This window comes from Macaca mulatta, chromosome X, assembly GCF_049350105.2.
Source record: "Macaca mulatta isolate MMU2019108-1 chromosome X, T2T-MMU8v2.0, whole genome shotgun sequence".
Classification (NCBI taxonomy): Eukaryota; Metazoa; Chordata; class Mammalia; order Primates; family Cercopithecidae; genus Macaca; species Macaca mulatta.
This window is the reverse complement of record NC_133426.1, coordinates 48604059-48673287: the sequence shown is the minus strand read 5'-3', so window position 1 is coordinate 48673287 and position 69229 is coordinate 48604059. Positions and strand designations below refer to the sequence as shown.

The 69229-nt window shown below is 48.7% G+C and overlaps 3 protein-coding genes, 1 long non-coding RNA gene and 1 other non-coding gene across 15 annotated transcripts; 2 read left to right on the top strand and 3 right to left on the bottom strand.

The window, feature by feature from the left end:
• Positions 1-1404: 1404 nt before the first annotated feature.
• WDR13 (WD repeat domain 13) lies at positions 1405-9381 on the bottom strand. 4 transcript variants are annotated; one of them, XM_015127367.3, is made up of 10 exons: positions 9259-9381; positions 8720-8915; positions 7925-8165; positions 7422-7531; positions 7168-7298; positions 6251-6558; positions 4913-5093; positions 4671-4812; positions 2195-2313; positions 1405-1736 (listed from the first exon to the last, which is right to left on the bottom strand). In XM_015127367.3, the coding sequence occupies exons 2-10, from the start codon at positions 8779-8781 to the stop codon at positions 1552-1554; spliced, it is 1479 nt and encodes a 492-aa protein (XP_014982853.1). In that variant the 5' UTR covers positions 8782-8915; positions 9259-9381; the 3' UTR covers positions 1405-1551. The 4 variants fall into 4 exon arrangements, with proteins under 4 accessions (XP_014982853.1, XP_077844851.1, XP_014982852.2 ...); XM_077988725.1 differs by having other exon boundaries at positions 7925-8131; XM_015127366.3 differs by having other exon boundaries at positions 8836-8915.
• A 9876-nt stretch (positions 9382-19257) lies between these two features.
• On the top strand, positions 19258-25211 carry LOC144338594 (uncharacterized). The gene is made up of 2 exons (XR_013412840.1): positions 19258-20415; positions 21228-25211. It is a non-coding gene; the product is annotated as an uncharacterized LOC144338594 (long non-coding RNA).
• Positions 25212-25468: 257 nt separating this feature from the next.
• On the bottom strand, positions 25469-29646 carry RBM3 (RNA binding motif protein 3). Of its 2 annotated transcripts, none has more exons than XM_015127315.3 (7): positions 29530-29619; positions 28487-28602; positions 28102-28208; positions 27354-27459; positions 27169-27265; positions 26649-26728; positions 25469-26290 (listed from the first exon to the last, which is right to left on the bottom strand). In XM_015127315.3, exons 2-6 carry the CDS (start codon positions 28587-28589, stop codon positions 26668-26670), a joined length of 474 nt encoding a protein of 157 aa, XP_014982801.1. In that variant the 5' UTR covers positions 28590-28602; positions 29530-29619; the 3' UTR covers positions 25469-26290; positions 26649-26667.
• A 14478-nt stretch (positions 29647-44124) lies between these two features.
• Positions 44125-44226, top strand: LOC114675264 (small nucleolar RNA U13). The gene has a single exon (XR_003726346.1). It is a non-coding gene; the product is annotated as a small nucleolar RNA U13 (small nucleolar RNA).
• A 450-nt stretch (positions 44227-44676) lies between these two features.
• TBC1D25 (TBC1 domain family member 25) lies at positions 44677-66059 on the bottom strand. Of its 7 annotated transcripts, none has more exons than XM_077987894.1 (7): positions 65841-66032; positions 64325-64434; positions 62263-62355; positions 61051-61205; positions 46897-47024; positions 46560-46768; positions 44710-46335 (listed from the first exon to the last, which is right to left on the bottom strand). In XM_077987894.1, the coding sequence occupies exons 1-7, from the start codon at positions 65961-65963 to the stop codon at positions 44949-44951; spliced, it is 2205 nt and encodes a 734-aa protein (XP_077844020.1). In that variant the 5' UTR covers positions 65964-66032; the 3' UTR covers positions 44710-44948.
• Between the last annotated feature and the right edge of the window lie 3170 nt (positions 66060-69229).

Here is a 69229-nt window from a genome sequence, read left to right as displayed (position 1 = left end):
AGCTGTTCCAGGGCTGGAATTTGCACCCTGAACGGGGCTGGGAGGAGACAAGGGTGGTCTGAGGGATGGAGATTCCACCACACAGCAGGAGGCCCCAGGTCAGCCTTAACTTCCAGTTGCTCCTGCACCAGCTTGGGGCTCCAGGACCCAACACGTCTGCTCCCTGCTTTCAAGAAACAACACTATGCACAGAGAGAGGTGGAGCCCAGGCAAGGGCTGCTGTGTGGAGGAGTCTGGGAATATCGCCCCCTGAGGAGGCAGCAGAGTCCTGCAGCCTAACATGGTGAACCCGCTGGGGGTCCAACCCAATGTTCCCTGCCAACTCCTCCACTGTCACTACCCTGGTGCAAGTCCCCATCACTGCGCTCAGAGGGGTCTCCTGCTGGGTCCCCTGCTTCTACGCCCACCCCCAATTTGTTCCCTTCAGCAGCCAGAGGGAGCCTCTATGACCAAGTCAGATCATACCCCTCCTCTGCTTGAGACCTTCTGGTCACCCCCACTCAGAAAAAAAGCCAAAGTCCTCACTGTGGCCCATGAAGCATCTGGCCTGTCTGACCTCATCTACTGTCACACTCTGGTCCAGCAAGACTCTGGCATACACAATGATCCTTCTGGAGCGCTCTAGCCTAAGTGCCTTTAGGCTGGCTTTCTCTCTGCCTAGAATGTTCTCCCCCTACACTATGACTCCCACTCACTTCATTCAAGTCTTTATTTAAATGTCACCCTGAGCCAGGTGTGGTGGTTCACGCCTGTAATCCCAGCACTTTGGGAGGCTGAGGCGAGTGGATCGCTTGAGCCCAGGAGTTCGAGACCAGCCTGGGCAACATGGCGAGATCCCGTCTCTACTAAAAATACAAAAAGTACCCAGGTGTGGTGGCACACACCCATAGTCCCAGCTACTTGGGAGGCTTAAGTGAGGGCCACTTGAGTCCCGGAGATTGAGGCTGCAGTGAGCTATGGTCATGCCACTGCATTCCAACCTGGGTGACAGAGTGAGACCCTGTCTCAAGAACAAAAAAGTCACCCTGTCAGGATCATCTTCCCTGATGCTGTCACCATAAAGAGCCCACTCCCCCAACTTCTGTAGCTCTGTCTCCCATCCTTGCTTTATTTTCTTCACACCACTCATCATTAGCTGGCCTGTTCCGTATTTTTGTCTACTGTCTCCATTATGATGCAAGCCCAATGAGGGCAGGCATTTCTGTCAGTTTAGGTCAGAGCAGTATCCCCAGTGCCCAGAACAGTTCCTGGCACACGGTCGGGGCTCACTAATGTCTATCGAATGCATGAGTATGTAAAACAGTTAAGGCGGTGCCTGTGACCCAGCAGACATTCAATCAATGCTTGTGGAATGAATGAATCCGTCGATGCATGAATGCACGAATGAGTCAATGAACCCCGTTCCACTGTGTTCCTGGAGCTGCCCGCTGCCCTGCCCGTCCCTGGCAGAGTTGGGAGCTGGCCCTCAGCACGACCACCGAAACTTTATTTACAACACGAGGCTGGAGTAAGAGGGGTGGGATGGAGGACAGCAGCAGGGCTGACAGGACCCTACTTCTGCTCCCGCCTCCAGACGATGACCATGCCGCTGGCGTCACTGGAGGCCAGTAGGCTCTCGTCGCAGTTGAAGCTGACATCAAGCACAGGTGCACTGTGGCCCTGCAGCTTGTTGACGGCAGCCTTGGCCGCCCGCTCCACATCAAAGAAGTGCACGCACATGTCCTCACTGCCCGTCACTGTCGGGGTGAGAGGGAGAGGCCATCGGGAGGCGCCTGGGGTGCCCGTGGTGGGAAGTCCCTGAGGTGTCTGAGGTGTTGAAGGGTGTATGTCCGAGGTGTGAGGTCCTAGCATGGCTTGGGGAGGTTTGAGGGGGCCCCATCCCTAGATGGGAGGTCGCCTGGCTGTTTCGGTACTGTGTGCAGAGTGCGAGGTCTCTGGGCTGTTTGGGGGGAAGTGCGTTCAAAGTGTGAGTTTTCATCACTTCTTGGCCTTTTGGCTGAGACCAAGTGCAAACTGTGAGTTCTCTGAGCTGTTTGGAGCTGTGAGTCCCAGAGTGAGGCTGTTGGGGCAGGAGGGGTCATGAGGCCTAGGAAGTCAGGGCATCAGAGTGTCATGATGTCTGAGCCAGGCTGGCACCAGCCCTGGCTCCTGCCCCTCCCCAGTCACCCAGATCCCCTGTCCCTACAGGACTCACCCACGCAGGCCCCCTGGCGGAACGACATGAGGGGACAGAAGATGCTGCGCACAGGATGTGAGCTCTGCTCGATGGGGAAGCTTCTCTTCAGCTGCAGGGTCCCCTCGTTGTCTACCACCCTGACAGGAGGACAGACCGGGTCAAAACACAGCCCCAGCAGGGAGACAAGTTGTGGGCCTATGTCCCCACCCCTGTGCCTAAGTTCTTTTCAAGGTGCATGAAACCCGTTTTTTGTTTTAGTTTTTGAGACAGGATCTCACTCTGTCACCCAGGCTGGAGTATAGTGGTGCGATCATGGCTCACTGCAGCCTCAACCTCCCAGGCTCAAGTGATCCTCCCGCCTCAGCCTCCCGAGTAGCTGGGACTACCTATAGGCACACACCACACCCAGCTTATGACACCCAATTCTGAGATGACTGCATAAACTATAAATAGGGGCTGATGTGTGAGTTACTGATGGTTCAGAAACCATCTCTGTTGGTATAAATGGGAGCCTCTGCAGTTTCATTCACTAGCTTTTCTTTCTAAGGGTCTCTAAAAGATCCTGGTGTTAAGACAGGCACAAAGAGAGGAAATAAACACACTATGGTACGCCCACACTGTGGAAAACTGCACAGCCCTTAGAATAAACCACAGTCCCCACAGGTGACCTGGGGGGTTGCCACAAGGCATCGCATGGTGAGAAACTTGAAATGTAGGAAAGGCCATTTCTTTTTTCTTTCTTTTTTTTTTTTTTTTTTTTTTTTGAGACGGAGTCTCGCTCTGTCACCCAGGCTGGAGTACAGTGGCCGGATCTCAGCTCACTGCAAGCTCCGCCTCCCGGGTTTACGCCATTCTCCTGCCTCAGCCTCCGGAGTAGCTGGGACTACAGGCGCCCGCCACCACGCCCGGCTAATTTTTTGTATTTTTAGTAGAGACGGGGTTTCACCGTGTTAGCCCGGATGGTCTTGAACTCCTGACCTCGTGATCCGCCCGTCTCGGCCTCCCAAAGTGCTGGGATTACAGGCTTGAGCCACCGCGCCCGGCCTTTTCTTTCTTTTTTAAGAGATGGAGTCTGGCTCTGTCGTCCAGGCTGGAGTGCAGTGGCACCATCTCAGCTCACTGCAACCTCCGCCTCCCAAGTTCAAGCAATTCTCCAGCCTCAGCCTCCCGAGTAGCTGAGATTATAGGCACCTGCCACCAAGCTCAGCTAATTTTTGTATTTTTAGTACAGAAGGGGATTTGCCATGTTGGCCAGGCTGGTCTCGGACTCCTGACCTCAGGTGATCCACCCGCCTTGGCCTCCCAAAGTGCTGGGATTACAAGCGTAAGCCACTGTGCCTGGCCAGAAAAGGCCATTTCTTTAAAATGTCTTTCCTTCAAAACTGTGGTGGGAGCTAGGCAAGGTGGCTCACGCCTGTAATCCCAGCACTTTGGGAGGCCAAAGTGCGTGGATCACTTGAGGCCATGAGTTCGAGACCAGACTGGGTAACACAGCAAAACCTCATCTCTACAAAAAATAGATTAAAAAAGTTGGCCGAGCATGGTGGCGTGTGCCTGTAATCTCAGCTACTTAGGCTGAGGTGGGAGAATCGCATGAGCCCAGGAATTGGAGGTTGCAGTGAGCCATGATCATGCCACTGCACTCCAATCTGGGTAACAGCAAAACCCTGTCTCACAAACAAAAACACACGCGGATATGTGTACACGCCTAGGATTTGTAGACAGACAAGGATATGTGGAAAGATGTGGATCGTTAATGGGCTTTACTGTGGCAGAAGGAGGCCAGAGGTGGCAGGAGGAAGAAAGGAGAGGCTGTGGGAAATGGGTACAAACTTAAGGGTACACTTAAATTTTTAAAAATTTAAGTATATATAGAAATTGTTTAAAAAGGAGGAGAGAAATAAAGGGGTAGAATAAAAAGCATCCTCTTAGGCAGTGGTTTTCAGGCCTGGCTAGATATCGCTTAGGGAATTTCTCAATCTACCAATGCCCAGGCCCATCCCAAAGCTTCTGAAATTACTGGCCTGCAGAGGGGCCCGGGCAAGAGTTTTTGAAGCTCTTCAGGTCATTTCAATGTGTGGCCCAGGCTGAGAACTGCATTTGGGCAACATGACAGATGTGAGTGGGGACAGTAAACCCCAAATTGCCCCCCGCAAAAACAAAAACAATAAAAGAAAAAAGAAAGGAAAACAGGCCTCTGCTTTAGGTAGCCCTAATCTATTTTATGCTTCAGTTTGCTCGCCTGCAAAATGGAAATAATAACAGCACCTACCTCACAGGTCGGTGCAAGGATTCAATATGGTGATACGTGGAAACTGCTTCGAACGGGCCTGGCCGCAGTGATTGCTGTAAACGCGCTCACTATTGCTATTACTGTTAACTGCTACTACTGCTCCCTCAATTAAATTAACCTGATGGAGGAGATGAGCTACTGTCCCAGTGTGCTGGAGGAGGCAGGCCCTCCATCTCCAGGAGGCCCTGATGGGGGACCCACCTGTAGAGCAGCAGCTTGTTGAGGCAAGCATTGATGAGCAGTGAGGGATCCCGGGCCTCGCGGCTGACCCAGGACCGGGCTGAGATGCTGGTCACAGGGCTCCCCTCATGCACCACCAGACGCTTGGCTTTAGTCAGCTTCCCTGCAGCAGCAGAGGGAGGGAAGGCAAAGGCGAGGGTGAGGGCTGTGCCCTGGAAGGGCTGGAGGGCGAGCACTCAGATGCAGGCCTGCTGTCTGCCTACCCGTGGCCATGTCGAAGAGGAAAGAGAAGACACTGCCCCGGTCATCACCCGCCCAGAGCAGCCGGCCAGGGGCATCAAAGGACAGAGCAAGGACACGGCCCGTCAGCTTGCTGGAGCCCCCCTTCACTTTCTTGCCCGTGGAGATGTTCATGACATGCACGTTGTGCTTGGCGTTCCCCACCTGTGGGGAGAATGCACAGACCATCATCCTGCTCCCAGCCAGGCCCTCCTTGAGTCTGACCACAATGGGGCTGCTGTTGATGCGACTGGCTAGTCCCTGAGTCTATTCACAGTGCGGCTGTGGCAGGTAGACAAGGTGACCAGGCATGAATCCACCTCCCTAGCCAGCCCCTTTTGCAATCTGCCCAGAGTAGGCCACCTGCTTATGGGACTAAAGGGCCTTCGGAGCCATCATGCTGCCCCTTGGTTGGTCCTCCCACAGTGTGAGAACCACAGGGCCCATCTAGGCCTGTGATCCCAGCTTTCCCCTGCTCCCTGGCTGCTCCTTTCTGGAACTTGTGGGGCTGCTGCTGATGTGGGGAGAATCCCGGCCCACAAGCTCACCCTTAGTCGGTTCCTCTGCAGTTCACCCCACCCCACTCCGGGTTACACCAGACTTTCTAATGTCCTTCCCCTGCTCTCTGACCAATCTACCCTGGAGTCTGACATGGTGGGGCCACTGACAGACCAGACAAGGCTCAGCCTCATCATCCTGCTCCTCAGAGGTAGCCCCTGCAGTTGGAAAACTGTAGGACTGCAGCTGATGGGACCAAAGGGGCCCCAGAGCCAGAACCCTGCCCCTGGCCAGTGCTCCCTGGAGTATACCACAGCAAGGCCATCCCAGACCAAGAATGGCACTCCCCTTTTTTTTTTTTTTTTTTTGAGACGGAGTCTCGCTCTGTCACCCAGTGGCACCAGCTCGGCTCACTGCAAGCTCTACCTCCCAGGTTCATGCCATTCTCCTGCCTCAGCCTCCCGAGTAGCTGGGACTACAGGCGCCCGTCACCACGCCCGGCTAAGTTTTTGTATTTTTAGCAGAAACGGGGTTTCACTGTGTTAGCCAGGATGGTCTCGATCTCCTGACCTCGTGATCCACCCGCCTCAGCCTCCCAAAGTGCTGGGATTACAGGCGTGAGCCACCACGCCCGGCCCACTCCCCTGTCTTCTGATTTGCTTCCCTTTTAAGTCTGACCACACTAGGACTGCTGTGACGAGATTGGGCGGGTGCGGGGGGATCCTAGGCCCCCCTGGCTGTCCCTCCTTATACTCTGAATCCCTCAGATGGCCTTCCTGACCCAGCCCATCAGCCCTTGATGAGTGGGTGTCCTGGAGCCTGACCACGGTGAGGTTGTTGTTGACGGGCTGGAAGGTGCAGCAGAGCAGTTCAGCGCCATCAGGGTCAGGGATCTCCCGGATGCAGCGGCCATCCTCAGAGGCCCAGATGCGCATGGTGGCATCCAGTGAGGTGGACACGAGGATGTCATTGGAGAGGGACCAGGCGAAGTCAGAGACACCACGGGTGTGGCCCCGTAGCACACGAAGCACTGTGGGTGGGGCGGGCACCAGCTGGCACAGGGAGATGCTGCCGTCGAGTGAGCAGCAGGCCAGGCGGTGCCGGTCATCATTCGCGAAGCGCACCCTTGGGACTGCAATGCCAAGAAGCCATTAGTGGGAGTCTGCACACTCATTGGGCACTTTTCTCTCTAAAAGGCTCTGACGTGTGTGCCAGGGGCTGGGGCCCCACGGCATGAGGCACAGTGGCCTCAGCAAAGGGCTTTCCTTGGCTGACAAAGGGAACTGTAACCCCAGAAGACTCTCTGCCAAAACTCCCTAAGTCTTAGCAGCTCCTTTGCAGATTGCAAGTCTTCTGCAATGTGAGAAAGTTCCTGTCTTAGGGAACACTTTATAATCAAGTTCTTGGCAGTTTGCAAAACCCTTGACACTGTAGCCCACTCTGCCCTCTGCAAGGGGATTTATCATCAGCAAAGGCTTTGAACTCTTCCAAGTGACTCAGGAACCCAGGCAGCCTGCTGCAAAGGGCTCTCTTAGGCTTCTGAGGCCCTTTCCAATAGACGAAGCACTGAGACTCTGCAGACCACTTTGCAGAGGGATTTTCAGTCTGCAAAAGGCTTTACGGATGGTCATTCCTCCTTTGGAGGTGTGCCAGGGGCCTTGGATTCAGAAAAGGATGCCTTGGTTGGTTGTCACAGTTTGGGCAAATGCTTGGTGATGGAACCCGCCACCCACTGGCTCACCTGCCTCATCCACGTGCTGGTCAAAAACATGGTACATGCCCGCAAAGGCATAGTTCTCGCTCAGTGATGTGTCCCCGGCCATGGCCCGACTTGCCTCTGCCGCTGACGTGGGCACCACGCTGCCAGGGGGCCTGGGCCCCAACAGGAAGTGAGGGGTGACAGGAGGTAGATGCAAAAGTGTTCAGTCTGCCATTGCCCCAGGGCCCCTCTCCTCCTCGCAACCCACCCCCAGCCTTGGTTGCCTCTGTGCATACCTGTCCTCATAGACAGCACGGTTCATCTGTGCCTGTAGCTGGTAGGAGCCTCGGCTGACAGAACGACGGTGCCCACGGGCCCCCAGGGCCCGAGGATCATCCTCAAAGTCCTGCAAATGGAAAGGGTCAGGGTGGGTGCATCCTGCAAAAAACCCGAGAACCTTTGAGGTGTGGAGCCCTGAAAATCTACCTAGAGCCAGATCACTTCTCACCGTGCCCCCTGCCACCACCACCGCTGCCCGCTTGTACAGTGGCTTCCTCATGAGTTCTGCTGTTCCTGCCCTCCCCCTGCTCAGCAGATACTCAAGACAGGGCTTGCTATATGTTTACTGACCTGTTTACCAAGTTTATTGTCTGTTTATTGATTTACTTGGCATATTATATTTTTGTCCTCTGCTGATGCAGAACAGTGCCCAGCAAAGAGCAGGTGCTTGATGAAAGTCAGTGGAGTGAATGTGTGCAGGCAGGGTATGCCCAGGGGGTGAATGTGGCCAGGAGCTCACCTCCATGCGGTCAAGGGTAGTGCGGCTACTGCGGACGATGCTGTTGCTATAGGCACGAGCACTGCCTGGCTCGGAGAGGGGTCCGTAGCGCTGGCCCAGCAGCTGCCCCCGAAGCCTCAGGTACTGCCGACGCAGCGCTGGGGGGTGCCCAGCCTTGGCATTCTCCCGCAGCAGCTGGCTGCGCCGGCGGATATACTGCGTCCGAAACTGTGGAAACGTTGGTGTGCGGTACGCGTTGTACCTGCAGGGTCAGGATGCAGGGCAGGCAGCAGGCACAGGACAGAGGGAATCAATCAGCTCGGGAGATAGGGCAGGAGAGTGAGGTGTGTGGCAGTGACTGGGGCCTGGGTGGTTAGAATGACTAGCAGTGGTGATGGGGGACCTCTTGGTCCTGCAGTGGGAGTGAGTCTGCAGTAATAATGAGCATGGTCATGAGGTCAGTTTGCAGACAACAGTGTCAGTCTGCTGCCCTGCTGGGGTCCATACGGGGTGACTGAGTCAGTGCAGACAATAACTGGGGTCGGTATACCAGGGCGACAGAAGTCAGAATGACATTAAGGGGGTCAGCGTTGGGAGGTGATGGGGTCAGAATGGGGATGTAAAAAAAAAAAAAAAGTCCAGGGGACACCCATAGGGGATAGGATGTCACTAGCCTGAGCCCCACCTCCCTCTCACAGGCAGCGTCGTTGCGCATGCCTGTATCTGACCACACTTTCCCGGCTTGCTGTTTAGAATCCTCTCCGGCCCAGCCAACTCACCGCGGGCGTGCCCGCCCCCGCTACTGCGCATGCTCACCTCCGGCATGCCCACGCAGCCGCATTAAGGCAAGTTCTCCGCCCAGCCTCACTTATCGCCATTGCGCATGCACCACAGTAAGTTCTGCTCCCATGGGCTTCGACCCCACGCCTCACCTCGCGTCCACTGCTAAGACTTGCTGCCACACCGCGGCCATTCCCCGGCCTCCTCCTCTGGCGTGTCCGCCCGCGGGAGCCTGCAGGACAAGGGCCTGGAATGTGAGCGTCCCGAGCGAAGGGATCTAGTTCCGTCCCGTCCGCCAGGCGACCACTGCCATAGACATCGAGTCCCTCCGCGCCGGAGATGTCACGAACTCCCACCCGGCTGTTACCATGGTCATCACCCCAGCCCTGCCCTTCCTGGGCAGCGCCGGGGTGACACACAGCGATTCAGAACAGACACCGCCCCTCCCCAGTCGCCATAGCAACGCCCCTCCCCCGCCTAGCATTCCTTGCTTGACATTCCCCATCCATCCTGTCCCCGCCGCCCTCCGCCTTCCCTTCTCAGGTCCAAGAGCATAGCCCGGGATCGGGAACCACCTCCGGGGCTGCCTCCGGTTCTTGAGGCCCCCCGGAGCGGCCCTGAGACCACTGTCGCCGGTTCCTTCTGTCTCTCCTCCCTTTCTCAGGCTCCAAGCAAGATGGCTGCCTGCTATCAGAAAGAGCTGCCGAGCCCAGAGCGAATCGATAGACATCCTTCCCAGGGTGTGGGAGTCTCGCAGGCGCATTGAGGGACATTCGCTTCAGGCCCAAGGACGGAGGCTCCACCCCTCGAGTTCTACCCACTCGTTAATGGCACTTTTTGTATATGGAAGGATAGTGTCTAAGGGACATAGCGTCAGGGGTGAGTTTGCGAATCATTCCCTAGAAATCAGAAGTACATTATAAAAAAGAGAAGAAACACGACTTTTAAAAGTGGTGTAGAGCCGGGCGCGGTGGCTTACGCCTGTAATCCCAGCACTTAGGGAGGCCGAGGCAGGTGGATCACTTGAGGCCAGGAGTTCAAGACCAGCCTGGCCAACATGGTGAAACCCTGTCTCTACTAAAACTACAAAAATTAGCCGGGTATGGTGGCGGGCGCTTGCAGTCCCAGCTACTCGGGAGGTTGTGACAGGAGGATTGCTTGAGCCCAGGACGCGGAGGTTGTAGTGAGCTAAGATCGCGCCACTGCACTCCAGCCTGGGTGACGGGAGTGAAACCCTGTCTTAAAAAAAAAAAAAAAAAAAAAGGGGGTGTAGGCCACTTTTTAGCAGCACAATCTTGTCCAAGCAAAACTTGAATAATGTAATAAAAAATCATCATATATGTAAAGACGCCTTGAAAGTTCACCAGTTCTTGCAGTGGGCCTCTGCACACCCCTGGGATGAATAAGGTCGGTTGTGTGTGTGTGACTGGGATGGTTGGACTTGGATGCCCCCAGAAAGCTTGAGGCTTGAGTTTCTAAAGACAGAAGATAGAATTAGGCAAAATAAGCTTTGGGGTTTGGATCCAAGGAGGCTATCTGAATCATCTCTATTTCAACTTCCAGCAGGAAGCTGCGTTTCAAATTGTTCATCTTAACGTTATCAGGGTAAACTTCCTGTTGGATCTTAACATCAACTGACATAAAATTCGAAGCTGTTATTTTCCACACTATTTTTATAACAAATACAATCAATTGAACAATGTTTTAAAGTCACTGAAAGATCCCACTGTATTGTATTGACTCAGCATCTCCCTTGTCCATGTAACAAGCTTATCAGTGTCTTTTAATATTAAATACTCTTTTGTAACATGATTGATAAAGAATAGACTCTATTTCACTGCACAAACGTGTAACGTTAACAAGAACAATATTTATGAGACAATGTGCTGGGTACTGTTCAAGGTATTTTATATATGTTAATCTATTTAATTTTTTTTTTTTTTTTTTGAGATGGGGTCTCACTCTGTCACCCAGGCTGGAGTGCAGTGACATGATCTTGGCTCACTGCAATCTCTGCCACCTGGGCTCAAGCAGTCCTCCCATGTCAGCCTCCCGGGAGCTGGGACCACAGGCATTTGACACCATGCCCGGATAATTTTTCTATTTTTGGTAGAGACAGGGTTTCACCATGTTGCCCAGGCTGGTCTCAAACTCCTGAGCTCAAGTGATTCGCCTGCCTCAGCCTCCCAATGTGCTAGGATTACAGGTGTGAGCCACTGCACCCGGCCAATTTAATCATAATAACTGAAGGTTGTGGGTCCTATTACTATCGCCAATTTACAGATGAGGATATTTGAAGCCCAGGGAATTCAAGGGTGACATTTTATGGAACTGGTTCCCTTAAGATTTTTTTTTTTTTTTTTTAAAGACATGGTGTCAACTGGGCATAGTGGCTTATGTCTGTAATCCCAGCACTTTGGAAGGCTGAGGTGGGAGGATCACTTGAGTCCAGGAGATTGAAACCAGCCTGGGGAACAAAGTGAGACCCCATCTCTACCAAAAATTAGTCAGGCATGGTGGTACATGCCTGTAGTCCCAGCTACTCGGGAGGCTGAGGCAGAAGAATTGCTTGAGCCTGGGAGGTTAAGGCTGCAGTGAGCTGTGATTGTGCCACTATACTCCAGCCTGGGCAATAGAGCGAGACCCTGTCTCTGAAAAAAAAAAAAAGCTGGGTGTGGTGGCTCACACCTGTAATCCCAGCACTTTGGGAGGCTGAGGCGGGCAGATTACCTGAGGTTAGGAGTTCGAGACCAGCCTGGGCAACATGATGACTCTGTCTCTACTAAAAAGATAAAAATTTAGCTGGGCATGGTGGCAGGCGCCTGTAAAAATCCCAGCTACTTGGGAGACTGAGGCAAGGACAGTCACTTGAACCCTGGAGGCAGAGGTGGCAGTGAGCTGAGATCGTGCCATTGCACTCCAGCCTGGGCAACAAGAGCAAAACTCCATCTCAAACATAAATCAATTAAAAAAGAGAGAGAGAGAGATGGGGTTGGCTGGGCATGGTGGCTTGCACCTGTAATCCCAATATTTTGGGAGGCCAAGGCAAGAAGATGACTTGAGTCTAGGAGTTTGAGACCAGCCTGGGTAATACCTTGAGACTACATCTCTACAAAAACAAAATTAGCGGGGTGTGGTGGTGTGTTCTTATAGTCCCAGCTACTCAGGAGGGTGAGGTGGGAGGATCACTTGAGCCTGGGAGGTCAAGGCTGCAGTGAGCCATGACACTGCACTCCAGCTTGGATGTTAGAGTGAAACCCTGTATTTTTTAAAAAAAAAAAGATAGGGGGATGGGTCTTGATATGTTGCCCAGGTTGGTCTCGAACTTTTGGCCTTGAGGCATCATCCCACCTCAGCCTCCCAAGGAGCTGGGATTTATAGGCATGAGCCACCACACCCAGCCCTGAACTGGTCCCCTATTTGTGACCGGCATTGGGTTTATTTCCATGTTCTTTTTTCATCATAAAGAGTGTTGTGATAAATGCCTTTCCCATTCACTTCCACCTACTCTCAACAGAGCCCTGCCCCTTCATCCCACCACTCTGCTTCCAAAGAAATGTGATGGAATGAAATCACAGGAAAGTCAGGAATTCGAGTCAGGGATACCTGGAAAATTCTATTTTACCATTGGAATGAATTATTTTATTGTTGTTTTTCAATATTCACGTATTAAATTTATAAAAATTATTTTTAAAACCTCTTCTATAAGGCTATAAGATACTAGACAAAACAAACTAATGAAAGGTTTGTTGCCCAGGCACTGTGGCTCACGCCTGTAATCCCACCACTTTGGGAGGCTGAGGAGGGTGGATCACTTGAGAGCAGGAGTTAGAGACCAGCCTGGCCAACATGGGCACCTCTGCCTCCCGGCTCAAGCAATTCTCGTGTCTTAGCCTCCCAAGTATCTGGGATTACAATCGTGGACTACCACGCCTGGCTAATTTTTGTGTTTTTAATAGAGACAGGGTTTTACCATGTTGGCTAGGCTGGTCTTGAACTCTTAGCCTCAAGTGATCCACCCGCCTTGGCCTCGTAAGTCCTGGGATTACAAGCGTCAGCCACTGCACCCAACCTGTTTGAATTGTTTTAACATGTATGTGCTGTCATTAGATTAAAAATGGTTTTTGTTTTTGTTTTTGAGACAGAGTTTCCGAGTTTTTGTTTTTGAGACAGAGTTTTTGTTTTTGAGACAGAGTTTTTGTTTTTGAGACAGAGTTTTTGTTTTTGAGACAGAGTTTTTGTTTTTGAGACAGAGTTGTTTTTGAGACAGTTGTTGCCCAGGCTGCAGTGCAATGATGTGACCTCGGCTCACTGCAACCTCTGCCTTTTGGGTTCAAGCCATTCTCCTGCCTCAGCCTCCCGAGTAGCTGGGATTACAGGCACACACCACCACATCTGGGTAATTTTTTGTATTTTTAGCAGAGACGGTGTTTCACCAGGCTGGTCTCAAACTCCTAACCTCACGTGATCTGCCCACCTCTGCCTCCCAAAGTACTGGGATTACAGGCGTGAGCCACCGCGCCCGGCCTAAAAATGGGTTTTGAACAACAAGCCGATGAAAGAAGGCAGTTGCAGCTTGTTGAGAACTTGGAGAGAAAGGGGCAGTTTTATCTGTGGGAATGGCAGGTCAGTGAGTCGGGGAAATGAGGGTCTCAGGCCTGGGGGTATCAAGGAGAGATTGTGAATGACTTTGGTTGCAATCATGACATCTAGAAAAAAAAAGCTCAAACCCATGGAGGACCACACACCCCATTCACTCTAACAGGATCCAGGGCTGTTTTACTGTCAGAGTGATGGGTAAAGGTCCCAGCCAAATGAACAGCAAAACCAGATTTGGACAGAAAAGACAGGTAAGCCTGAGTTGTTTGAAGATGATACTCATCACAACAGTGACTATGAGGGTGGAAGAAACGGGCAGGGGCTGTCTTTTTTCCAGACTCGTCCTTCCTTTATGAGCCCCCTACCTATCTGGCTCCCAGAGTTTAGAAATGCAAAGGAAAGGCTGGGTGTGGCGCCTCACACCTATAATCCCAACATTTTGGGAGGCTGAGGCAGGAGGACTGCTTGAGCCCCAGAATTTGAGATCTGCCTGACAACATGGTGAGACCCTATCTCTACAAAATAGAAAAAAATAACTAGGCGTGATGGTGCACACCTGTAGTTCCAGCTACTCAGGAGGTTGAGGTGGGAGGATCATTTGAGCCTGCAAAGTTGAGGCTGCAGTGAACCGTGATCACACCACTGCACTCCAGCCTGGGCAACAGAGTGAGACCCTGTCTCCAAAAAAAAAAAAAAGAAAGAAAGAAAGAAATGCAAAGGAATGCAGTGGACCACATTGGCTGTGTCTGCCTTTTTTTTTTTTTTTTTTTTTTGAGACCGAGTCTCTAAGCTCTGCCTCCGGGGTTCACGCCATTCTCCTGCCTCAGCCTCCTGAGTAGCTGGGACTACAGGCGCCCACCACCGCGCCCGGCTAATATTTTGTATTTTTAGTAGAGACGGGGTTTCACCGTGGTCTCGATCTCCTGACCTTGTGATCCGCCCGCCTCGGCCTCCCAAAGTGTTGGGATTACAGGCGTGAGCCACCGCGCTGTGTCTGTTTTCATTGCTCCCACAGGCTGAAATAAAATCTCAAGTTGGGCCCCAACTTCAGGGGACAAAGTAAAGCATGATTTGAGGGAAAGTGTGGGTGGTTCAGGGGACAAAGTAAAGCATGATTTGAGGGAAAGTGTAGGTGGTTCAGGGAACAGGTGTGCTGAGAATCAAGGCCAGAGACAGAAACGGGAGGAGCCACAGAGCTGAGGTGTAATTGGAGTGGAGACAAGGAATCGTCATTCACTTATCTCACCCCTGGTTTCTTCCTAGATGGGGTGAGTGGGGGTTAGGATATGAGGTCATAACTTTCATCATTTCCTGATGGGAAAACATTTGCCTCTGAAGCCAAAGTTCTCACAACCCCCAAATGGGGGTTGGTGACAACTCTCTATAGCCAAAGTCAGAAACGAGATTTCTGCCTTTGGAAGAAGCCTCAACAGAGCCCTGAGCGGCCCCTGGCATGCTGAACTAGTGAGCCAGCCTTCTGACAGATACTTCTTCAGTCCCTGGAGCTACGATTCTAACTGCCAAGATCAACAGTAAGAAAATAATAATGTAAGAAATTGGTAAACTTGTAAATGAAATAGTAGTTTGGCCGGGCATGGCGGCTCACACCTGTAATCCCAACACTTTGGGAGGCCATGGTGGGTGGATCACTTGAGGCCAGGAGTTTGAGACTAGCCTGTTCAACATGGTGAAACCCCTTCTCTATTAAAAGTAGAAAAATTAGCTGGGCATGGTGGCCGGTGCCTGTTATCCCAGCTACTGAGGAGGCTGAGGCGGGAGAATTGCTTGAACCTGGGAGGTGAAGGTTGCAGTGAGCAGAGATCACACCACTGCACTCCAGCCTGGGCAACAGAGTAAGATTCTTCTTTAAAAAAAAAAAAAAAAAAAAAAGTAGTTTGGTTATTGTTGCTGGGGGGCAGGTGTGAAAAATAAATTTGAACTGAAACCAGAATGCACAAAGCCTTGGACTGCTGAGTGTGAGGATAAGGCGGCTGTTGAAGCCTGCCGGCCACGGATTCAGAGCCAGCGGAAATCACTTCACAGGGGTAGGACTAGGGTCACTCTGGTCTTGAGATCTCAATTCAGCTTGCCCAGTGAGGCATTCAGGGCTAGACTGCAGGTCTGGGAGGGTTTAGCCCTTGGATCTGATATCACAGTCCCAGGCGATTACAGCCCTTGATTCTCTTTCTTTGCTGCTAATATGTTGAACTACATCTCATGCTTTTCAAATGTCAAGCCACCCTTGCTGTCCTGGGATAGGTCCCACCTGGTTGTGGTGATAGCCTGCATTACTGAGTGCTGACTATACTGATCTTATATGTACTGTCACAAACCTAAGAAGGTAGGTATGATATTTAAACCCCATTTTGAAGATAAGGAAAGTGAACTCTGGAGGGGTTTACTGCCCATGGCCACAGATGTAGACAATATTAGAACTAGTGTTTGGACGCCAGTGGGAAGTCGAACTGTTTTTGTTTTGTTTTGTTTTGTTTTACTTTAAGTTCTGGGATACCTGTGCAGAACGTATGCAGGTTTGTTACATAGGTATACATGTGCCATGGTGGTTTGTTCCACCTATCAACCCGTCATCTAGGTTTTAAGCCCTGCATGCATTAGGTATTTGTCCTAATGCTCGAACTGGACTGTTTCTTATCCTGGACACCAGAAACCACCAACCCCTAGTAACCAGCCAGCATTGTTGACAATAATGACCGGTCCCTCTCCTAGCTCTGTGCACCCCCAGCACTAAGTCCCAGATCTAATTATGTTCCTGTGTCTCTTCTGACCTCCAGGACTGCTATATGCGCCAAGGTCTGCAATGGTGTCCAGCTACCGTGAGGGGCTGATCTCCACCTAGGCTTCCTCTCCAACCTCACCCCTTGGCACTCTTACTCCATCAGGTTATGTTCCAGCCACGCTGGCTTCCTGTCACATGCTTTGAAAACTGTACAGTGTTTCTGGTATCTGGAATGCTCTCTGCTATGACTCACTTCCCTGACACTTCTCATCCTATGGTCATGTCACTAATAACAAGCACTTTATTTATGCCAGTCATCATTTATTTATTCATTTAAATTAATTAATTTATTTATTTATTTTGAGACAGAGTGTCGCTCTGTCGCCTAGGCTCTGGAGTGCAGTGGCGTAATCTCTGCTCACTGCAAGCTCCACCTCCTGGGTTCATGCCATTCTCCTGCCTCAGCCTCCCGAGTAGCTGGGACTACAGGCACTCGCCACCACCCCCGGCAAATTTTTTTGTATTTTTAGTAGAGACAGGGTTTCACTGTGTTAGCCAGGATGGTCTTGATCTCCTGACCTTGTGATCCGCCCGCCTCGGCCTCCCAAAGTGCTAGGATTACAGGCGTGAGCCACTGCGCCCGGCCTAATTTATTATTTTTTTGAGATGGAGTCTCACTGTCATTCGGGCTGGAGTGCAATGGCACAATCTCGGTTCACTGCAACCTCTGCCTCCCAAGTTCAAGCAGTTATCCTGCCTTGGCCTTCCGAGTAGCTGGGATTACAGACATGTGCCACCATGCCTGGCTAATTTTTGTATTTTTAGTAGAGACGGGGTTTCTCCTTGTTAGCCAGGCTGGTCTCGAACTCCTGACCTCAAGTGATCCACCTGCCTCAGCCTCCCAAAGTGCTGGGATTACAGGTATGAGCCACTGCGCCCAGCCTGAAGCACTTTACATTAATAGAAAATCTTGTGTAATCCTTACAACAGCAGCCTTGTGAAGTAGATACTATTGCCATCTCATCTCACAGGTGAGGAAATGAAAACAGAGGAAGTGACCTGCCCGAGGTCACGCAACCAGTAAGCAATGGAACTGGATTTATACATAGGCCACTTGGCTCCGAATCCCTGTTCTTAACCACAACACTAACACCAACTGTCAAGTTACTTTTTGTGAGCTCGTCTAGTGTGGATTCCTAACAAGTACTTTGTCATCCTGCCCCCGCTTTGATCTGTCAGCAAACCCTGTGAGTTCCACCTTCAGAATATGCCAGGATCTGAGCTCTCATCTCCGCGTCCACTGCCGCCACCACCATCGCTGGTCTGGACAATTGCAGCAGCCTCCTCACCACTGCCGTCCTCGCCCCCTCTCCTCAATCTGTCCTTACGGCAGCCAGAATGATCCTGTTGCAACCCAAGTCAGCCCAGGGCTCTCCTCTGCTCGGAGCCCTGCCGTGGCTCTCATCTCTCTCAGAGAAAAAGCCAGTCTTCTCCGTGCCCCACGAGGCCCTCCGGACCCTCCCTGACCTTACCACCTGCCACTGGCCCCTGGCTCACTCTGCTCCTGCCCCACTGGCTTTCTTGGTGTTCCCCACACACCAAGCAGCTCCCTCCTCAGGGCCTTTGCACCTGTTTGCTTTTCCCTCTGCCTTTAATTCTCCTCTTCCAGATGTCGTAGCAAGGTAAGGCTGACAGGTTTGGCCGGAAATGAAACGAGCCCTTGTTACATTCGGATGTTATATACATGGACCACGAAAGCAAGAACAGCCACAGATTCTGGCTCATGTCTCTTGGGCCGGGCAACACCAAAATGAAAGGGGCGAGATGACCACACCCCAGGTGGCAGGACACCTTGTTGCTGAGGAGCTCATTTCATGCTGCAGCTAAGCAGTTCTATAACCCAGAGGTGAGGGGTAGAAAGCCTCAAACCCCACCAGAACCTCAGGAGGTGGGGAGAAAACTCTCACAACAGGCTACTTGGTAGATAGGGAGGTGAATGGTAAATGGCCTCGTGAGAGCTCCCCACAAACCTTCCGTGCTCTGTGTTCCAAAGATTACAGGGCGTTCTGCCAAGACTTACATCAACTTAGCTGCGTGGCCTGTGTGGAGACGTGCAAGGGAGCCAGAGCACTGTGGAGGAACCATTCCCACGAACTAGATCACTGGATATCCTCCTTGACTGCTCTCCCTCAAACATCGGGTCTCTGTTGAAAGGCACCTTCTCAGAGTCACCTTCCCTGACTGCCATGTGTAAACCAGCACGTCTCACTCTCCACCCCAACCCTGCTTTATTTCCCTTAATGCTTCCCACTCCCTAACATTACATTACACAGCAATGTTTTAGCTTATTGTAGGTGGACCCCACCAATGCATGATTCCTGAGGGAAAGACATGTCCTGTCTGCTGTGGTGTCCCTATTGTTATTATGTGACACACAGAATAAATGCTAACATTGACTCCGTCCCAACTACCAGACACTGATCTAGGTGTTTCCATGTCTAAACTCATTGAATGGGCTACCTTTATTATCTCCATTTAACAGGCGAGGAGACTGGTGTTTAAAAGAGGTCCTGGGTTCGAGAGGAGAGAAATAAGGACTTCTGATGCTCAGCAAAAGGATGGTCTTTCTGCCTGAGGAAGCCAGGGGGGTCCTGAGGGCTGTCACTGGGGAGGGGAAGCAAGTAGGGTTCTAGAGCTAGTGTCTGGAAAATGTCAACTTTCTTTATTTTTATTTATTTAGTTTTTCTGAGACAAAGTCTCAAGCTGTCACCCAGGCTGGAATGCAGTGGCGTGATCTCAGCTCACTGCAACCTCCACCTCCCGGGTTCAAGTGATTCTCGTGCCTCAGCCTCCCGAGTAGCTGGGATTATAGACACATGCCACCACGCCTGGCTAATTTTTGTATTTTTAGTAGAGACGGGGTTTCACCATGTTGGCCAGGCTGGTCTCAAACTCCTGACCTGAGGTGATCCACCCACCTCAGTCTCCCAAAGTGCTGGGATTACAGGCGTGAGCCACCGCGCCCAGTCAAATATCAACTTTATTAATGAATGTCAGATATCGGGAAATAGAAGGTAGCAATTATAGAACAGGGCTTCTTGAGGCCTTTGGAGTAGAAACGCCTGTAACTAAGGAGAGGGCTGTGGGAGACACAGTGAGCCTGCAGAAAACACCTGAGGGTCTGCACTGCCCACACCAATGTGGAAGGGGAACAAACCACATCCCTGATAGCTTTCTTTTTCACTCTTTTAATGGAAAATTTCAAACTTACACAAAAGAATAGTATTGGTATAATGAACCTTCACAAAATCAAGTTTTAACAAGTTTAAGAAGAATGAAATCATATCAAGAGCCTTTCTGACCACAATGGTATAAAAGTAGAAATCAATAAAAGGAGGAAAATCAGAACACTCACAAATATGTGGAAATTAAACAATACTCTTCTGGCTGGGCACAGTGGCTCAGGCCTGTAATTCCAGCACTTTGGGAGGCCAAGACAGGAAGATGTGTTTGTGCTTTGTTTTTTGTTTTTGTTTATTTGTTTTTCAGACGGAGTCTCACTCTGTCTGGAATGCAGTGGCGCTCTCTCTGCTCACTGCAACCTCCGTCTGCCAGGTTCAAGTGATTCTCCTGCCTCAGCCTCTCAAGCAGCTGGGATTACAGGCGCCTGCCACCACGCTCGGCTAATTTTTTGTATTTTTAGTAGACACAGGGTTTCACCATGCTGGCCAGGCTGGTCTCAAACTCCTGACCTCAAGTGATTCACCCACCTCGGTCTCCCAAAGTGTTATGATTACAGGCGTGAGCCACTGCACCCCGCCAGGAAGATCTCTTGAGGCCAGGAGTTCAACACCAGCCTTGGCAACATAGTGAGACCCTTGTCTCCACAAAAAATAAAAGAATTAGCCGGGCATGGTGGTGTGTGCCTCTCAGCTACTCGGGAGGCTGAGGTGGGAGGATCCCTAGAGCCCAGGAGGTGGAGGTTGCAGTGAGCTGTGATCTTGCCACTGCACTCCAGCCTGGGTGACAGAGCAAGACCCTGTCTCAAAAAAAAAAAAAAAAAAAAAAAAGAAAAGAAAAGAAAAGAAATAAAGATCTCAAATAAACAACCTAACTTTATACCTCAAGGGACTAGAAAAAGAATGAAGTTCAAAGTTAGCAGAAAGATGGAAATAACAAAATCAGAGCAAAAATAAATGAAATAGATGAAAAAAATAGAAAAGATTAATGACACTAAGAGTTGGTTTTTTGAAAACATAAACGAAGTAAATAAAATCAGAAACATTACAAGTGAAACCACAGAAATACAAAGGACCTACCTGCCAGGCACAGTGGCTCATGCCTGTAATCCCAGCACCTTGAGAGGCTGAGGTGGGAGGATCACTTGAGGTCAGGAGTTCGAGACCAGCCTGGCCAACACGGTGAAACTCCATCTCTACTAAAAATACAAAAATTAGCCAGGCGTGGTGGTGTGTGCCTGTAATCCCAGCTATCCAGGAGGCTGAGGCAGGAAGGATCACTTAATTCTGGGAGGCTGAAGCTACAGTGAGCCGTGACTGTGCCACTGCACTCCAACCTGGGTGACAGAGTGAGACCCTATCTCAAATAATAATAATAAGCCTACTAAAGACTACTATGAACAACTGATACACAAATTGGATAACCTAGAAAAAATGGACACACTCCTAGAAATATACACTCTACCAAGACCGACTCAGGAATAGAAAATCTGGGCCGGGCGCGGTGGCTCATGCCTGTAATCCCAGCACTTTGGGAGGCCGAGGCGGGCGGATCACAAGGTCAGGAGATCGAGACCACGGTGAAACCCCGTCTCTACTAAAAATTACAAAAAATTAGCCGGGCGCGGTTGTGGGCGCCTGTAGTCCCAGCTACTCGGGAGGCTGAGGCAGGAGAATGGCGTGAACCCGGGAGGCGGAGCTTGCAGTGAGCCGAGATCGCGCCACTGCACTCCAGCCTGGGCTGGGCGACAGAGCGAGACTCCGTCTCAAAAAAAAAAAAAAAAAAAAAAAAGGAATAGAAAATCTGAACAGACCGGTAACAAGCAAGCAGACTGAATCATTCATCAAAAATCTCCCAACAAAGAAAAGCCTAGGACCAAGATGGTTTCACAGTGATATCTGCCAAGTATTTCAAGAAGGAGTACCAATCCTTCATAAATTCTTTCAAAAAATTGAAGAGGAAGGCCAGGAGCAGTGGCTCACGCCTGTAATCCCAGCACTTTGGGAGGCCAAACTGGGCAGATCACCTGAGATTAGGAGTTCAAGACCAACCTGGCCAACATGGTGAAAACCCATCTCTACTGAAAATACAAAAATTAACCGGGCATGGTGGTGGGTGCCTGTAATTCCAGCTACTCAGGAGGCTTAGGCATGGGTGATGCATCCCTGTAATTCCAGCTACTCTGGAGGCTGAGGTGGGGGGATTGCTTATTAAGCCTGGGAAGTCGAGGCTGGAGTGAGCCAAGATCACGCCACTGCACTCCAGTCTGGGTGACAGAGCAAGATGTCATCTCAAAAAAAAAAAAAAAAAAAAAAAAAAAAAAAGGTGGCCGGCGCCTGTAGTCCCAGCTACTCTGGAGGCTGAGGCAGGAGAATGGCGTGAACCCGGGAGGCGGACCTTGCAGTGAGCCGAGATGGAGCCACTGCACTCCAGCCTGGGAGACAGAGCAAGACTCCATCTTAAAAAAAAAAAAAGAAAGAAAAAAGAAAAAAAGATTTGCTAAACAAGCTTATAGTAGGGGCATTAATTGATCTTATAAAATATTGACAGATGTACTTATGCGTTTTTTTGTTTTTTTGAGACAGGGTCTTGCTGTTACCCAGGCCAAAATGCCACTCACTGCAGCCTAGACCTTCCAGGCTCAAGCAGTCCTCCCACCTCAGCCTCCCAAGTAGCTGGGACCATAGGTGTGCACCATCACACCCGGCTAATTTTTATTTTGGTTTAACAGGGGCAGGGGACAGGTGGCAGGTGGTGGGTGCCTCACTGTGTTGCCCGGGTTGGTTTGGAACTTCTGGGCTCAAGCGTTCCTCCTGCCTCAGCCTCCTAAAGTGCTGGGATGACAGGTGTGAGCCACCGTGCCCGGCCCCACGTCATGCTTCTAAGTTCCCCCAGTAAAGCACCCTTTACCAACAATTTTTGTCTGCCTTGTTTCTTGGCTCCTTCGGCATTTGGAGGTTTGCGTACAAGGCTCTTTCATGGGAACAATGAGTAAATGGATATATGTATTAAAAAACGAATGGACTCTTTCACAGCATATTAAATGTTTATTAATAACGGCATGAACTGCTTTTAACAATTTAGAAAAGACCACCCCCACCCCCTCGCCCGGCCCACAGATCCAGGGCACGTCCTCTAAGTAAACACAAATATTTTTGTAGTGAACTGTATGCCTATTCCCACTGAGTAAAGGTTGTAAGAAGCCTCAGGTCAGGTCTTACCATCAAACTTGAAAACACTTGGAATGCAGCTGGGCAGGGACTTGGGCAGGTTTTGTCTTGATAAGCAGGTAAGAATGGCAGAACACTGGCTGTCAGTCAATTTTTTTTTTATACACATGAAGTATTCACAGCAACTTATTTTAAAAACCTCTTTAAAAGTTCTACACCTTCACCCCCCCAACTCCCCAATCCAGAACATGGAACAAGAGTGTGGAGCTGTTTGATGAACTTGGTCTGCTCTTAACAATTTTTTTTTTTTTTTGAAGACCGAGTCTCACTTGTTGCCCAGGCTGGAGTGCAGTGGCACAATCTCGGCTCACTGCAAGCTCCGCCTCCCGGGTTCACGCCATTCTCCTGCCTCAGCCTCCCAAGTAGCTGGGACTACAGGCACCCACCACCGCGCCCGGCTAGTTTTTTGTATTTTTAGTAGAGACGGGGTTTCACCGTGTTAGCCAGGATGTTCTCGATCTCCTGACTTCGTGATCCGCCCGTCTCGGCCTCCCAAAGTGCTGGGATTACAGTCGTGAGCCACCGCACCTGGCCTGTTCTTAACATTTTACATTTAATACTCTTAGCCCCTAGGTCAGGCGCGGTGGCTCACGCCTGTCATCTCAACACTTTGGAAGGCTGAGGCGGGAGGATCACTTGAGGTCAGGAGTTCGGGACCAGCCTGGTCAACATGGTGAAACCCCATCTCCACTAATACAAAAATTAGTTGGGCATGGTGGCAGGCACCTGTAATCCCAACTACTTGGGAGACTGAGGCATGAGAATTGCTTGAACCCGGGAGGCGGAAGTTACAGTGAGCTGAGATTGCGCCACTGTACTCCAGCCTGGGAGACAGTGAGATCCTGTCTCAAAAAACAACAAAACACTCCTAACCCGTGTGGGGTGGGTGGTTATTTCCATTTTATGGATGTTAGTTTGAAACTGAGGCAGAGATTAGGAAGCAAGGATCTGCAGTGATTTCTGCCTAGGTGGGTTAGGAGGGGTGGGGCTTAGGACTTGAAAGCCTAATTGAAAACCAAAAGCCAATCTCTTTATTCTGGACCTTGACAAGAGATCTGGTGAATGGTTTAGATTTTTGGTACAGACAAGTTCCAGGGCTTGAAAGTGAAAGTAGTCACAGGCCATGCGTTTGGTCTTTGCAGGTCTTGGGGTACATGTTCTCAAGGTACCTTGAGTGTTTGGGGGGTTTCTAGCTTCAGTGGGTTCTTGACAGATGTGCATTAGTTGGATGCTGAGGTCAAACCAAAGTAGACCAACAAGGTTGGTGGGGGGTTGACCTCAAATCTGGAACTTTATTCATCAGGGACTATGGCACCATAGAAAACCGTGGGCTCTCTTCCTTAGAGCTGATAGACAGCCAGAGACTGGGACTCCCTGGGCTGGATGATCAGAAAGCACACTGTAAACACAGCAGCGCAGAGCAGGTTGAGAGCTGTTATACAAATAAATTTTGGTCTTTATTGATTTCACTTAGGGGGTCATTTTGTTGCAGGAATATTACTGATTATGGATCCTACCTCAGCTGACACCGGGGGTGAGAGGTACATTGCTGTCCTGAGAGGTGGGGAGCAGAGGACCCCCTCCAATCCCCCGACCTAGAAGGCATTCACAGTCCTCCTGCCAATTCTCACTACCTTAGCTCCCCAAAGGCCCAGAATAGGATGCCTCCTCAGACCAAGTATCCACCTGGTGGGCTTAGCCACAATGCCCCACAGCCTGGGCCTGGTTTAGTGGGTGAGGTGGAAGTTCCCGAGTCTCCATCCACCTGCCAAAGCAAATTCATGACTGGGTTACAGGAAAAAGGGATATTGGGGCCTGTCCCAACTAGCTGGGAAACTCAGGAGCCAGGCCTCCAGGACTGAGACTCACAATACAACACACCAGCAAAGGAATAGGCAGCTCAGGACAATAATGTCCTGGAATTTGCGAGCTGGTGGTAACTTGGCTCAGTATTAGCCAAGTGAAAGCCATGAACAGATATCTCTGTTCCAAACTAGAACAAATGGAGGGATAACGCCTATGGGGCCTCAATACAGCCACTAGAAAGAATCATGACTAAAGGGAGCAGAACTGAGGAACTAAGACCAGCTAGAATTACAAAATCACCACCAACTTACCACCCAAGACACACACACACCAAAAAAGATCAAATCTCTGTGACTGAAAGCTTTGCCAACTCTTATCAGTGGCTTTATATGCCAATTAATCTAACCCTCCCCAGAAAATGTAAAATGGCATGAGGCTGAAGTAAAATGACTCACCCAAATACCTGGGAAGTAGAAGAGCCCCACATAAATATTGGTATATGAGCTCTTAGCATTCTGTTTTCAAACCAGGCCTCTCTCATGGCCCTCATACACAAAGATGAGTCCAGTGCACCTTTCCCCAACCCCCATCATTTCAGGGGAAGGAATAAACTGGTACCACTATTTATGATAGGGATTAGCTCACGCCATGAGGTCAGGTGCTTATGGTCTCAGAACAATCCTGTGAGGACAGTGCCCATCTAACGCTCAGAGGCTAGGGAGATTCAAGCCCAATGATTAGACAACGGGACTAAGGTAAGAGACCAGCTTAGGAAACCCAATTCCAGCTGGCCTCAGGCCTCAACGTACACCTAACCCCCTTGCAGTCCCTGCCCACCCATCAACCAAATATTCTCCAAGCCTCCCTCTCACTGATGTGCCCCCATTATTTTCTGAGACAGAGTCTTGTTCTGTCACCCAGGCTGGAGTGCAATGGCATAATCTCAGCTCACTGCAACCTCCACCTCCTGGGTTCAAGCAGTTCTCCTGCCTCAGCCTCCTCAGTAGCTGGGATTACATGCACCCGCCACCACGCCCTGCTTTTGTATTTTTAGTAGAGACGGGGGTTTCACCATGTTGGCCAAGCTGGTCTCGAACTCCTGACCTCAGGTGATCGGCCCACCTCTGCCCCCATTTTTAATTTGGAAAGTGGGCTGAGTAAGAAAAAAGCAGGTTTTCAGGTTTCATCTTTTTAATAAGCTCTGTGAAAGACATCCTAAGCACTGTATGAGACACAACAGAATATTTTTTCTTCCAGTATTAAAAAAAAAAAAAAAGACATTTGCAAACATTTTAAAGCAACTCTTCTATATAATCAGTTTGATTATCTGAATTAGAAAATACCCCTGGATAATCATGTTATTGATACACTTTTCTTTTTTTTTGAGATGGAGTCTCGCTCTGTTGCCCAGGCTGGAGTACAGTGGCGCGATCTCGGCTCACTGCAATCTCCACCTCTGGGGTTCCAGCGATTCTCCTGCCTCAGCCTCCCGAGTAGCTGGGATTACAGGTGTATGCCACCACGCAGGACTAATTTTTTTATCTTTAGTACAGATGGGGTTTCACCATGTTGGTCAGGTTGGCTTGACGCACATTTCTTATAGGTACGTTTGGAAATTGCTTCCTAACCACAATAAACACTGTGTACAGGTTTTTAAAATGTCCTGGATACACATTAATTTTCTGAAACCAGTCTGGCCAAACTTGCCAGAATCAATTATTGCTAGCTCCAATAATCCTGAGAGGTCTAACTAAAAAACTGGTAAAAAGAAAAACACTCAGGCTCTACAAACGTTCCATAATTTGTCTTTAAATAGGCAGAAAAAATTTTTTAAAAGATGGAACTGTTAAAGATCTTTAACTACCTTGGCAGGTCAATTTAAAAACAAAAGGTTGATATGCTATAAAATAAGATGCTTCAGTGCAGCTCCAAAAACCTTTATAAATACAGCCATTTGGAAGGACGATCCTGGATCAGAAATTATTCCTTGTGTATCTGAGAACAGCAAGAGGGGGAGAATTGTGATGTCATGAAGAAACAGCTGACAACATGCTCACCTCCTAGAGCTGATACAGATGCTGAGGGTTGGACAACAGGGACACCCCTTCATTTCCTCCATCCCACACAAGACTAGAGGATTATAGGAGATGGGTTTTCAGATCCCACCCCCTAGCAAACGTGCTCTGACATGCACCTGAGAGCAAGGAAGGCCTAGGAATGGTGTTTGGTAGGTTGGCTGGATGAGGTATGAGGGCAGCAGAAATGCAGAGCAGTCTTGCCAGAAAAGGTGAGACAGTCATGACAGAGTGTGACAAACAGGTTTACTCAATGCCGATATCCAAGTCTCACCTACATTATGTGCATGTCTCATTTCAGTTGTCATAATTGTCTCTGTAATTTCCTCCTGAGTAGCGGTCATAACCACCCTGGTTTCTGGGAAAAAAAAAACCACACACACACAGTTTTCTGGGACTGCATTATACACCACTGTCATTAATTATATGGGTCATGTTTTATAGTATGTGTCATAACATAAACCTTAAATATCAAAAACACGATATGTTAAGCATGAGTATCATAGTAAACAGTTTTATGGCATACAATGTATATGCAGTATTTAAATCATAATATGCAGTATTTAAATCATAATACACGTTAAAGCAATATAGTTATATAACCCACGCAGCACAACATGTGTATACTTTACCATGTTACAACCATATGACCACACAATTAACTCAAAATGCTGAATTTCATACTCGTTTTAGGCACACATTAGTAACAGCAAGATGTGGTATGCATGAAAACCCAGGCGCTGAGTTCTTAAGGAGAGGGAATCAATAGCAGAACATCCCAGCCCCGAGGCTACCCACCTGCCATTATAGTCTCTGGAACGTCCATATCCATATCCATACCCTCCAGGTCTACTGTCATAATACCTGCCACTCCCATAGCCCTGGTCCCCACCACCTAGAACAGAAAAATATTTAAATGGCAGTTGTCCTCACCTAGGCAACTCTCCCTCTCACCCCATGATCAAAACTATCACTGCACTCACCTCTAGAGTAGCTGCGACCACGCCCATGGGCCCCAAAGCCACCTCCTCTGGTTCCCCGAGCAGACTTGCCTGCATGATCCACACGGATCTGACGACCATCCAGGGACTAAGTGTGGGAGACACAAGGAGGATAGGTTGGCAGTCAGGGCAGTGGTGAGGGAAGAGCAGGCAAGGGCAAGTGGGCAAAAGAGGCCAAAAATTCCTGCTGGGCACCAGGTTCTGGGTGCCATGTTCCAGAATAAGCTCCTTTACCCCAGAATGGTTTCATCAGGAGCTATAGAATCCCACACAAAATGACCTGAATGCACCATGTTCCCCTTGCTACTACTTACATCTTGACTGAACTCAGGCTGAGTTCTCCTCCCCACTCCTCTAAGCTGCCCGACTATCAGGGCTAGACAGACACCTCTCTTGGTTTGAGGCTTCAGAGTCCATGTCAGAAGACTCACGAGGTCCTCTCCGGGCCAGGCCCACAGGTCTGCAGACTCTACTACCTAAGCCCAAGGCAGGTCAACCATCCACAGGTGGCTTCTCGGCCTCATGCAGGACCAGTCGTCGCCTCCCAGGCGGCCAGGCTCTGTCTGCCGCTGCCCTCCACCCCCTAGAACAAAAGGCAGTCATGCTCCTGTGAGTGGGCACTGCGGGGCTTGGTGGCCACGCTGCCCCGAGCAGACACAGAAGGAAAAACAAAAAGAATGAAGGAAGCCGCAGATGGGGACAAGGTCCCTCTGCAGATAGGAGGCCCCACCTCTCCGTTCATGGCTCTCATGGCAACTGAAGCATGCTCTGGGTTGGTGAAGGTGATGAAACCAAAACCCCTGGACCGCTGAGTCTCCCGGTCCTTGACAACGACCACTATGAGAGGGAGAGAAGAAGGAGCGATGTGGACCAGTCAGCACCACAAAGGTTAAGTAGCAAAGGGTGGTCCGAAAAGGAGATGGCGGTAGGTAGGGAAAACGGAGCCCTCCCACCAATCCCGAAGACGGTTCCCCTCATCCTTAGTGGACACCATAGGCTTAAGAAGAAAAAGAACATGGAAGCGTGGGTCCTAACTTTTCGGTTAATACTCCTTGAAATACAAGGATCCCAGATTTTCTCTCACCAACCCCCATTGAGAGTCTGGCCCGTCTCACCCTCAGAGATAGGTCCGAAACTGCTGAAGTGGTCTTCCAGCGCTTGCTCGTCGGTGTTAAAGTTGAGACCTCCCACGAAAAGCTTTCCTTCTTCAGAGGACATGGCAGTTCAAGTCCTGTGGGAAGAACATGAAGAATGGTGGCAGGAAGGAGGAACAAAATGGAGACGTGAGAAAATAGCGAGACAGAAGGCGGAGAGAAGTACAGAAAATAAAAAAGAGGAACAAAATGGCTGGGCGCGGTGGGTCACGCCTGTAATCCCAGCACTTTGGGAGGCCGAGGCGGGCGGATCACAAGGTCAGGAGACTGAGACCATCCTGGCTAACACGGTGACAGCCCGTCTCTACTAAAAATACAAAAAAATTAGCCGGGTGTGGTGGCGGGCGCCTGTACCCCAGCTACTCGGGAGGCTGAGGCAGGAAAATGGCGTGAACCCAGGAGGCACAGCTTGCAGTGAGCCGAGAGAGCTTGCAGTGAGCCGAGATCGCGCCACTGCACTCCAGCATGGGTGACGGAGCGAGACTCCGTCTCAAAAAAAAAAAAAAAAAAAAAAAAGAGGAACAAAACATGGGTAACTACAGAGAAACTGGGAAAGAAGGCCAATAAGGTAGTAATCTGCGGAGCTGGCTCAGCGCAGCCACCATTAGGGGGCCACTATTGCGCATGCTCACACATCCACAGCCGCCACGCCCGTCATTTTGTGTCACTGCGCAAGCCCAGAACATCCCTGCGTTCCCTCAACGCCGGCAGAACAAGATGGCGGCGGCCACGTGGGATAAGGAAAGCAAGTGTCGGCTGTCGCGTGGTCACTGCCACCACCGACGCCACCCAGTCCCTCCCGAGGGGCCTCACACTCAGATACAGCGCGCTGGCCTCCCACTAACCGAAATGTTCACCTCCCAGCACGGGACCCGCCCGCCCCAGAGAAAGCCAAGCCTACGTGTCAGCGGCCATTACTCTCCCCACTCACTATCCCCCGGTCTCGGCCGGCGCGGCGCGTGTGTGGCGAGGAGCCGCCGTTCCGCAGGCCATACGCAACTTACCTGGAAATTAAAACGTAAAAAACCCGGACAGACGGCGAGCTTGGAGGAGCACAGAAAACAAGGACTGGTCTGCGCGGGAAGACGATTGATAAAGAGTACGTAGCAAGAACGTCCCGGAACGTTCCCCTTGCGCGTCCCGGCGTGCATGCTGATTGGCTGAGGCTAGCAGGGGCGGAGTGGCGGGGGAGAGGAAGGGACAGCAAAGTGAAGGGAGCAGTATTCTCTGCGAAATGGGGTGTTTCCGGAAATGGGGTCGACTTTTGCACAGATGGTGCACCCTAAACGTCAGCATCCCCCCCACAACCGGCTGAGCTGCCTTGATCTCTCCCACACAGGAACCTTCTCACTCTCATACTACTTGCCGTCCCTGACATCATCCTCCCGTCCTTGCCATCGTTTCCCCCGCTGGATCTGATGTCTTCCTCACCATCGCAATCGTCTTCCTCTAGGTCCCTGCCATTCTCTGATGTCAACCTCCTTCACCTTCTAGTTCTTTAACCTCGTACCCTTTAAAGGCCCGACATTTTATCCCCCACGTCACTGATGTCATCACCCTTCACAGTCCGTGATGTCAGACCGTACGTTTTAAGGTTTGACACTGACTCCTACTCTTTCTCCTCTGTGCTCAACATCTAGCCGCCTGTCATGCGACGTTTTTCCCTGGCGTCATTCCTTCTCATCTCTGACTTCAGCCCTCACCCTTGTCTGACTGCCCCCGTGAAGCCAGCCCCTTAATTTTCCCACCAATAGACTGCCTGAGATGGCTTTTACAAAACAGGATGCTGGCCGGGTGCGGTGGCTCACGCCTGTAATCCCAGCACTTTGGGAGGCTGAAACGAGCGGATCACGAGGTCAGGAGTTCGAGACCAGCCTGGCCAACATGGTGAAACCCCGTCTCTACTAAAAATACAAAAAAAAAAAACCCCAAAAAACAACAACAACAAAAAAACAGCCGGGTGTGGTGGCACGCGCCTGTAGTCCCACCTACTCGGGAGGCTGAGGCGGGAAAATCGCTGGAACCCGGGAGGTGGAGGTTGCAGAGAGCCAAGACCACACCATTGCACTCCAGCCTCAGTCAAAACAAAACAAAACAGGATGCTGCGATCTTCAGAGGTTGTAAATCCCAGTCCTTAGAGCAATTTTTGCTCTCTTCGAAAGTAACTGAGCCCTTGCCGGGCGTGGTGGTGCACGCCTGTAATCCCAGCACTTTGGGAGGCCGAGGCAGGCAGATCACAAGGTCAGGAGTTTGAGACCACCCTGGCCAATATGGTGAAACCCTGTCTCTACTAATACAAATAATAATAATAATAATTATTAGCCGGGCGTGGTGGTAGGCACTTGTCCCAGCTACTCGGGAGGCTGAGGCAGGATAATCACTTGAACCCGGGAGGCAGAGGTTGCAGTGAGCTGAGATCATGCCACTGCACTCCAGCTTGGGCAACAGAGCGAGACTCTGTCTCAAAAAAAAAAAAAGTCACTGAGTCCTTTATTCACAGAAGGGACTTTCGCAATACACAATAGACTTATCCCAAACAAGTAGTGTCTGAGCCCACTGTTCACAATTTGGTCTTCAGTGTCTTGGCCACTTTTACAATAAATGGATTTGACAGATTTTTCATTTCTGAATGCCACATCATTGAAGAATAGGTTTGTCCTCAGAGGCTAAATTTCTTATCGATAGAATGAATTTGCCCAACACAGACCAAATTTGCTAACATACAGAATACAGTACATCCATATTCCTGTTGGGGTAATTCCCATATTTATCTTCCTGTTGATTGTCAGGGATTCCTCACATAGTCTCATTATTAATCCCTTAGGTGTTGGAAATAGCCTCTCCAGCTCTGGCATTTGTGTTATTAACTTTGTTTTTTTTTTTTTTTTTTTTTTGAGACGGAGTCTCACTGTGTCTCCCAGGCTGGAGTGCAGTGGCGTGATCTCGGCTCACTGCAAGCTCCGCCTCCCAGGTTCACGCCATTCTCCCGCCTCAGCCTCCCAAGTAGCTGAGACTACAGGCGCCCGCCACCACGCCCGGCTAGTTTTTTTTTTTGTATTTTTAGTAGAGACGGGGTTTCACCATGTTAGCCAGGATAGTCTCGATCTCCTGACCTCGTGATCCACCCGCCTCGGCCTCCCAAAGTGCTGGGATTACAGGCTTGAGCCACCGCGCCCGGCCTGTGTTATTAACTTTGTAAACGGTAAACTTAGTTGAATAAAGATCCATAATTTTGATATAATCATTTTTCCCCCTATGGTCTGTGCTTTTTTTGGAGACGGAGTCTTGCTCTGTCGTTCAGGCTGGAGTGCAGTGATGCAATCGCAGCTCACTGCAACCTCTGCCTCCCAGGTTCAAGTGATTCTCCTGCCTTAGCCTTCTGATTAGCTGGGATTACAGGCGTGCACCACTATGCCCAGCTAATTTTTGCATTTTTGTAGAGACAAGGTTTCACCATGTTGGTCAGGCTGGTCTCAAACTCCTGACTTTATGATCCGCCTGCCTCGGCCTCCCAAAGTGCTGGGATTACAGGCGTGAGCTGCCATGCCCGGCCTGGTCTGTGCTTTTAAAGAAATAATTCTCTTCCCCAGGTCACAAGATGTTCCCCTACAGTTTCTTTTTTCTTTCTTTTTTTTTTTTTTGGACAGAGTTTCACTCTTGTTGCCCAGGCTGGAGTACAATGGCACTATCTTGGTTCACTGCAACCTCCGCCTCCTGGGTTCAAGCGATTCTCCTGCCTCAGCCTGCTGAGTAGCTAGGATTACAGGCGTGTGCCACCATGCCTGGCAAATTTTTGCATTTTTAGTAGAGACAGGTTTTTGCTATGTTGGCCAGGCTGGTCTTGAACTCCTGGCCTCAAGTGATTCGCCCGCCTCGGCCTCCCAAATTGCTAAGATTACAGGCATGAGCCACCGCGCCTGGCCACATTTAGGTCTTTAATTCATGTGGAGTCCGTACTTGTATATGGTGTGAGATAGAGCTACAATTTTATTTTTCTCTATGTGATGAGCCAGATGCCCCATCACCATCTATTAAGCAATCTGTCCCATCCCTGTGTGTTTGTTACCATCTCTATCATATATTAAGTTCCATAGATATATGGGTCTGTCTCTGAGGTGGTTTGTTGCTGGTTTTGTTGTTGTTGTTGTTGTTGTTTTTAAGAGATAAGCCCTGGCTGGCTCCTGGCCTCAAGCATTCTCCCCAACTCAGCCTCCTGAGTCACTGGGATTACAGGTGAGGACTATCGTACCTGACTTCTGAGTTGTTGTTTTTTGTTTGTTTCTGTTTTTTGACAGAGTCTCACTCTGTCGCCAGGCTGGAGTGCAGTGGCGCGATCTCGGCCCACTGCCACCTCTGCCTCCTGGGTTCAAGTGATTTTCCTGCCTCAGCCTCCTGAGTAGCTGGGATTACAGGTGCGCACAACCACGCCCAGCTAATTTTTGTATTTTTAGTAGGGATGGGGTCTCACCATGTTGACCAGGATGGTCTTGATCTCTTGACCTCGTGATCCGCCCACCTCCGCCTCCCAGAGTGCTGGAATTACAGGCGTGAGCCACCGCGCCTGGCCCTGAGCTGTTTTTTCTCTTTTTTTTTTTTTTTTTTTTTTTTTTTTGAGATGGAGTCTCTCTCTGTTGCCCAGGCTGGAGTGCAGTGGCCTGATCTCAGCTCACTGCAAGCTCTGCCTCCCAAGTTCACGCCATGCTCCTGCCTCAGCCTCCTGAGTAGCTGGGACTACAGGTGCCTGCCACCACGCCCGGCTAATTTTTTTGTATTTTTTAGCAGAGATGGGATTTCACCGTGTTAGCCAGGATGGTCTCCATCTCCTGACCTTGTGATCCGCCTACCTTGGCCTCCCAAAGTGCTGGGATTACAGGCGTGAGCCACCGCGCCTGGCTTTCTCTTCTAAATAGGTCTACTTCTTAGCTCTTCGGCCAATATAGGTTTTTTTTTTTTTTTCTTTCTTTCTTTTTTTCCTTTTATTACTAACGCCTTTAGTATGTCTTAATATCTAGTGGGCAAATCCCCATCATAACTCTTTCTTTGAAGGCTGTCTTAGCTGCCCATGATTCATTAGTATTCTAAATTCTAATATAAGTGTATTACAGTTCTAAAAAAAAGAAGTAATGAGGCCAGGCATGGTGGCTCACGCCTAAATCCCAGCTACTTGGGAGGCTGAGGCAGGAGGATCGCTTGAACCCAGGAACTGGAGCCTGCCGTGAGCTATGATCATGCCACTGCACGCCAGCCTGGGCAACGAAGTGAGACCCTGTTTCAAAACAACAACAAAAAGTAATGGAAGTTTTATTGAGATTGCATTGAATTTTTACATTTTGGGAGAAATAATGTCTTTTTTTTTTTTTTTTTTTTTTTTTGGGATGGAGTTTTGCTCATGTTGTTCAGGCTGGAGTGCAATGGCACGATCTCAGCTCACCGCAACCTCCGCCTCCCGGGTTCAAGCAGTTCTTCTGCTTCAGCCTCCCGGGTAGCTGGAACTACAGGCACCCACCATCATGTCTGGCTAATTTTGTATTTTTAGTAGAGACGGGGTTTCTCTATGTTGGTCAGGCTAGTCTCGAACTCCCGACCTCAGGTGATCCACCCACCTCTGCCTCCCAAAGTGCTGGGATTACAGGTGTGAGCCACCGTGCCCGGCCAAAATAACATCTTAATAATATTAACTGTGGAGGTTTTAAGATATGGTCACACTCTGATACTGCACTTGTCAGGAGTTGGAGCCTAACTCCCTTCCACTTGCATGTGTGCTGGACTTAGTGACTCAATTGTAAAGCACAGAATGAGGTGGAAGTGATAGTGTGTCATTTCCAAGACCAGGTTGTAAAAGGCACATCTGCTTCCTGCTGTCACGCAGATTGCTCACTCTGTGGGACATTAGCTGGTATGTCATGAGCAGCCCTGTGGAGGGATCCAGGTGGCAAGAAAGTAAGGCCTCTTGTCAACAGCCATGTGAGCAAGCCTTCTTAAAGGTGGATCCTAGCCTTCAGATAACTGCAGTCCTGGCCAACATCCTGATTGCAGCCTCATGAGCAGCTCTGAGTCAGAACCACCCAGTTAAGCCACTCTCAGAATCCTGACTCTCCGAAACCGTGTGAGATAATAAATGTTTATTGTTTTAAGCCACTAAGTTTTGGGATAATTTGTTAAAAATAACTTACATATTACCAAAATCCAGCAAAGAGCATGAAATGTCTCTCTTTTATTCAGATCGATTTCTATTGTTAGAGTTTAAATTCTTTAAAATAGAGGTCTTTTGCATTAAATTCATTCCTACTTTTTTTTTTGTTGGTTGTTGCTGCTATACAGAAATGCTTTTGATTTTTACAGGTTGATGTTGATTTTGTATTGGGAAACCTTGCTGAACTCTTTTTTTGTTTGGTTTTTTTTTGTTTTTTTTTGAGATGGAGTTTTGCTATTGTTGCCCAGGCTGAAGTGCAGTGGCGTGATCTCAGCTCACTGCAAACTCCACCTGCCGGGTTCCAAGCGATTCTCCTGCCTCAGCCTCCTGAGTAGCTGGGATTACAGGCATGTGCCACCACGCCCAGCTAATTTTTTGTATTTTTAGTAGAGATGGGGTTTCATCATGTTGGCCAGGCTGGTCTCGAACTCCTGACCTCAGGTGATCCACCCACCTCAGCCTCCCAAAATGCAGGGATTATAGGCATGTGCTACTACGCCTGGCCGCTGAACTCTCTTATTAGTCCTTTTCTTTTTTTTTTTTTTTTTTTTGAGACGGAGTCTCGCTCTGTCGCCTGGGCTGGAGTGCAGTGGCCGGATCTCAGCTCACTGCAAGCTCTGCCTCCCAGGTTCACGCCATTCTCCTGCCTCAGCCTCCCGAGTAGCTGGGACTACAGGCGCCCGCCACCTTGCCCGGCTAGTTTTTTGTATTTTTTTAGTAGAGACGGGGTTTCACCGGGTTAGCCAGGATGGTCTCGATCTCCTGACCTCGTGATCCGCCCATTTCGGCCTCCCAAAGTGCTGGGATTACAGGCTTGAGCCACCGCGCCCGGCCTTATTAGTCCTATTAGTTATTTTTGTCATTCTGTTGGTTTTTTTTTTTTTTTTTTGAGACAGAGTCTTGCTCTGTCGCCCAGGCTGGAGTGCAGTAGCCGGATCTCAGCTCGCTGCAAGCTCCGCCTTCCGGGTTCACGCCATTCTCCTGCCTTAGCCTCCCGAGTAGCTGGGACTACAGGCACCCGCCACCTCGCCCGGCTAGTTTTATTGTATTTTTTAGTAGAGATGGGGTTTCACCGTGTTGACCAGGATGGTCTCGATCTCCTGACCTCGTGATCCACCCGTCTCGACCTCCCAAAGTGCTGGGATTACAGGCCTGAGCCACCACGCCCGGCCTTTTTTTTTTTTTTTTTTTTTGAGACGCTCTGTCACCCAGGCTGGAGTGCAGTGGTGCAGTCTCGGCTCACTGCAAGCTTGGCCTCCCACCATTCTCCTGCCTCAGCCTCCTGAGTAGCTGGGACTACAGGCGCCCGCCACCACACCCGACTATTTTTTTGTATTTTTAGTAGAGATGGGGTTTCACCATGTTAGTCAGGATGGTCTTGATCTCCTGACCTTGTGATCTGCCCGCCTCGGCCTCCCAAAGTGCTGGGATTGTAGGTGTGAGCCACCACGCCCAGCTCTGTTGGTTCTTTAAGGTAGTCACTCATATCATTTGCAACTGAGTTTTATCAATTCTACAATGTATACCTCATTTCTTTTTCCTTATAGCATTAGCTGGTTTTATATTAAAGAGTAGTATTGAGTGAACATCCTTGCCTTGTTCCTGATCTTAAAGGGAAATGCATTTAAAAATTCTCTATTGGCCAGGTTTGGTGGCTCATGCTTGTAATCCCAGCACTTTGGGAGGCGAGGCCAGTGAATCACCTGAGGTCAAGAGTTTTAGACCAGCCTGGCCAACATAGTGAAACCCCGCCTCTACTAAAAATACAAAAATTAGCTGGGTGTGGTGGCGGGCGCCTGTACTCCCAGCTACTTGGGAGGCTGAGGCAAGAGAATTGCTTGAACCCAGGAGGTAGAGGTTGCAGTGAGCCAAGATCGTGCCATTGCACTCTAGCCTGGGCAACAAGAGTGAGATTCCATCTCAAAAAAAAAAAAAATTCCCTATTAAGCATTTTTGCTGTAAGATTTTGCTATGTATGAAGTTAAAGAAGTTTTCTTCTACTTCTGTTTGCAAAGAGTTATTTATTTTTTTCTTGTAGAGATGGGGTTTTGCCACGTTGCCCAGGTTGGTCTCAAACTCCTGGGCTCAAGTGATCCACCTGTCTCAGCTTCCTAAACTATGGGGATTACAGGCATGAGCCACCATGCCCAGCACCCTTTTAAATATCATAAACAGGCACTGAACCTTATCAAATCCTTCTCTGATTTGAGATTATCATATAATTTCCTCCTTTATTAATATGGTAAATTGCATTCACTAATTTTTTTTTTTTTTTTTTGAGACGGAGTCTCACTCTGTCACCCAGGCTGGAGTGCAGTGGCGCGATCTCGGCTCACTGCAAGCTCCGCCTCCCGGGTTCACGCCATTCTCCCGGCTAGTTTTTTGTATTTTTAGTAGAGACAGGGTTTCACCATGTTAGCCAGGATGGTCTCGATCTCCTGACCTCGTGATCCACCCGCCTCGGCCTCCCAAAGTGCTGGGATTACAGGCTTGAGCCACCGCGCCCGGCCTTTTTTTTTTTTTTTTTAAGACGGAGTCTACCTCTGTCACCTAGGCTGGAGTGCAGTGGCACGATCTCGGCTCACTGCAACCTCCACCTTCCAGGTTCAAGCGATTCTCCTGCCTCAGCCTCCTGAGTAGGTGGGATTACAGGCACCTGCCACCATGCCCAGCTAATTTTTGTATTTTTAGTAGAGACGGGTTTTGCTGTGTTGGCCAGGCTGGTTTCGAACTCCTGACCTCGTAATCCACCCGCCTCAGCCTCCCAAAGTGCTGGCATTACAAGTGCGAGCCACCACGCCCAGCCTGCACTCACTAATTTTCTAATTTGGATCAATTGTATTCCCGGGATAAACCCTACTTACGATTTAAAACAAAATGCACTATTTAATTCAGGTAGCTAATATTTTATTAGAATTTTTGCATCTATATTCATAAGTCCAGTGGGTCTATAACTTTATTGTTTAGTATTTTCTTTATGTGGTTTTAGAATCAAGACTATTTTAGCCTCATAAAATGAGGTATACAGCTTTTTCTCTTTTCCTATTTTCTGGAACAATTTGTATAAGATGGGAATTACAGTTCCTTGAAAGTTTGATAGAACTACAATCTGCAAAACCATCTGGGGCTGGGCCTGAGGCTCTTTATTACAATAAGATGGGGAATCTTTGATTATCATTTTAATTTTTCCTAAAATTTATTGTTACATTCAAGTTATATTCAAGCTTTCTATTTCTTTTTGCATTCATTTAACCACATTTTAATGTTTCCCGAAATTTTTGCTTTTCATCTGTGTTTTTTTTTTATTTTTTTATTTTTTGTTTTTTTTTTTTTGTTTTTTGAGACGGAGTCTCGCTCTGTCGCCCAGGCTGGAGTGCAGTGGCGCGATCTCGGCTCACTGCAAGCTCCGCCTCCTGGGTTTACGCCATTCTCCTGCCTCAGCCTCCTGAGTAGCTGGGACTACAGGCGCCCGACACCGCGCCCGGCTAATTTTTTGTATTTTTAGTAGAGACGGGGTTTCACCGTGGTCTCGATCTCCTGACCTTGTGATCCGCCCGCCTCGGCCTCCCAAAGTGCTGGGATTACAGGCGTGAGCCACCGCGCCCGGCCTCATCTGTGTTTTCAAGTGTATTAGCTTACAATTTGTAGCCTTTTTGTATCTGTAATTTTCCTTTGTTACGCATTTTGCATTGTGTTGTTTTAAATCAGTCTCGGGAAAGGTCTATCATCATTAATTATTTTCAAAGTACCAGCTTTTTTTTTTTTTTTTTTTAGATGAAGTCTCGTTTTGTCACCCAGGCTGGAGTGCAATCTCAGCTCACTACAACCTCTGCCTCCCAGGTTCAAGTGATTCTCCTGCCTCAGCCTCCCAAGTAGCTGGGATTACAGGTATGCACCACCACACCTGGCTAATTTTGTATTTTTGTTTCTCCATGTTGGTCAGGCTGGTCTTGAACTCCTGACCTCAGGTGATCTGCCCACCTTGGCCTCCCAAAATACTGAGATTACAGGCGTGAGCCACTGCACCCAGCTAATTTTTTTTTGTATTTTTAGTAGAGATGGGGTTTCACCATGTTGACCAGGCTGGTCTCAAACTCCTGACCTTCAAGTGATCTGCCTGCCTTGGCCTCTGAAAGCACTGGGATTACAGGCCTGAGCCACTGCACCTGTTTTTTTCTTTATTTTTCTTTTTTTTTTTTTTAGTTTGTTTTTTATTTATTTATTTTTGAGATGGAGTCTTACTCTGTCACCCAGGCTGGCGTGCAGTGGCACAATCTTGGCTCACTGCAACCTCTGCCTTCCAGGTTCAAGCAATTCTCCTGCCTCAGCCTCCTGAGTAGCTGGGACTACAGGCATGCCCCACCATGCCTGGTTAATTTTTGCATTTTTAGTAGAGACGGGGTTTCATATGTTGGCCAGGCTGGTCTCGAACTTCTGGCCTCTAGTGATATGCCTGCCTTGGCCTCCCAAAGTGCTGGGATTACAGGTGTGAGCCACCGCACCTGGCCTATTCTGTTAATCTTTATTATTACTTAACAATTCTCTATTGTATCTTTTTCCATCATTACATTATTTCCTCCACGACTCAATCCTTCGGGTTTGTTCCTCTGCTTTTTTATCAACTGTTTTTCTTTTTGAGAGTCTCCATCTCTGTCACCCAGGCTGGAATGCAGTGGCACAATCTCAGCTCACTGCAACCTCCGCCTCTTGGATTCAGGTGCTTCTCCTGCCTCAGCCTCCTGAGTAGCTGGGTTTATAGGCACATGCCACCATTCTAGGCTAATTTTTGTATTTTTAGTACAGACAGGGTTGCACCATGTTGGCCAGGCTGGTCTTGAACTCCTTGCCTCAAGTGATCTGTCCGCCCCGGCCTCCCAAAGTGCTGGGATTATAGGCAGGAGCCACTGCGCCCAACCTATTTTCTTAGCTATTAGGATAGCTATCTTAGCTTTCTTTGGGCTTTTAGTGTGCTATATCCTTTCATTTTCTTTCTTTTACTTTTCTTTTTTTTTTGTTTTTGAGACAGTCTTGCTCTGTCGGCCAGGTTGGAGTGCAGTGGCCTGATCTCGGCTCACTGCAAACTCCGCCTCCCAGGTTCACGCCATTCTCCTGTCTCAGCCTCCTGAGCAGCTGGGACTACAGGCGTCTGCCACCACATCCGGCTTTTTGTATTTTTAGTAGAGACGGGGTTTCACTGTGTTAGCCAGGATGGTCTCGATCTCCTGACCTCATGATCTGCCCGCCTCAGCCTCCCAAAGTGTTGGGATTACAGGCATGAGCCACCGCGCCCAGCCCATCCTTTCATTTTCAACATTTCTCAATCTTTGTGTGTGTGTATGCTGTTGGACTTTTTTTTAAAATTCAATGAGGGTCTCTGTGTTTCAAATATTTTTATAATTACTACTGGGACATCTCATTCCATATTCTCCATTTACACTTTTTAAAAAAATTTTTATTTTTGAGACAGGGTCTTGCTCTTGTCACCCAGGCTGGAGTGCAATGGCACGATCTCAGCTCACTCCAGCTTCAACCTCCTGGGCTCAAGTGATTCTCCCACCTCAGCCTCCCAAGTAGCCAGGGCCATAGGGATGCACCACCACACCTGTATTTTATGTAGAGATGTATTTTATGTAGAGATGGGGTTTTGCCATGTTGCCCAAGCTGGTCTCAAACTCTTGAGCTCAAGTGATGTTCCTGCCTCAGCCTCCCAAAGTGCTGGGATTACATGCATGAGCCACCACGCCGGGCTGTTTTGTTTTTGTCTACCATCATACTCACACCTAACATTTTTGGGGGTCCTTTTTATAATCTCTAGTTCCTGTTTTATATTTTAATCTTTTTTTTTTTGAGACAGCATCTCGCTTTGTTGCCCAGGCTGGAGTGTAGTGGCTCACTGCTCACTGCAACCTCCGCCTCCTGGGTTCAAGCGATTCTTCTGCCTCAGCCTCCCAAGTAGCTGGGACTGCAGGCGTCTGCCACTACACCTGGCTAATTTTTTGTATTTTTAGTAGAGATGGGGTTTCATTGTGTTAGCCAGGATGGTGTCATCTCCTGACCTCGTGCTCTGCCCACCTCGGCCTCCCTAAGTGCTGGGATTACAGGCGTAAGCCACCACGCCCAGCCCTATATTCTAATAGTTTTTATTTATTATGTTTATTTAAAATTTTTCATCTGTTTCAATACTTCTGCTTCAGATATTATACGTTACCCAGTGTAGGAGCCTGCCTCCAATATAGCCCCTGATGATTCCTGCCTCATGGTATTCATGCCCTGTATAGTCCCCTCCCATGTTGTGCTAGGGTTGGTCTATGTGACCAATAAAATACAGTAGAAGTGATGGTCTGTCTTTTCTGAGGTTATGATAGACATTGTGGCTTCTGTCTTGGTCACGGTCTCACCTGCTCGTTAGGATGACATATTGTGAGGAGCCCACGGAGATGCTCAGGTGGTGACAAACTGAAGCCTCTTGCCAATGGCCCTGTGAGTGGGCCATGTTGGAAGTGGGTCTGTCAGCCAAGTGAAGCCTTCAGCCGACTGCAGTCCTGGCTGTCAACTTGAGTAAAACGTCAGGAGAGACCATGAGTCAAAACCACCCAGCTAGGCTGCTTCCAGATTCCCGACCCTCAGACACTGTGATAGTTTTGTTGTTGTTGTTGTTGTTTTGAGACGGAGTCTCACTCTGTCGCCCAGGCTAGAGTGCAGGGTCACAATCTTGGCTCACTGCAACCTCCGCCTCAGGGTCACAATCTTGGCTCACTGCAACCTCCGCCTCCCAGGCTCAAGCAATTCTTTTTTTCTTTTTTTTTTTTTTTTTGAGACGGAGTCTTGCTCTGTCGCCCAGGCTGGGGTGCAGTGGCCAGATCTCAGCTCACTGCAAGCTCCGCCTCCCGGGTTTAAGCCATTCTCCTGCCTCAGCCTCCCGAGTAGCTGGGACTACAGGCGCCCGCCACCTCGCCCGGCTAGTTTTTTGTACTTTTAGTAGAGACGGGGTTTCACCGTGTTAGCCAGGATGGTCTCGATCTCCTGACCTCATGATCCACCCGTCTCAGCCTCCCAAAGTGCTGGGATTACAGGCGTGAGCCACCGCGCCCGGCCTCAAGCAATTCTCTTGCCTCAGCTTCCCCAGTAGCTGGGACTACAGGTGCGCCACCATGCCCAGCTAATTTTTTGTATTTTTAGTAGAGATGGGTTTTTACCATGTTGGCCACGCTGGTCTCAAAACTCCTGACCTCAGGTGATCTGCCTGCCTCGGCCTCTCAAAGTGCTGGGATTATAGGCGTGAGCCACAGTACCCACCCCAGAAACTGTGATGTTTTAAGTGGCTAAGTTTGGGGTAATTTATTATCCAGCACTAGAGAATGTCCAGTTTATTTTTCTTTGGTGGAAATAACCTGGTGTCTGGTTATTTTGGTGGTGAACTTACACACCCCTGAAATTATCTGCTCTCCTGGCTGATAGAACATACTGAGGAAAGGCTGAAGGCCAACTCAAGTCAGCTCAATGACCTGGAGCTCCAGGGGTAAAAGGATGTGTGGGAGAGGAGCCAGAGGCTGAACAGCCACAGGCACCACAGAAGCACAGTTATCCCGCTCACTTGCTCTTTGGACACCTGACAATCCCCCTAGCGTGGGGTTCATCTTTAAACCGTCGGGGAAAAACCGCTTTAAGAGGTGGCAGTCTTGGCTGGGTGCGGTGGCTCACGCCTGTAATCCCAGCACTTTGGGAGGCCGAGCCGGGTGGATCACCTGAGGTCAGGAGTTTAAGACCAGCCTGACCAACAAGGTGAAACCCTGTCTCTACTAAAATACACAAATTAACCAGGCGTGGTGGCAGGCACCTGTAGTCCCAGCTACTTAGGAGGCTGAGACAGGAGAATTCCTTGAACACAGGAGGTGGAGGTTGCAGTGAGCCGAGATCATGCCACTGCACTCCAGCCTGGGTGACAGAGCAAGACTCTGTCTCAAAAAAAAAAGAGGTGGCAGTCTCCTTAGGTGTAATCCACCAGCCTGGGTGTCTGGAGTGGGAGAAGTGGAGGACTGATTTCCTCTGGCTGCCTATTTCTTTCCCCTGCAGGGCCCTTGCTGCCCTGATCCTAGTTCCCCAGACATGTGTACCAGTGGTTTGGATGACTAATGCAATGAAGGGGGCAAACAACGACCTCCCCAAGGCAATCTAGGGGAGAGGTGAGAGCCAGAACGTCAATCTCTTTTTCCCTAACCTATCCTCTGTTTACTGCCTCTGGCCATCCGCCCATCCGCCCTTCAAAACACACACCAGTGAAAGACAGTCTTCCATTTCCCCATGGGTCTCTCATTGCTATGTTGCAATTTCTGGAACCCATGTTTCCCTCTCTAGTTTCTCCAGAGTTGGTTTCGGGCAAAGGAATCAGTAGCTTGTGCTGTCTGCCATCTTTGCAGGAACCAGAAACTCCAAGTATCCTAGACGAATAGTAGAGGTTTCTGCCTTTCAGGGTATCTGAGCCTCCTATTCACAGAAAGGACTCTTCTGTCCCTCAGAGGTCCCAAACTACCATCCACAGAATTGGCTTGTCTGGTCCTTCAAACACCTGAGCTCATTAATCACAGAATGCATCCCAGAGGGTATTAGCTGTTTACTGAAAAGAGAGACATTTCAGGACCTCAGAAGGCCAGACACTCCCATAGGTTGGATGGCCCTTTGGGGAGTCTGAGCCCATTTCCACAAAATGCACTCGTAAGACCCACACACAGTGCTTGAGCCCCCTAGACACAGAATAGTCTTGTCCTGCTCTTCAAGGGACTGGGCTCTCATCTGAGGAATAGTCAGCTTCCCCCCAATACTGGGGGTGACGGGAGCCTTTTAAGGGTCATCCCCAGGTTTGTATGGCATTCTTGGGGCAAACAGCAGAGGGAATGACTGCCCTGATGCCTCCTCATCTCTGGCAGCATTGCCTACTGCAACAGCTCAGGCCAGAGCTCAGCCCGGTTTACAGCCATACCATCTGGAACATGCCAGATCTTGTCTGACCTCTGAAGCTAAGCAGGGTCAAGCCTGGTTAGTACTTGGAAGAAGCTGGTGTGGCTAGACCGTGACCTGAGAAGCCCAGTTATTTCACCCATCCTTTGTGGATGACAGCACCTGGCCTGTGAGAGAATCCCATCCTCTGAGCATGTCAGTGGGAAAAAGGACCTTTTTTTGATCATTATCCTCCAAATAATGAAGTGAATTCTATTATGGCCTGCGTTTTATCAGTGTTTGATGTTTCTCCATATTAGTGAGATGGAGAAGGTAAATAAGTGGTTTCTATTGCTGAAATGGTTAAGACAGGTGCTGTGAGCTGGAATCCCAGTTTAGGGCCCCTAGGCATGGGCTAGGCCACAGTCCTTCAAACTGGCTCCAAAGCAAGTGACAAGAATAGGAGCCCTAGATCCTTTTGTAATTCAACAATGTGATGATTGGGCTTTCATGCTCATGTGTGAGACGTGCCTCCCTCAAACCTTGTTCACATCTGCACGGTACCTGTCTGAAGTGGAAAACAAAAAGGAGGCTGAGGCCCCTGCCCAGGGCTGCCAGCATTGGTGCATAAACATCACAGAGAGGTCAAGATCCTAGAAATGGTGACGTGAAATGCCAGGGGTGGCTGGTCCAACATTTCTAAGTAGCCCATACTTCCCTATCTCAGTAAAGAATCTTGTCCTTTTTTGAGCCAGGAACTCTCTTATCTCTCATCCAGGGTGCTGTCCTGAAAACATATTCACAGCCATAATACAGACCCTTACACGCAGATGGATGTACCAAAAAAACAGACTCAGGCCTTCCTCAAGCAGTGCCCCACCTGGGCTCACCTTCAGGAACCGATTCTCAGCATCCACTCTCCCCATCACAAGGGGGAAGCTGGAGCCTCTCTCCACCAAGTGAATTATTTCCCCTCCATCAGGTAAAGGGCCCCTGAGGACTCCATCTACAGCAAAACCCAGGGAGGAGGCAGAGAAACACACAAACCACAGTGACCTTCATGTGTGCAAAGTATAGTTGTTAAAAACAAAACAACAGAAACAGAATAAAGAGGCGTGGCCTCTGTGGGGCAGTGCCTAAGCAGAGCTCCACATACTTAGACCTGGGGAGGAAGGGATCTATGCTCCAACAGGTCTAGGGCTGGCAGGCAGGGAGGGAGGTGGGGTCTCATGTGTTGGCCCTCATGGCAAAGAATGGAGATCTGGTAGAGCCAATGGAGGGCTGGAGAAAGCCTGATCAAGATGCAGCTGTGGCCTCAGCCCCCTCCTCCGAGTCCCACACCTCTGACTGCAGGTAATCAGCAAAGAGAGCCCTGGCCCGGCGCAGGACACGCCCCAGGTGGTGTTTTCGCACGAGGCGGTCAAAGTGCATGGCCAGCTCGTTATAATCCAGCCCATTGCGCATGATGTGGTCGCGGTGCTCCAGCAGGATGGCCAGGCAGAGGAACAGCATGAATGGGTTCCCCCGGCCAAACTCCTGGGGTGGGGGCAGGCCCATTGGTGGTACAGGTGGCAGGGACTTTCCAGGGTCTTTCGGGGAGCCTACCTCTCGCATCAAGGGGGATCCTACAGCCATATCACCAGTGGGAGAGGGCTCCTGGGTGGATGGTGGAGATGAGGAAGATGGGGAATCAGGGTGGGAAAAGGAGGAGAGCAGTGGGTCTGGGGAGTTCAATAAAGGCTCAGAGAGGGACTTGGAGCTGATAAGGGCAGCTGGGTGGGGCAGCTGGACCAGAGGGTCCCTCCTGGAGCCCATGTTATCCCTGAGTTGCTGGAGGCCATCCAAGCTGGCCTGTCTCAGGAGACGCCCCCCACCACCAGGCCCCTGACTGGCTGTGGCCAGGTGGTCAACAGCATCTTCAAAGGTGCTACCTCCTCCACCAGCAGGCCTCAGCATGTGCCTCTGTCGCACGGGCCACCCCCTGTGGCCACCAAAACCAGTGTCTGCCACTTGGCTGGGGGGTCCAACCAGCTCTACCTCATGTTCAGGAGGATCAGGGGGCAGCGAACTCCAGGTGACCTCAAGCATGCGGAGGGCGTCATCAAAGGCAAACTCACGCTTGAGCTCCAGCAGCAGCCAGCGGTAACAGAAGAAGAGGTCATCAGCACCTGCCTCTTGCAGGTATTGGTAAAAGTCAGGGTCAGCGTGTCGCAGCAACAGCTTCAAGTGTGCAAACTTGGTGGCCATGGCGCGGCCATCAGGGTGGAAGTTGGCGGCCAGGCGCTTCATGATGCCACAAAAGCAAACAAAGGCATGGCCCTCATGGTCCATGACGGCAAGGATGGGTGAGGCAAGGTCACTCATGCCCTGGCAGTAGGACACCTGTGGGTGGGTAACGGCATAAGTGGTGAGCAGGTCGTGCAGCGCCCGTAGATGTGGGCCATCCTCAGGCCCCGCATAGTAGGGGTGGGCCCGGTCAGTGCGCAGTACATCCTTGAGGACTGTGCTGCGGATGAACTCCAGGTCCTCAGGGCTCGCTCGCTGGGCCCACTCGCTCTTGAGCTGCTCATACTCGCGGCTCTTGCGTTTCATGTAGTCCATCCGCTCTCGGCCTGTCAGTCCATCTGGATACACGTTCAGCAGGTACCGCCACACCACCTGGCCAGGGGTGAAAGGGATGAGGCTGGAATTCTCCAGATGAGCCACACCCAGTGTCTATCAGTCGCCACCCACCCACCCTCCTTGAGCCTCTGTCTTCCTTCTGATAAGTCTGCTAGGCCTCCAACTGCTCACCCCTCCCTAAAGAGAGCTTCGTGCCCTGGAACATCTCCACCCTCGCCCACAGCAGTGTGGCTGACTGCATGTGTCTCAGGAGCTGTTAATGAGTGCAGCAGTGATGGACCCAACAGATGACTGAGGATGCTCACCTTTCGCAGCGAGGGCTCCACACCGCCATGATAGATCCGCAGGCGCAATTCCTCGGGTCGGGAGAGTTGGCCCTCGTGGTCCAGGTACGTGTGAAACTCAGCATCGCTCAGGGGTGGCTTGAAGGGCTTGACATCTTCCCCATACGACCAGCTCAGCACTTGTTGGACCTTAGACAAGGTACGGCCCACCTATGAGAAGGAAGGAGGGATCAACTGCGTGGAATAAGGGCAGATGCCAGCCAGCATGCTGAGAACCAGGGTGCCAGGTAGGCTCTGCCCTCCAACCACAGCTGGGTCCCCAGGGTCCCTGAAAACACCTGAGTGAGGATGGACTGTGTAAAGGGCAGGGCAGCAGTCGTCAGTGATGACCGTTTCTCAGCCAGCAACACGTCGGAGCCAATGACATCTTTGGGGCTGATAATGTCCCAGTCTTCCAGCAATGGGCCTGGGCAAACAGAACAAAGTGCTATGAGAATGGGGATGATAACCCAGACCTCAGGGCCAGTTTCCTCTCCTTCTACTGAAGCTGGGCTACCTGCAGGGGAACAAACGACTCCCAGTCCCTCTTCCTGTATCATCCAAATCATGTAAAAAACAAAATCAAACCATGAACAATTCTTTTGTAGTAGATGTCTCAGGAAATGGCTGGGCAGCCTCTAATATTTTAATGATATAAAGTAATATTTATTGAGCAGTTACTATGTGCCAAGCACTAGGACAAGTGCTCAATAGCAATATAGGGAATAATAATACTAGCTAATGCTTCCATAGTGCTGTGTGCCAGGAACTATTCTGAATTCTTTGCAAATACTGACTCATGCAATAGTCACTTCAGTCCTATCGGTTGAGTACTACATTACCATGACTCTCTTTGAGGAAACAGGCATAGTCACAATAAGGTACTTGCCCAAGGCCCCTTAGCTAGTGAGTGAAAGAGTGGAAATTTGAAGTCCAGGCCCAAAGCTCAAGAGCCCAAACTCCTACTCTCATATTCTTGCCAGTCCTCCTCCCACAAACAGTGCACACTAATATTACCATTCTCATTTTACAGACGATGACAAAAAGGTTTGGAACAAACAGTAAGTGACCAAGATTCTACAGCCAGGAAATAGTAGGGCTGGGATATGAACTTCATTCACCCTAGTCCAGAGCCCAGACATACTTTAGAAATAAAATATTTGTGCAAAAGTAGAACAGGTATGCAGTACATGTTTTTTTTTTTTTTTTTTTTTTTGAGACAGAGTCTTACTCTGTAACTGAGGCTGAATGCAGTGGTGTGAATGTGGCTCACTGTAAACTCTGCCTCCTGGTTTCAAGTGATTCTCCTGCCTCAGCCTCCCAAGTAGCTGGGATTACAGGTGCCTGCCACCATGCCCAGCTAATTTTTGTATTTTTAGTAGAGACAGAGTTTCACCATGTTGGTCAGGCTGGTCTTGAATTCCTGACCTCACGTGATCCACCCGCCTCGGCCTACCCAAAGTGCTGGGATTATAGGCGTGAGCCACCGCACCTAGCCTCTTTTTTCTTTTTTTTTTGAGACGGAGTCTCACTCTGTTGCCCAGGCTGGGGTGCAGTGGTGCGATCTTGGCTCACTACAAACTCCACCTTCTGGGTTCAAGCAGTTCTTCTGCCTGAGCCTCCCGAGTAGCTGGGATTACAGGTGCCCACCACCAGGTCCAGCTAATTTTTTTTTTTTTTTTTGAGGCGGAGTTTCACTCGTCGCCCAGGCTGGAGTGCAATGATGGGATCTCGGCTCTCCACAACCTCCACCTCCTGGGTTCAAGTGATTCTCCTGCCTCAGCCTCCCGAGTAGCTGGGATTACAGGCATGTACCACCACGCCTGGTTAATTTTGTATTTTTAGTAGAGACGGGGTGTCTCCATGTTAGTCAGGCTGGTCTCGAACTCCCAACCTCAGGTGATCCGCCCGCCTCGGCCTCCCGAAGTACTGGGATTATAGGCGTCAGCCACGGCACCCGGCCTAATTTTTGTATTTTTACTAGACACAGGGTTTCACTGTGTTGTCCAGGCTGGTCTCGAACTCCTGACCTCAGGTGATCGGCCCACCTTGGCTTCCCAAAGTGCTAGGATTACAGGCATCTTTTTCTTTTTTTCTTTTTTTTTTTTTGAGACAGTCTTTCTCTGTCCCCCAAGGCTGGAGTGCAGTGGTGTGATCATAGCTTACCGTAGCCTCAAACTCCCGGGCTCAAACGATCCTCTTGCCTCAGCCTCCTGAGTAGCCGGGGCTACAGGCGTGTGCCACCATGTCTGGATGATTTTTTTTTTTTTTGGTAGTGATGGGATCTTACTATATTGCCTATGGTCTTGAACTCCTGGGCTCAAGAGATCCTCCTGCCTTGGCCTCCCAAAGTGTTGGGATTACAGGTGTGAGCCACTGCACCTGACCGTTTCTCTCTTTTTCATTTTGCCTCGCATCCTTTCTTCCCACCTCACATAAAATGTGGTGGTTGAAGCAGCAGTGGCCATCTGAGGGTAAGTTCGAGAGGATCTTCAGAGATCCTCTCCTATAGCCCTGACACCAGAGGGCTACTAAACCAACAATGGCAATGTCCAGTGGCTAACTTTTTTTTTTTTGAGGAGTCTTGTTCTGTCACCCAGGCTGGCATGCAATGGTGTGATCTTCGCTCACTGCAACCTCTGCCTCCCAGGTTCGAGCAATTCTCCTGCCTCAGCCTCCCGAGTAGCTGGGATTACAGGTGCCTGCCATCATGCCTGGCTAATTTTTTGTATTTTTAGTAGACACAGGGTTTGCCAGGCTGGTCTCAAACTCCTGACCTTGGGTGATCCACCCGTCTTGTGTGGGGAAAAGAAAGAGAGATCAGATTGTTACTGTGTCTATGCAGAAAAGGAAGACATAAGAAACTCCATTTTGATCTGTATTAAGAAAAATTGTTCTGGTTTGAGATGCTGTTAATCTGTATGTAACTTTAGCCCCAATCCTCTGCTCACAGAAACATGTGCTGTATTGAATCAAGGTTTAATGGATTTAGGGCTGTGCAGGATGTACCTTGTTAACAATATGTTTGCAGGCAGTATGTTTGGTAAAAGTCATCGCCATTCTCCATTCTCTAATACCAGGGACAAAATGCACTGCGGAAAGCCACAGGGACCTGTGCCCAAGAAAGCCTGGGTATTGTCCAAGGTTTCCCCTCACTGAGACAGCCCGAGATATGGCCTCATGGGAAAGGAAAGACCTTACATCCCGCAGCCCGACACGCATAAAGGGTCTATGCTGAGGAGTAGTGAAAGAGGGAGGCCTCTTTGCAGTTGAGATAAGAGGAAGGCTTCTGTCTCCTGCTTGTCCCTGGGAATGGAATGTCTCGGTGTAAAGCCAACCATTCGTTCTAGTCTGAGATAGGAGAAAACTGCCCTGTGGCTGGAGGCGAGATATGCTGGCAGCAATACTGCTCTGTTACTCTTTGCTACACTGAGATATTTGTGTAAAGTGAAACATAAATCTAGCCTACATGCACCTCCAGGCACAGTACCTTTCCTTGAACTTATTCATGATATAGATTCCTTTGCTCACATGTTTGCCTGCTGACCTTCTCCCCACCATCACTCTGTTGCCCTGCCACACTCCCCTTGCCAAGATAGTAAAAATAGTGATCAATAAATACTGAGGGAACTCAGAAACTGATGCTGGTGCAGGTCCTCGCATGCTGAGTGTGCAGGTCCCCTGGGCCCACTGTTCTTTCTCTATACTTTGTCTCTGTGTCTTATTTCTTTTCTCAGCCTCTTGTCTCCACCTGATGAGAAATACCCACAGGTGTGGAGGGGCAGGCCCCCTTCACCTTGGCCTCCCAAAGTGCTGGGATTACAGGCGTGAGCCACTGCACCCGGCCCAAGTGGCTAACTTTCAAACTCTCTTGTGTGAAACCAATCAACTTCTATTTGTTTAAGCCACTGTCATTTGCAAGCAAATGCCATCCCTAAACAGCATTCCCATGGAGCCCAATTCTCCCACAGAGCTGAGGGGGGAAACAAACTCTAGGCCACGTTTGCATGTCACTGCTTTTCCCTGGATGTCTTATGGGGCACTGCAAACCTAAGGGGTCCAAAGAGAGAAGGCCAAGATCCACTCTAGACATGGCCTCCTCCTCTACTCCCCATCTCAACAAACAGCATCTCTATCTGTTCAGTTGTTTAATAGACCAGAAACCTGAGAGACATCCTTGTCCCCCTCCCACTCGCTTAACTCCCAGGTCCAAACCACCGCCAAGCCCTATGGCTACTGCATGTAAAGCATTCCTCCATCCTACCTGTTCTCTCATCTCCGTCTTCTCACCCTGTCTGAGCCATCATATCTCTCACCTGAAACTGCCTCCTAACCAGTCCTCACTTCCTCTGTATTCCTCTCCAGTCTCTCCCAACAGCTGCCAGAATGGTCTTTCTAAAACATTAATTAGAGCATTAAAACACTTAACAGGTAAAATTAAGAAGGTCACACTATGAAAAATCAGTAATGGTCTGAAAGTCCGAACAGAAGAACCATTGCAAGGCGTGGAGCTAAGGTTCGATGATTTGAGTGAAAAAGTAGAGAGACCTGGATGCCAAGTCCAGGAGACCAAATATGGAAATAACAGGAAATGCAGGGGGAGAAAAGGGATCAGGTGGAGATGTCAGAATTAAACAAGTATGAAGGAAAATTTCCCTGAGATGAAGGAATGGCTCACCAAGTCTTAGATTGGATTAATTAACTAACAACACACAACAGGCCCCCCACCAACCCTATTTTTCCCCCCCCTTTTTTTTTTTGAGATGTGGTCTTGCTCTGTCACCCAGGCTGGAGTACAATGGTATGATCTCAGCTCACTGCAAGCTTCGCCTCCTTGGTTCAAGCTATTCTCCTGCCTCAGCCTCCCGAGTAGCTGGGATTCCAGGGGTGTGCCACCAAGCCCAGCTCATTTTTGTATTTTTAGTAAAGACAGGGTTTTGCCACATTGGCCAGGTTGGTCTTGAACTCCTGAGCTCAAGTGATCCACCTGCCTCGGCTTCCCAAAAGTGCTGGGATTACAGGTGTGAGCCACTGTGCCCAGCCTGAAATGCTGAAATTCTAAGAATAAAGAAAAACTCTTAGGTTGGGCTCAGTGGCTCATGCCTGTAATCCCAGCAATTTTTTTTTTTTTTCCAGGCAGAGTCTTGCTCTGTCTTCCAGGCTGGAGTGCAGTGGCGTGATCTAGGCTCACTGCAACTTCCGCCTCCCGGGTTCAAGTGATTCTCTTGTCTCAGCCTCCCGAGTAGCTGGGACTACAGGTGTGCGCCATAACACCTGGCAAAGTTTTGTATTCTTAGTAGAGATGGGGTTTCACCATGTTGGCCAGGCTGGTCTTGAACTCCTGAGCTCAAGTGATCCGCCTACCTCCGCCTCCCAAAGTGCTGGGATTCCAGGTATGAGCCACCACGCCTGGCCTAATCCCAGCACTTTGGGAGACCAAGGTGGGCGGATTGCTTGAGCCTGGGAGTTCAAAACCAGCCTGGGCAACATGATAAAACCCTGTCTCTACCCAAAAATATAAAAATTAGCTGGGCATGGTGGCGCACACCTGTAGTCCCTGCCACTCGGGAGGCTGAGGTGGGTGGCAGGATCACTTGAACCTGGGAGGCAGAAGTTGCAGTGAGCTGAGATCACATCACTGCACTCCAGCCTGGGCAACAGAGACCTTGCCTCAAAAAAAAAAAAAAAAAAAAAAAAAAAAGAAAAAGAAAAAGAAAAACTCTTGCAGCTTCCAGAGACAAAGAACGGCTGCTTACAATGGAAAGATCAGACAAGGAACAGACTTCTGCTCCACAACCCTGGAGGCAATAAGACAGTAGCTCACAGCATCTATGGAGCACTAAGAAGAAAGACCTGAGATCTAAGGGCCCCACACCCAGTCAAGACAGTAACAGATCTATTCAGCCAAAGAAAAACATTTTTGACCATTAGAGTACATCTAACCCATGCACCCTTTTGGAGGAGAACAAAGAAGTTCTCTGAGCAAATGACTCCTGCATGACTAGAAGGGCTCAAGATAGGGAGAGACAAAGGGGAAGGTAAATGGTGGAGGGCCCTAGATTTTTAATATTTATAGTTAAAATGACAAAGATAACATGATTGGGGATTTGTAATATTATATGTTACATTAGGATTCCTGAAACATAAGTGACTTAGTGTGTTAGTAAGAAAACAGAATGATAACCTGGAATTTAAAAAGAAAAAAAATTGGCTGGGTGCAGTGGCTCATGCCTGTAATCCCAGCACTTTGGGAGGCCGAGGTGGGCAAATCACTTGAGGTCAGGAGTTCGAGACCAGCCTGGCCAACATGGTGAAACCCCATCTCTACCAAATATAAACAAATTAGCTGGGTGTGGTGGCACGCTTCTGTTATCCCAGCTACTTGGGAGGCTATGGCAGGAGAATTGCTTGAACCTGGGAAGAGGAGGTTGCGGTGAGCTGAGATTGTGCCACAGCACTCCAGCCTAGGCAACAGAGCAAGACTCCATCTCAAAAAAAAAAAAAAAAAAAAAAAAAAAAAGTTGTCTAAGCAAAAGCTAGAAGTTAAGGGTTAGGGACCAGAAAACAAGTAAGAATTAGAAGTGTTCCAAAGCTCTACTTTAAAGGCCAGAAAAAGTGGGAGAGATTGGAGGAAAAAAAGTGGTCTAAAGATTTCACTGTTGGGTGGGGTGCAGTGGCTCATGACTACAATTCCAGCACTTTGGGAGGCCGAGGCGGGTGGATCACGAGGTCAGGAGATCAAGACCATCCTGGCTAACACGGTGAAACCCCCTCTCTACTAAAAATGCAAAAAATTAGTCAGGCATGGTGGCGGGCGCCTGTAGTCCCAGCTACTCGGGAGGCTGAGGCAGGAGAATGGCATGAACCCGGGAGGTGGAGGTTGCAGTGAGCCGAGACTGTGCCAGTGCAGTCCAGCCTGGGTGACAGAGAGAGACTCCATCTCGAAAAAAATAAAAAAATAAAATAAAAATTAGCCAGGCGTGATAATGTGTGCCTGTAATCCCAGCCACTCGGGAGGCTGAGGGAGGAGAATTGCTTGAACCCAGGATGCAGAGGTTGCAGTGAGCTGAGATCGTGCCATCTGTACTCCAGCCTGGGTGACAGAGCGAGACTACGTGTCAAAAAGAAAAAAAAAATTTCACTGTCAGTTGTCTTAAAAAGCATAAATTGGCCGGGCGTGGTGGCTCAAGCCTGTAATCCCAGCACTTTGGGAGGCTGAGACGGGCTGGCTAACACAGTGAAACCCCGTCTGTACTAAAAAAAATACAAAAAACTAGCCGGGCGTGGTGGCGGGCGCCTGTAGTCCCAGCTACTTGGGAGGCTGAGGCAGAAGAATGGCATAAACCCGGGAGACGGAGCTTGCAGTGAGCTGAGATCCGGCCACTGCACTCCAGCCTGGACAACAGAGCGAGACTCTGTCTCAAAAAAAAAAAAAAAAAAAAAAAAAAAGCATAAATTCTGCTATGAGGTTTTTATGAGAGGTATGAGAAACATACCTAAAACTAGGTGACACAAAAAGGTTAAAAATTAAAGAATCCTAAAGGTATATCTGGTAAACACAAACAGAAAGAAATAGTAGCCATGCGAATGTCAGAAAAAGCATCACTCAAGGCCAAAAGCATTTAACATGAAGAGACATTTTATACTGATAAACCCCCCCCTCGCATCCCACTAATAAAACAGGCAAAGAGGCCAGGCAAAAAGGCCAGGTGCAGTGGCTCACACCTGTAATCCCAGCACTTTGGGAGGCCGAGGCAGGCGGATCACAAGGTCGAGACCAGCCTGGCCAACATGGTGAAACACCATCTCTACTAAAAATACAAAAAAAATTAGCCGGGCTTGGTGGCAGGTGCCTGTAATCCCAGCTGCTTGGGTGACTGAGGTAAGGAGAATTGCTTGAACCTGGGAGGCAGGGGTTGCAGTGACCTGAGATCGTGCCACTGCACTCCAGCCTGGGCAACAGTGCGAGACTCCCTCTCAAAAAAGGGAAAAAAGGCTGGGCGCGGTAGCTCACACCTGTAATCCCAGCACTTTGGGAGGCAAGGCGGGCAGATCACAAGGTCAAGAGATTGAGACCATCCTGGCCAACATGGTGAAACCCTGTCTCTACTAAAAATACAAAAATTAGCTGGGCATGGTGGCACATGCCTGTAATCTCAGCTACTCAGGAGACTGAGACAGGAGAATTGCTTGAGCCTGGGAGGCAGAGGTTGCAGTGAGCCTGGATTGTGCCACTGCACTCCAGCCTGGCAACAGTGAGACTCTGTCTCAAAAACAAAAAGAAACAAAAACAAAACAAAACAAAAAACAAACAGGCCAAGAATGTCTACAAGCACAAACTCACCTAGTAGCAAAACCTGATCTGAAGTGACAGGAGACTATATATAGTCTTTATATAACCCACGTAGTGTGACTATGCACACATTTCCCTGAAGAAACATCCAAGTATTTCATTATGGGCTGCTGGCCCAGACCCTGCTTGTGGTATTACATAATATTTGTGATACCCACATTTCCTTATCATAAAATTGTCAGACTTCCCAAACCCTAAATTAATATATAAACTCACTGCAATGCCAGTCAGAAATTGAATGGGGGTTTTTCCTGGAGCTGGATAAAATTATTTTAAGGTTTCTATAGAAGAATTCACATTTAAGAATAGCTAAGACAGGCCGGGCACGGTGGCTCATGCCTGTAATCACAGCACTTTGGGAGGCCGAGGCGGGCGGGCAGATCACAAGGTCAGGAGATAGAGACCATCCTGGCTAACATGGTGAAACCCCATCTCCACTAAAAATACAAAAAATTAGCCGGGCGTGGTGGTGAGCGCCTGTAGTCCCAGCTACTTGGGAGGCTGAGGCGGGAGAATGGTGTGAACCCAGGATGCGGAGCTTGCAGTGAGCCGAGATTGTGCCACTGCACTCCAGCCTGGGTGACAGAGCAAGATTCCATCTCAAATAAAAAAAAAAAAAAAAGAACAGCTAAGACAAAGAACAGTGGGAGGATGGCAAAAGCTTATTAAAATTGACCACAAAACCACTGTCATAAAAATAACATGGTGTTAGCATAGCAGTAGACAAATAGAGCCTGTTGGTAGAATGCAATAGAAAGCCTAGAAATAAATCCAAGCATGTATATATGGGAACTGAATATGCAACAAATGTGGCATTTCGAATCACTGCAGAAAAGGTGATTATTTAATAAATGATGCTGGCAGGCCAGGCGCAGTGGCTCATGCCTGTACTCCCAGCACTTTGGGAGGCTGAAGCAGGTGGATCACCTGAGGTCATGAGTTCGAGACCAATCTGGCCAACATGGCAAAACCTCATCTCTACTAAAAATATAAAAATTAGCCGGGCATGGTGGCGGGCGCCTGTAATCCCAGCTATTTGGGAGGCTGAGGCAGGAGAATTGCTTGAACACAGGAGACAGAGGTTGCAGTGAGCTGAGATTGTGCAATTGCACTCCTGCCTGGGCAGTAAGAGTGAAACTTCATCTAAAAAAAAATTAAATTAAAAAAATAAATGATGCTGGCATAATTGACTATCTTGATTTTTTTAAAGCCAGTTCTGCTTGTCACAATGCTGACAGAGAAAAATATTTATATGTAAAAGAGAAAACAATAAGCATAGAAGAAAATACAGAATATTTGTATAAGCTTATGGATGGGGAACATGTTCCAAAGTAAAAGGAGAAACTCAGCCAGGCGCAGTGGCTCACGCCTGTAATCCCACCACTTTGGGAGGCCCAGGCAGGTGAATCACTTGAGGTCAGGAGTTTGATACCAGCCTGACCAACATGGTGAAACCCCATCTCTACTAAAAATACAAAAGTAGCCAGGTGTAGTGGCACATGCCTGTAATCCCAGCTACTTGGGAGGCTGAGGCAGGAAAATAACTTGAACCCAGGAAGTGGAGGTTGCAGTGAGCTGAGATTGCACCATTGCACTCCAGCCTGGGCAATAAGAGCGAAACTCTGTCCCCACGCCTGCAATAAAAAGGAGAAACTCAGAAATCATAAAGAAAAAGATAGATATGTGTATAGGTGTGCAATCAAATGTTTAATTTTGATAGGACAAAACAGATCCATCCCATAAGCAAAGCCAAAAAACAAAAGATCAACTGGGAAAAACATTTGCAGTACATATGATAGAAAGGAGGCTGGTGGCTGGGTGCGGGGGCTCCCGCCTGTAATCCAAACACTTTGAGAGGCCGAGGTGGGTGGATCACTTGAGGTCAGAAGTTTGAGACCAGCCTGGCCAACATGGCAAAACCATGTCTCTACAAAAAATACAAAAATTAGCTGGGCATGGTGGTGCACGCCTGTAGTCCCAGCTACTTGAAAGGCTGAGGCAGGAGAGCTTGAGCTCAAGACTGCAGTGAGCCATATTTGTGTCACTGAATTCCAGCCTGGGTGACAAAGAGAGTCTCAAAAAAAAAAAAAAAAAAAAAAAGATTCATACTGGAAAGGTACAAATTGGTCAAAGGTCTAGGCTTTGTAATCTCCCAACTGTAGAGGTGACAGAAACTGGCTTTTTCCCAGAAAGAGGGACTAGGCCATCCAAACAGTCCCAACATGTCTGTTGCTTTCACAGCCGTGAAAATGATCACGAGAATGCCATTAATATGTCTAATGATCGCTCCATATATTGGACACTTACATATTAATGTGTAGAATACCACTTATGTTAAACACATACCATTTGTGTGTATAGACACACAAATATGAATATACTCACATACATGGATAAATGTGTGTGTAGGGAGTGTAAATAAGTAAAGGACATGCACGGTTATACATCAAACCGATTCCCTCAGGGCAAAAAGGGTAGGGTAGGGGACTGAGATTAGGCATAGTGTTCCCAGGAGACTTCACCCTTATTTAAAATGCTTTTATTTTTAATAAGAATGTATTTACTGGGTAAAGATTAGTTTCTCTTAAAAATATGACTCTAATCAAATTCCCATCAGGATTTTAATGGAATAATAAGCTAATTTATTAAATAAAAAAACAGTAAGTAAACATGAATATTCAAGAAAAGTTTTTAAAAAGGAAAACATGAAAACATATCATAAAACTATAATGATTAAGGCTGGGTGTGATGGCTCTTGCTTATAATCCCAGCACTTCGGAAGGCTGAGGTGGGCAGATTGCTTGAGCCCAGGAGTTCAAGACCAGCCTGGGCAACATGGCAAAACCTTGTTTCTACAAAAAATACAAACATTAGTTGGGCATGGTGGCATGTGTCTGCAGTCCCAGCTACTCAGGAGGCTGACGTGGGACGATTGCTTGAGCTTGGGAGGCGGAGGCTGCAGTGAGCTGAGATTGGGCCACTGCACTCCAGCAAGGATGACAGAGTGAGACCCTGTCTCAAAAACAAAAAACAAAACAAACAAACAAAAAACTATAATGATTAAAACAACATAGAATTGGTTTAGAATTTAATAAATAGATCAAAGTAAGAGAATCAGGAATTCAGAAACAGACCCATGTATGTGCAGGAATTTGGTAAATAAGACAGAGGGCTTCTTTTTTTCTTTTCTTTTTTTTTTTTTTTTGAGATGGAGTCTAGTTCTGTCACCCAGGCTGGAGTGCAATGGCACGAGCTCGGTTCACTGCAACCTCCGCCTCCCAGGCTCAAGCGATTCTCCTGCCTCAGCCTCCCTAGTAGCTGGGATTACAGGTGCCCACTACCACGCCTGGCTAATTTTTGTATTTTTAGTAGAGACAGGGTTTCACCATATTTGGCCAGACTGGTCTTGAACTCCTGACCTCAGGTGATCCACCTGCCTTGGCCTCCCAAAGTGCTGGGATTACAGGCGTGAGCCACAGCGATAACCTTTTAAAGATGTATTCCTGCCAGACTGCTGGGTGCCTTTCTGTCTCTCTGCTTTATTGGCATTCGTCCCAGTTCTCATGCACTTGGGGTTTTCTCCACATGTTTTGTAGCCATGCAGATTTGATTTTTTTCCTGAAATAGTGCTACTGTGTCTCTTTTACAGGTGAGGAAAACAAGGCCCAAGGAATTAAGTGACTGACATAAGCACATATGGCTACTCAGTGGCAGAGGTTCCGGTATGTCTGGCTACCTATCTTTTCCTATTTGGCTTCCTGCCCATCTCTGTCACTATCTTTCCCTCTGACTCTTGTTTCTCTCTCTCCTCTCTTTTTTACAAAGCTGCCAGTTTTAACAAGTCCAAAATATTGTAGAGTTAAATGGTTAAGAACAAGGACTCTGGAGCCAGTTCAGTCAGTGCCTGGGTTCAAATCTTGCTCTTCAACTTACTGTCTGTATGGCTGGGATGAGTCCTGTCACCTCTCTGAGCCTCAGTTTCCTCATCTATAATATGGGGAAAATGATTGTCCCTACTCTATAGGATTATTTTGACAATTCAATGAAAAAATATTATGTGCACAGAATGGCCCTAAGTGTTCAATACACATTAGCTATTTATGTTATAACGACATCAATAAAGTGCCCAAATCATCCCAAATGGGCACGTGAGTTTCCTGAGGCTGGGAACCACATCTTCCACTCCACAACTATTTAAAACAATTTCAAACCTACAATAACATTAAAAGAATACCCTGAACACCCATACATACTTCATCTAGATCCTCTATTAACATTTTTTTTTGGGCCACATTTGCTTTATCTCACTCTCTCTGTATATAAACACATTATTTTTGCCAAGTTATTTGTAGACATCATGACATTTTATCCCTTCATACTTAACTGTGTTTTTCCCAAGAACAAGGATATTTTCCTTCAATAGATATGATACCACTACCACACTGCTATGGTTTGAATGTGTCCTCCCAAATTCATGTGTTGCAATGTAATTACCAATGTGATCATATTAAGAGGTGGGGGCCTTTAAGAGGTGATTAAGTCATGAGGGTAGTGCTCTCATAGATGGGATTAGGACTCTTTTTCTTATTTTTTATTTTCATTTACTTTTTTGAGATGGAGTCTCGCTCTGTCGCCCAGGCTGGAGTGCAGTGGCATGATCTCGGCTCACTGCAAGCTCCGCCTCCCGGGTTCATGCCATTCTCCTGCCTCAGCCTCCCGAGTAGCTGGGACTACAGGTGCCCACCACCACATCTGGCTATTTTTTTTGTATTTTTAGTAAAGACAGGGTTTCACTGTGTTAGCCATGGTGGTCTCGATCTGACCTCGTGATCTGCCCGCCTTGGCCTCCCAAAGTGCTGGGATTACAGGCGTGAGCCACCGCACTCGGCCTTTTTTTTTTTTTTTTGAGATGAAGTCTTGCTCTGTCGCCCAGGCTGGAGTGCGGTGGCAAGATCTTGGCTCACTGCAACCTCTGCTTTTGGGGTTCAAGCGATTCTCATGCCTCAGCTTCCCAAGTAGCTGGGATTATAGGCATGCACCACTACACCCGGCTAATTTTTGTATTTTTTTTAGAAGAGATGGGGTGTCACCATGTTGGCCAGGATGGTCTCGAACTCCTGACTTCAGGTGATCTGCCTGCCTCAGCCTCTCAAAGTGCTGGGATTACAGGTGTGAGCCACCACGCCCAGCAGATTAGGGCTCTTATAAAGATGTTGAGGGTGTGGGTTCACTCTCTTCTGTTCTTCTGTCATGTGATGATGCAGCAAGAAAGCCCTCACCAGACACACAACCTGCCTGCACCTTCATCTTGGACTTCCCAGTCTCCAAAACTGTGAGAAATAAATTTCTCTTCTTTACAAATTCCTCAGTCTGTGGTATTCTGTTATAGTAGCACAAAACGGCTAAGACACACACCCAGGAAATTTAATACTGATACAATACAATTATCTAATGTATGTTCTGTAATCAAATTTTGAGACCATGTCCTAATTTATCTGTGTGCTCGCAGGGACCAGAATAGGCAAGAGTGGAGGAACAAAGATGAGAAGAGAAAAAGTGGCTGAGAGGTCAAGGGAACAAATGAATGAGTGAGCAAGAATACAAACAAATGAATATGGGTGCAGAATGAGTGAATGAATAAGCACAACTAGCATTATTATAATATGCATTGTTACATTTTGGTATTATAACTGAAATACATAATGCTAAAGCTATACCGTTATACTACATTATAAATCTGCATTATATATAATTATTACATACATGACTAGGTTATATGTTACAATAGTATAATACAATAGAATTATCATTATTAGAGATAACACTTTCTGAGCCTTCATTATGCAGTCATGCACCATTCCAGGCATTTTATGTGAATTTCCCCTCACAATGGTTCTAAGATACAAGGCCTCGCAATGGTTCTAACATACAATTTTCTCTTTACAAGTGAAGAAATTGAGGCCTAGTGGTTGAGCCAGGATCTATAGCTAGGACACCTTGCTACCCATCCCACCATGAGGGAGTGTATTGTGAGGGGTGGCATCACCCTATGGGGTAAAGGGGTCCCAGAGCAGTGCTCCCGGGGGCACTGGGTACTCACTGTCCTCCGAGGGCCGAATATCTACACGCAATTGCAGGTAGGGTTTGGAGGCAGTGGCAAAGGCTGTGCTGAGGTCCCAGTCAGATAGGAGTGAGAGGTAAACTTCCTGTCCTAGCCGGTCCCGGCCCAGGTAGCTGATGCCAAAGTTCTTCTTCCTGGACAGGGGATATGAGGGAGCTCTCAGGGCCCCTGATGCCCTGGAGGCCTCAGGGACAGTTTCCAAAACAAGGAGGGTAATATAGAAGGTGTTGAAAACAACTTCCTACTATGTGCAAGGTACTGTGCCAAGGATTATGGGCAGCCTGAGATCAGGGCATTTATACCCACTTTGTTACACCAACACATACAAGCAGGTACATACCTGCTTGTATCTGAAGGTCACATTGGAAACTGGTAAAATGTTGGCCGGGTGCAGTGGCTCACGCCTATAATCTCCGCACTTTGGGAGGCCGAGGTGGGCGGATCACCTGAGGTCAGGAGTTCGAGACTGGTCTGGCCAACATGGTGAAACCCCTTCTGCACTAAAAATACAAAAAATTAGCTGGGTGTGTGGCAGGTGCCTGTAATCCCAGCTACTCAGGAGGCTGAGGCAGGAGAATCACTTGAACCTGGGAGGTGGAGGTTGGAGTGAGCCAAGATTGTGGCATTGCACTCCAGCCTGGGTGACAGAGCAAGACTCCATCTCAAAAAAAAAACAACCAAAAAAAATTTGGTTCCCTCTGGGGTAGATGAGGAACAGAAGTGGGAAGAAAGCAGCCTTCTTACTACATAAAAAAAAAAAAAAGCAATCTGTGTTTGTTATTTTTCACAACAAAAATGTTTATGTAAGAAACTCTAATAACAACTAAGAATTTATTATTCAGCTATACTTGTGCAACTATGTAGTTTGTTGCGTGATGCTCACCGTAACCATGGAAACATCCTAAATACCCAACAATTTTGTACTGTTTGAATTTCTTACCATGTGCATGTATTCCTCCAAAACCAGCACCACAACAAAATGACTATCACATCTGCCCCCAAAAGACACCACTTTTCAGTTATCAGATTAGCAAATTTTGCAGTTATACAGTAACCAGTGTTTGTGAGGGTGTGAGGGAAACAGGCATTTATGTGGTGCTGATGAGATCATAAACTGATAAAACCTGTCTGGAGAGCATTTTGGAAACACCCATTAAAAGTTTAAAAAGCAGGCCAGGCACGGTGACTCACGCCTGTAATTCCAGCACTTTGGGAGGCCGAGGCGGGTGGATCACAAGGTCAGGAGATGGAGATGATCCTGCCCAACACGGTGAAACCCCATCTCTATTAAAAACACAAAAATTAGCCAGGCATGGTGGCGCTACTCAGGAGGCTGAGGCAGGAGAATCGCTTGAACCCAGGAGGTGGAGGTTGCAATGAGCTGAGATCGCACCACTGCACTCCAGCCTGGGCGACAGAGTGAGACTCTGACTAAAAAAAAAAAAAAAATTAAAATGCAAATACCCTTTTTCCTGACAATACCACTGCTAGGAATTTATCCCATGACTGGATGTTTCCAAATACATTACTCCCTCTTTATCTACAGGGGATATATTCCAAGACCCCCCAGTGGATGCCTGAAACTGCAGATAGTACCAAGACCTACATATACTATGTTTTTTTTTTTTTTCATATACATACATACCTATGAAAAAGTTTAATTGATAAATTAGGCACAGTAAGAGATGAACAATAATAGAACAATTATGACAATACAGATGCTTCTTGACTATGACAGGATTATGTACCAATAAACTCATCATAAGTTCATAAGTTGGAAATACTGTAAGTTGACAATGCATTTGGCTGGGCGCAGTGCCTCACCTGTAATCCCAGCACTTTGGGAGGCTGAGACGGGCAGATTGCTTGAGCTCAGGAGTTTGAGACTGCCCTAGGCAACATGGCGAAACCCTGTCTCTACTAAATATACAAAAATTGGCCGGGTGCAGAGGCTCATGCGCCTGTAATCCCAACACTTTGGGAGGCCGAGCTGGGCAGATCCCTTGAGGTCAGGAGTTCAAGACCAGTCTGACCAATATGATGAAAATTAGCTGAGTGTGGTGGCACACACCTGTAATCCCAGCTACTCGGGAGGCTGAGGCATGAGAATCGCTTGAACCTGGGAGGCAGAGGCTGCAGTAAGCCAAGATTGGGCACTGCACTCCAACCTGGGTGACAGAGTGAGACTCTGTCTCAAAAAAAAAAGAGAAGATCAAAAAACTATCCGGGGCTGGGAGTGGTGGCTCACACCTGTAATCCTAGCACTTTGGGAGGCCGAGGCGGACAGAAAACTTGAGGTCAGGTGTTCGAGACTAGCCTGACCAACATGGTGAAACCTTGTCTCTACTAAAAATACAAAAATTAGCCAGGCATGGTGGTGCGTGCCTGTAATCCCAGCTACTTGGGAGGCTGCGGCAGGATAATCACTTGAACCCAGGAAGTGGAGGTTGCAGTGAGCCGAGATTGCGCCATTGCACTGCAGTCCAGGGGATAAGAGCAAAACTTCGTCTAAAAAAAAAAACCGTTATCCCGGCATAGTGGTGCACGCCTGTAGTCCCAGCTACTTGAGAGGCTGCGACAGGAGAATCACTTGAACCCGGGAGATGTCACTGCACTCCAGCCTGGGTGATAGTGAGACTCTGTCTCAAAAAAAAAAAGAAAAGAAAAGAAAAGAAAAAAAAAAGAAAAATGCATTTAACACACCTAACCTACCAAACATCACAGGTTAGCCTAGCCTTCGTTAAATGTGCTCAGAACACTCACATTAGCCTACAGTTGGGCAAACTCATCTAACACAGAGCCTACTTTATAATAGTGTTGAATATTTCACGTAATTTATTGAACACTGTACTGAAAGTGAAAAGCAGAATGGCTTGCAGTACAGTCTCTACCAAATGCGTATCGCTTTTGCACCATTGTAAAGTTGAAAAATCCTAAGTCCAGTTATTGTAAGTTGGGGACTATCTGTAAACTGTAATAAAAGTAATGTGAATGTGGTCTCTCTCTCTCTCAAAATAACTTATTGTATGTAATATTTGCAGACTGAGGTTGACCATGGGTAACTGAAACTGCAGAAAGCAAAACCACAGATAAAAGTAGACTGCTGTACTCCAAGACATGCATATGTGGCTGTTCACTGTGGGATTATTTGTAGTAGTAAAATAAACACAAACCCTACCAAACAAACAAAGGCTAGATAACCACTGTAGAGGTGGGTGGCCCACTGGCCAGTCCCCAGCATCTTCCCACTCACCCACTCAAATCAAAGGCTCGGATGAGGATGTGCTGCAACACGTCAAGCGAGGTGATCTGGGGATCTACAGCAAAAGAGCGGAACTCTGGCGGTAAGAAGCTCTCACATTTCTGGGGAGAGAAGACATGGGGTAGGCCACCAGGGGCCTCATCACCATGCTGAAGAGTGAGGTGCAGAGTGGTAGAAGGCAAAGTCAGAGAGGTGCCAGGGGCCAGATCAAGGCAGGTGTTCTGGACCATAGGGTCCAGTGAGGAGGAGGCTACTGCAAGGGTTCAGGCCCCCAATCCTTCTTCTATATCCCTTCAACTGTGGTTGCCAGAATCACCATATCCAGTCTGGCTCCTGTTACATCAGTCCTCTATGATGCTGTAACCAATCTAGCACATCTACCTACAACACTCTCCTGCTTAAATCTCTTCAATGGCAACCCTAGAGTCCCAGCAAGCGGGCCTATGGGGCCCCAGCCAGCCTCTCACCAGGTTTTTTGAACTTTATACTCTGGTAGTACCAAACTGTTAGAAGTTACCTTGAAACCATCCTGACTCCAGGCCATTGATTGTGCTGATCCCCTGTCTGGAACATCCCTCCCACTTTCTTCACGTGGTTCACTCCCAGCTCAATTATCTTTTTTTCTGAATGTCAAACTTCTACCTTAGAGCTTTATTACACTGAAGTGATGTGTGGACCCTCTTATCACTGCCAGTGCCACTGGTTGGTTGGAGCCACCATCATTGTTTACGGAACTATGGCAACAGCGTTCTTCCTCAGCATATACACCAAAGGCCCTTGGCGATCTGCCTCTGTCTTAGCACTCTGATTCACCTCCTACCACTCTTCCCCTCATTCTCTCCACTCCAGCAATCAGGAACCTACGGGAACATGCCAGGCCCATTCCCATCCTCTAGCCTTTGCCCTTGCTATTCCTTCTGCCTGGAATACTCTTCCCTTCTAATATGCACATGGCTAACTCCTTTTATTCGGGTCTCTGCTCCTTCAGTACCTCCTCTGGGGATTTCCCTGTACAACCTTGGCTAAAGTGACTCCCTGTTGCATAACCTTTTTCATTATTTGAGTGTCCGAAGCATCTCATTTCTTTAGTTGTCTCCACCCACGAGCCTGTCAGTTCATCAAAGTGGGAACTTGCACATGAGTGCACTCTCGACACATACGGGTTGACTGACTCCAGAGCCAGCACCTTCTCATTCCTCAGAGCCCCACCCTCAACTACTGCGGCCCCTCCTCCAGCCCATAGCCCCTCCCCTTTGTCTATAAGCTCCACCCATTTATCCCATAGACCCCCGTCTCTCCATTTTCAGTCCCACGCCCCAAGGTACGTCGCTAACGCTCCCAGGCTCTCAGGCCCTCCCTCCCCCTCGCCACCATCACTTGGCCCTCAAGCTTCGCCGCTTAGGTTTTGTCCCAAATCTCAGGTCCCGCCCTCCATTCTACGACAGCCACCGCCTCCCTCTCCCCTGGGATGCCTCGGCGCCTGGGCCGACTCACCCGCCAGCCTCACCTTGACTCGGACCCGCACCACCTCTCGCTCCTCCTCCTCAGCGGCCGCCGCCGCCTGAGCTCCCACGCCGGGCGGGGGCGCTCCGGAGCCAGACAAATCCGAAGCCCCGGAGGCTGTCGCCATCCCGCCGCCGCCCGTCTCAGGGTGACGGTTGACCGTTGCCCCCCAACCCGGCGCACACTCTACTGTACTGACGCCCGCCGCCCCACCTCGTGCCGGGGCGCAGGCGCAGAGGGCTCTGCGCGACCCTACCCCCCCACCGTCCCTCCCACCTGGCCCTGCCTGGAGGTCGCCTCTGCGCCTGCGCCTAGATGCTGTTGCCAGGAGCCCCGCCCCCAAAAGTCGGGCATTTTGCTTTATTTCAGCTAGCTTGCGGACGCCTACTGAGGCCCCGCCTCCCCCAGCCCCGTGGTTTGGTTGTTTTGACAGCCTACTTCCGGATTCATAGAGGTGTTATACTGACACCTCGTTCGCCAAGAGAAGTGGGCGGGGAAAGGAAGGGGCTGCGTGATGACGTCAGGCCCCATGCCCCGCCTCAAGTTGCCTCACGCCTCTGCTAACAGATGATGTCATCTATTTCAAATTGGCCCTCGCTTCAAATGAATCCACTGAACGGAAAAGAGATCCTTTTTTTTTTTAAGGCAGGGTCTCGCTCTGTCACCTAGGCTGTAGTGCAATGGCGCGATCACAGCTCACTGCAGCCTCAAAGTGAGCTATGATCAAGCTATCCTCCTGCCTTAGCCTCCCGAGAGCTGGGACTACAGGAGCGCGCTACCACGCACAGCCAATTTTTGTGTATCTTGTAGAGAGAGGGTTTAGTCTTGTTGCCCAGGCTAGTCTCGAACCCCTGACCTCAGGTGATCCGCCCATCTTGACCTCCCAAAGTGTTGGGATTACAGGTGTGAGCCACAGCCCCTGGTTAAAGTGTTTTAAAAAATATACTCAGCAGGGTGCAGTGGCTCACGTCTCAGCACTTTGGGAGGCCGAGGCGGGCAGATCTCTTGAGCCCAGGAGTTCTAGACAGCGAGACTCTGTCTCTTAACAAAAAATTAAACAATTAGCTGGACGTGGTGGCGCACACCTGCAGTCCCAGCTACTCGGGAGGCTGAAGCAGCAGGATAGCTGAGCCCAGGAAGTCAAGGCTGCAGTGAGCCCTGCTCACACCACTGCCCTAACCTGCACCACAGGGCAAAGCCCTGTCTCAAACAAAAATTAATAATTTACACCCTGACTTAGTAAGGTCAGACAAAAAACAGGAAAATGGTTTACACATTGTGAAAATTCATAGAGATTTTGTACACTGATGATTTTTGTACTTCCTGTATGAATGTTACACTTCATTAAATAATTTACCCCCCAAAAAAACTTTTATGCTCTTTGGAGTTCTAGCTTTTGGTTTGCCTTTGTCTGAAACTTGACGAGATCATATTTTCCCAAGTTTATACAACTAGGAGGCAAACTTCCAGGTAATTCAACTCCAGGAAGGACACTAATGCTTCTAACTGAAACCCAGGAAGAAGTTAACAATCAAGACTTCAGAAGGCAGAAAGGGAGACAGACCCAGGGAGCTCAGAAGCATATCTCTAAAGCTCTGCCATTATTGAACCAGTTCAAAGGATCCCTGGTCTTTATGTCCCTTTTCCAAGTTTCACATTCTCAGATCTTGGAGAATCACTGAATCATTGGAAGAGCCCTCTCTCCAGCTTGGTCTAGAGATTTATTTGAAACCTGACTAAAATGTTGGTACTGACTGCCAGGGACCCATTGAAAGAGAAGTGGCCAGGCTCAACTACAAACCAACCAATGGAGCCCAAATGATACCATCTGTAAAAGATCAGCTTTCTGGGGTCCCAGAGCAGGGTGGATAACGGATCTGGAAGAGCAAATGGGGAATGCCCAGCAGAGCATGCAAAAGGCTTAGCAATGTGCTGAGCACATAGTTAGTGCTCAAAACAATGAATGCAAGAAGCCAATAATAAATGAAGAAAAAATTTTAAAAATAAACTGAGTCAGGCACAGTGGCTCACACTTGTAATCTCAGCATTTTGGGAGGCCGAGGTGGGAGGATTGCTCGAGCCGGGGAGTTCGAGACCAGCCTGGGCAACACAGGAAGACCCTGTCCCTACGAAATTAAAAAAAAAAAAAAAATTAGCTGGGTGTGGGTGCGTACCTGTGCTCCTAGTGTTCGGGAGGCTGAGGTGAGAGGATTGCTTGAGCCTGGGAGGTCCAAGCTGCAATGGAGCTGTGATCACACCACTACACTCCAGCCTGGGTGACAGAGTGAGACCCTGATTCAAAAAAAAAAAAAAAAAAAAAGCCCACAACATGTTAAGGTTGGTCCTGCTCTTAAACAGTGTATGTCTACTAGATATTGGCTGAATTATTAAATATATCTTAGACTTTTCTGAGAAACTTTATGTATGGCAAAATGCAAAAAGGCAGTCTTCCCACTTAATGGCACAACATCCGTGCGGTCTGGACAAAATACAGGCTGCACTTACAAATGTTAATTTCCAACAAAGGAGTCTTGTAAGATACTAGCACTCCAACTATTGTGTCCGTGTCATATGGATGCAACCCTCAAGGTTAACTTTTTAGGCAAGTCTACAATTCTATTTTGGTGTCTTTTAAGATAACATGTTGCCTTGGTATTAATATTAGATAGATATCTCTACTTTTAGAAGGTATAAATAATGGGGATTTTCTCTGAAAGCCAGAAAAGGATTATTGGCATGTCTCTCTTGCCCCATGTGCTTAGAGTCAAAATCACCTATAGCACTGCTGGATTTTCTGATAGAGACAAGGAGTAAGAGTCTGCTTTTCATTTATCATAGGGTGGGATGTGCAAACCATTAGCCTGGAGTTTGGAATCGATCCTGAGGGCACTGGGGCAAAGGTTTAGACAGGGGTATGATGTGGTCAGATGCCTCTGTCTTGATCCTGGGGAGAGCCTTGGATGGAAAGATACTGGAAGCAAGAATATCAAAAAGGAGGTCCTTCCCATAGTTCTGGGGAGAACTTTCTTTTTTGTTTATTCATTCTTCCATTCAACAAATACAAAGTGTATGCTAGACAGTCTACATAAATTAATTCTTATAATCTGCATAAAAACCCTATGAGGTAGTATCTTAGTCCATTTTTCTATTGCTGTAACCAAATACCCAAGACTGGGTAATTTATAAAGAAATTTGGGAGGCTGAGGTGGGAGGATTGCTTTGAGGCCTGTTCAAGACCAGCCTCGGCAACATAGCAAGACCCTGTCTCTACAAAAAATTTTAAAAATTAGCTGAGCGTGGCAGTATGCCTGTAGTCCTAGCTACTTAGGAGGCTGAGGTAGGAGGATTGCTTATGCCCAGAAGTTTGAGGCTGCAGTGAGCTGTGATCACACC

Bases quoted from the DNA above. Each gene is read 5' to 3' on its own strand.
- TBC1D25 (XM_077987894.1), bottom strand. From the start codon at position 65,963: ATGGCGACAGCCTCCGGGGCTTCGGATTTGTCTGGCTCCGGAGCGCCC. The intron at 62,356-64,324 runs GTGAGTGGGAAG...TGTTTTTAATAG, and splicing joins CGAGCCTTTGATTTGAGTGG to AGATGGGGTTTCACCGTGTT. The intron at 46,769-46,896 runs GTGTTTTCAGGG...TCCTTCTCATAG, and splicing joins CACAGTCCATCCTCACTCAG to GTGGGCCGTACCTTGTCTAA.
- RBM3 (XM_015127315.3), bottom strand. From the start codon at position 28,589: ATGTCCTCTGAAGAAGGAAAGCTTTTCGTGGGAGGTCTCAACTTTAAC. The intron at 28,209-28,486 runs GTGAGACGGGCC...TCCCTCTCATAG, and splicing joins TTTCGGACCTATCTCTGAGG to TGGTCGTTGTCAAGGACCGG. The intron at 26,729-27,168 runs GTGGGTAGCCTC...TTTTTTTCCCAG, and splicing joins TCCAGAGACTATAATGGCAG to AAACCAGGGTGGTTATGACC.
- WDR13 (XM_015127367.3), bottom strand. From the start codon at position 8,781: ATGGCGATAAGTGAGGCTGGGCGGAGAACTTGCCTTAATGCGGCTGCG. The intron at 7,532-7,924 runs GTGAGCTCCTGG...TTCCATTTGCAG, and splicing joins CTACCCTTGACCGCATGGAG to GACTTTGAGGATGATCCTCG. The intron at 7,299-7,421 runs GTATGCACAGAG...GTTGGGGCCCAG, and splicing joins CGTGCTGTCTATGAGGACAG to GCCCCCTGGCAGCGTGGTGC.